Below are 72,089 nucleotides of genomic sequence, written 5' to 3' on the forward strand. Positions count from 1 at the left end.
CATCCAGCACACGGTTTCACAGACAAACATACACAGAGACTTACTGACAAACAAAACTCCTGATGTACTGTTTTTCGAACCTGATTTAGAATTTAAAGTAGTCTAATTAACCGAACCCCGCTCCCATAACAGTCAGGTCCGAATTTAGAATAATCTTAATGATCAAATCTAGTTTCCAGCACCAAAAGATTCTTTCAAGATTAAACGGCGCTCCGTTACCGTAACAGACAAGCCCGTATATAGGACAATCTTATAGATCGAATCCCGTTTCCAGCACCGGCAGATTCTTTCAAGATTTCCCACACGAATTTACGAATTCCGCTCCCATAACCGACAAATTCGTTATAATTTAGAACTATCAAATTAATTAAACCCCGCTCCCGTAACAGTCAGGCTAATTAAAATGTAGAACAATTCGAATTAGACGAGTCTCGCTCCCATAGCCGACAGACTCCCCTTTCCCTCCAATAGTGTTCCATACACAATGGCGCCCTTAACATTTATTTTAACCGGTTTGGTTCAAATTCAGATATCAGGAAACACACATTTTTTAGCTCCAACATATATTCACAGTTTTAAACTATCTAATGATACTTTAGTAATTTAATCAGACACTTACGGAATCTGTGATTCACTTTCACACTCAGTACACTAAATAATAAATGCATCTAATATATACAGTGTATCACAAAAGTGAGTACACCCCTCACATTTCTGCAAATATTTCATTATATCTTTTCATGGGACAACACTATAGAAATAAAACTTGGATATAACTTAGAGTAGTCAGTGTACAGCTTGTATAGCAGTGTAGATTTACTGTCTTCTGAAAATAACTCAACACACAGCCATTAATGTCTAAATGGCTGGCAACATAAGTGAGTACACCCCACAGTGAACATGTCCAAATTGTGCCCAAAGTGTCAATATTTTGTGTGACCACCATTATTATCCAGCACTGCCTTAACCCTCCTGGGCATGGAATTCACCAGAGCTGCACAGGTTGCTACTGGAATCCTCTTCCACTCCTCCATGATGACATCACGGAGCTGGTGGATGTTAGACACCTTGAACTCCTCCACCTTCCACTTGAGGATGCGCCACAGGTGCTCAATTGGGTTTAGTCCATCACCTTTACCTTCAGCTTCCTCAGCAAGGCAGCTGTCATCTTGGAGGTTGTGTTTGGGGTCGTTATCCTGTTGGAAAACTGCCATGAGGCCCAGTTTTCGAAGGGAGGGGATCATGCTCTGTTTCAGAATGTCACAGTACATGTTGGAATTCATGTTTCCCTCAATGAACTGCAGCTCCCCAGTGCCAGCAACACTCATGCAGCCCAAGACCATGATGCTACCACCACCATGCTTGACTGTAGGCAAGATACAGTTGTCTTGGTACTTCTCACCAGGGCGCAGCCACACATGCTGGACACCATCTGAGCCAAACAAGTTTATCTTGGTCTTGTCAGACCACAGGGCATTCCAGTAATCCATGTTCTTGGACTGCTTGTCTTCAGCAAACTGTTTGCGGGCTTTCTTGTGCATCAGCTTCCTTCTGGGATGACGACCATGCAGACCGAGTTGATGCAGTGTGCGGCGTATGGTCTGAGCACTGACAGGCTGACCTCCCACGTCTTCAACCTCTGCAGCAATGCTGGCAGCACTCATGTGTCTATTTTTTAAAGCCAACCTCTGGATATGACGCCGAACACGTGGACTCAACTTCTTTGGTCGACCCTGGCGAAGCCTGTTCCGAGTGGAACCTGTCCTGGAAAACCGCTGTATGACCTTGGCCACCATGCTGTAGCTCAGTTTCAGGGTGTTAGCAATCTTCTTATAGCCCAGGCCATCTTTGTGGAGAGCAACAATTCTATTTCTCACATCCTCAGAGAGTTCTTTGCCATGAGGTGCCATGTTGAATATCCAGTGGCCAGTATGAGAGAATTGTACCCAAAACACTAAATTTAACAGCCCTGCTCCCCATTTACACCTGGGACCTTGACACATGACACCAGGGAGGGACAACGACACATTTGGGCACAATTTGGACATGTTCACTGTGTGGTGTACTCACTTATGTTGCCAGCTATTTAGACATTAATGGCTGTGTGTTGAGTTATTTTCAGAAGACAGTAAATCTACACTGCTATACAAGCTGTACACTGACTACTCTAAGTTATATCCAAGTTTCATGTCTATAGTGTTGTCCCATGAAAAGATATAATGAAATATTTGCAGAAATGTGAGGGGTGTACTCACTTTTGTGATACACTGTATACAGAGAACGTCTGTTTACTTTAAGCAGGCGCGCGCCCTGTACTGAGTACAAAAGATATTTTCAGAATTCCTGGTCTTACCTCAGTCAGCTGAATTAATTCTGATGCAATCCTCAGACCTCTTGAACCATCCTCTGCTACCATTTGTTAGGATAAATCTTTTGTTCAAAAGGTCCTGAAGAAAGCAGTCGAAGGAAGTCCAGAAAGTACTCTTTAAAACACTTTATTAAGTGTAAAAATAATCTGATATATATTCACAGATTATTTTTACACTTAATAAAGTGTTTTAAAGAGTACTTTCTGGACTTCCTTCGACTGCTTTCTTCAGGACCTTTTGAACAAAAGATTTATCCTAACAATAGCTAAATTGTTTTCCAACAAATTTTAGTGAGGACAGCATAGTAAAAAGATAACCATCCACTGTGGGATTTAGGAAGGATTTGAAGATAGACAAGCTGCACTGCAATTTATCATCATGGAAACCACAGACACAAACAGTCCACAAGATGACGTGGAAACAGGTTCAGTCCTTTCTGACAGCCGTTCCAGGAAATTGCGCTATTCACACTCGTCAACAAGCTCTAGAGCCAGCTTAGAAGCAGCAAGAGCCCGTGCCAAAGCAGCGACAGCCAAAGCCAGGCTGGCCTTCACAGTGAAAGAGAATGAACTCAAAATTAAGAAAGCTAAGCTGTGTACGCCATTTTAGATGATCAAAGCAACATGTCTTTGGCTAGATCAGAGTTCTTTAACATATTCGGCATCAAGGGAACAGCAGTGACATACACACTCAAAACCTGTGCAGGAAGGGTGGAATCAACTGGTAGAAGAGCCTATGTTTCAGCCTATGGTAGAATCTATTGATGGAAAAATACAAATTCCACTACCTACACTCATTGAATGTAACGAAATCCCCAACCATAGATCAGAGATCCCGACGCCAGAAGCTGCATACCACCATCACCTAAAACAGATAGCGCACAAGATACCACCTCTTGATCCTGCTGCTGACATGTTGCTGCTATTGGGAAGAGACATTATTAGGGCCCATAAGGTTCGTGAGCAACACAATGGCCCTCACAATGCACCATATGCTCAAAGGCTAGACAATGGTCATAATCCATTGAGGACATAACTTTTCTTCAGATCATGGACAAGGAGTTCTTCCAAATAAGTTGGGTTGCTCCTTTCCCTTTCCGCCATCCACGCAGATGTCTCCCTTACAACAGAGAATATGCTTACAGCCGTCTGATGTCATTGCGACGAATGTTAGAAAAGAAACCTGGAATTAAAGTTCATTTCACTGAGTTCATGCAAAAATGCTTGACAATAAACATGCAGAACAAGCACCACCGCTTAAAGAAGGGAAAGAATGTTGGTATCTCCCTACCTTTGGAGTTTACCACCCCCAAAAACCGGATCAGATTTGTGTAGTATTCGATTCCAGTGCACAGTATGATCAAATATCACTTAATGAGGTTTTGCTTTCTGGACCAGACCTTAACACTTTGCTCATTTGCAACGGAAGCTGAAGCCATTAATGTTCTACATTGAACACAGCAAATGTTGGCTAGGTCAAACATAACACTACACAAGATAGCCTCAAATCGTGTACAAGTGATGAATGCATTTCTCGCAGAGGAAAGAGCAAATGACATCAAAGACCTTAACCTCTCTGTAGATGACCTACCTGTCCAACGGAGCCTTGGGATGAACTAGAACATTGTCGGACACCGTCACTTTCCATGTTCCTGAGATTCAAAAGCCTTTCACACGTCAAGGCGTCCTGTCAACCGTGAACAGTGGGTTTGATCCACTAGGTTTCCTAGCACCTGTCACTATTAAAGGCAGACTACTCCTTAGAGAGCTTTCAACTAAAGATACAGAGTGGGATACAGCTCTTCCTGAAGCCAAGTTTGAAGAATGGAGAACATGGCATATCATTGTCAGCTTTGAAGGAGGTGCATATCCCACGCACATATACATCTATCTCTACGTCCAAAGCAAAGCACATAGAACTGTGTGTTTTTTCTGATGCCTCTGTCAAAGCAATATCCGCAGTGGCCTACCTGAAGGTTACAAATGGACATGGTCACAGTGAGGTAGGCTTCGTCTTTGGTAAGTCCAAACTCACTCCCCAGCCTGAGCAGACAATTCCCAGGTTAGAGTTGTGTGCAGCTGTATTGGCTGTTGAGATTATGAAGCTTGTCATCTGAGAGATTGATCTTAAAGTAAATGCAGTACAACTCTACACCGATAGCAGAGACGTATTAGGATACATTCACAATAAGACGAGAAGATTTTACGTCTACGTGAGTAATCGTGTACAACGTATCTGACAGTCAACACAGCCAGAACAGTGGACTTATGTTCCCTCTGAGCTAAACCCTGCAGATCATGGGTCCCGGTCTGTTCCAGCTGCTGAGCTTGCAAGCACTACATGGCTGACTGGACCAGCTTTCTTTTTTTTTTTTTTTTCCTTTTTAATTATCTATTGTTTCCCACTTTTTTCCCCCAATTTTTATCCCTATTCTAGTCATGTCCAATTACCCTGATTGTGTCCTCTATACTGATTCAACCCTTTTGCCACTGACTGAGGACGCCACTCAACTGACTTGCGCCCCCTCCGGCACACAATCAGTACAGCCTGCATTTTACACCTGCACAAGCCGAGTTCATACACCGAGAGACACTGCGCACGGAGGGTCACACCCCCCTCAATGTTATTCCTCAGCACCGTGCAGGCGCCGTCAGTCAACCAGCAGGGGCCGCAGTTGTACCAGTTATGAGGACCTATGCTCCGACTTCTACCCCTAAGCCCCTGAACAACAGCCAAATGTTGTTTATACTGCCGCCCAACCCAGTCGGAAAGGCAGAGCTGAGTTTCGATACGATGTATCTAGAAACCCAAACCTGGTGAGCTAGCGTACTTTACCGCTGCGCCACCTGAGCGGCCTCTGGACCAGCTTTCTTAACCAAGCCAACCAGTTCAGATGTCAACACTGAGAATGAGATTACATATGACCTCATAGATCCAGATTTTGATGCCGAGATTCGTCCTAAGGTAACTTGCCTCACCACGCGAATTACGAAAGATAAACTGGGTTCAAAGAGGTTTGAACGTGTTTCCAATTAAAACTCACTTACTAATGCTGTAGCCCATCTCTGTCACATCGGTCAATGCTTCAGAATTCCTTTAAGCAATCGTGGCTGTGTCGGATGGCACGTGTAAGGATGGGTTGTCGGTTGCTGACATCACCAAAGCGGAGCAAGTCATCATAAAGTGTGTGCAATATGAAAGCTATTCAGAAGAGCTGAGGTGCATCAAGTCAAACTGTGACCTTCCTAAAACAAGCCCTCTTCATAAACTTTGACCAGTTATTGACAACGAAGGCATGCTGAGAATAGGTGGATGCATCGACCAGGTACAACTTAAAATGTAAGAAGCCCATCCTCTCATTATCCCAAGCCGTCACCATGTAGCAACTCTACTCGTCCGCCACCATCATGAATGTGTGAAACATCAGGGCAGACATTTCACTGAAGGTGCAATTCGTGCCAGTGGTCTATGGATAGTGGGTGGAAAACGTCTCATCAACGGCTGCATTCACAAGTGTGTCACATGCAAAAAACTGCGAGGAAGGATGGAGCAACAACAAATGTCTGATCTACCTACAGAACGCCTACAAGTAGACCCCCCATTTTCCTATGTAAAAATTGATGTATTTGGGCCATGGGAAGTCCTCGCACGTCGTACCAGAGGTGGGCAAGCCAACAATAAAAGGTGGGCAGTTGTCCACGCGTGCCATTCACATTGAAGTAAACCTTCACATTGAAGGTTGTGCCAGACAGCTTAGATCAGACTGTGGGACCAATTTTATTGGTGCATGTAAAGAGCTGAAAATGGATTCACCATGTCATGATCATTCAAACCTAGAAAACTACCTCCTTCAACAAAAATGCACCTGGGTTTTCAACCCCCCCCCCTCACAGTTCTCACATGGGTGGTGCTTGGGAGCACATGATTGGAGTAGCACGACGAATTCTAGATACCATGCTCTTTGAAGTTGGACCTTCTAAACTCACACATGAAGTCCTTACTATCTTTATGGCAGAGGTTAGTGCTATTGTGAAGGCAAGGCCATTAATTCCTGTATCCACTGATCCAGAGGATCCCCTCATTCTAACCCCTTCTATGCTGCTGACACAGAAAACAGGCGCAACTTTTTCTGCTACCATTGAGTTCTCAAAAGGAGATTTGCTCAAGAACCAGTGAAAGAGAGTTCAGGCCTTGCAAAGGAGGACAAGCAAACCCAAGAGACCTCTCGTTTAACTCAACAGCCTCTCGCACATGGGTCATAACAGAATAGCTGTGTTACGTGACTTGCTAGTACTGTAATTGTCATAAGCCTCGGCTTACAACTCAACTATTCTTCTGTAAGGACTGTATGGACTGTGGGTCAGTATGTGTAGTGGCATATTTCTTAATATGCCAGGCAGGGAGTGTATTGGATTTAGTGTAGCGGTTTTCATTATACGATCTTTACCACCTAGTGGTGGTTGCCAGTAGCTGCTCTGATTAGAAAGTCTGTTAATAGAAATTATGTAGAAAGGAAACGAAAGTAGCACAAAAACTCCTCCTTTTCTCTTCTCAAGGTTATAGAGTGAGCAGCTCCGTTAATCATCTCCTTTGCCTTAAAGTTCGCACAACCCGGCTTTATCTGTGAGTTTTGCTTTGTTCATAGTAATTGTACTATGTTTTGTTAATATTTCTAATATTTCATTACTCACATTGATTGTAATACTTACATGAGTATTTACCTGTTTGTTCTTTTTCATAGTTTTACAAACTTAGAAGATGACCTGTTTTTTTCCATTAATAAATCCTGCCAAACACAACACTTGCCTGTTCCTTGGAGGATGCGCACTTGGAAATAGTAATTTTTGCTCGCTAGCTGTATAGCTAAATTGTTTTCCAACGAATTTTAGTGAGGACAGCATAGTGAAGCTTTACTTCATTTAATGATTGATGATAAAGCTGCTCTCTCTCCATGTTCAGAGTTATTTGTGAGGACCAACCATCAGATGACTTAAGCTGTTCATCATTTAAGCTTTAATTTACCCATTGAACAAGTCACCTTCATCATTGCAACAATTGCCCCCCTGAGAGATTTGGCAGGAGCCACCACTGGTCCTGACCATTGAATAACAGCATGAAAGGGGGCTAACAAAGCATGCAGAGTAACAGATGGACTACAGTCAGTAATTGTAGAACTACAAAGTGCCAGTTTAGTTGCAGGTTGTGACAGTACAAAATCTTTAGATGGGTAAATACTTATGCAAGGCACTGTACACACACACACACACACTCAGAGTTTAAATTAATATTTTAATATAATTATATTTTATAAGCTATTTACTGCCAGTGTGTTTATATTGTTTATTTAAATGTACATGTGTATTACTACTTATTTACATTAAAGCTCACTGTTTCACTTCTCTTGTGTTTATTATAAGAATCATGTTAGTAAATGTAATCACACACCAGGCGGTGGCGCTGTTGCATTATGAACCTTGAAACTTTGATTAAATTTATTAAATGATCTTCCTGCTTTCACTTTAGATTTCAGCTCGACTGAGGCGGAATGGAGTCGAGTGAAGGTAAGAAGTGAATTCCCTCAGTTATAGTTAAAGTAAATCAACTCTCAGAAAAGAACAAAACATATCAAACTAATAAAATAGAGAATTAGTTGAGGAATAAAATCAAAATAAAAATCGCTGTATTATTGTTCTCATGTAGTAGAAACAAACTGCCGTGTCCCAAATACCACTGTATATTCTAAACAGTGTGCTAAAGTAGATTTCCACCAATGGCGAGGCTACTATTTCGAGAACACTGTTTAGGGGTTTGTGTGTGGATTGAGACACAGCCTGTTTGCTCTGTTTGCAGCCCGATAAAGCGAGTTTACATATTATACCGAAATATTTCATGTTATTATACTGCACGTTATTATTTACACGCTGTAAATCAGTCTTTATACTCTATATTCTATATATATTCTACATAAAAAAGTTTACTAATACTTTTACTTCCGTATTTACTTGTATATGTACATATATATTGTTTAATAATACTGTATTATATACATCATTTTACATTGTTTATCTGGACTGTTTTTCTATTTGTTTTAATGTATAAAATTGTTTATTTTCACTGTAAAATTTTTTATATTGTTTATTAGTTTTTGTACCTGCTTTTGCATTCATGTCAAGAGTGTTTCTTACATTTACCTTCACTTGTATTTCATTGTAAACAAAACAAACCTAAAATATTTCATGTTTTGTCTGGTCAACCTTATTTTATTTATTCACTGATTCTTGAGATAAGGGACAAAACATGTCCTACATTAAAAAGTATTCTTGTTGTTAAAAATGAAGAAATTATAAATAATAAAAATCCTTTAAAATTAAAATATGAAGGATCTGTGTATGCTCATTAAATTAATTTGATATATTTTTAAATAATTTCATTACAATTTGTTAAGATGCAGGCTCTGTACTTGGAAAGTACATGTAACTTCACCTGTCCTCAGCATGAGGTCATAATGTCAAAGTGACAAAAAAAGTGATTAAAAATGATAAAAATGCATAAATATACATATCAAATGAAAGGAATGATTTAATTAGATATCACATAACGCATAAAGTGAACCTTATATTATATTTTCCATTAATAATTGCCTATTAAAGTTGTGTCCTCACTTTCAGTCAACTCCGTAAGATGTTTTTATAATTCAGAATAAATTAGGCAAGGTCATGGTCAGCTATGACTCTGAGGCCCTCTTTCCACTTCCTGTTCTTGGTGGATGTAACAGTAGTGATTGTGGTCTGGTAAGTTTTCAATTTTCTGATATATTAATCTAACAATGTTAATACCACTGCAGTCACAGCTTTATCATGTCAACACCATCTTAACATTATGATAATCTTAGCTAAGAACTGTAGAATAAGCAAAATCATTTTAGTTTAGATTATGGAGGCAGCTAGGAATTGAAGTAAAACCAAAATGGCTCCAGTGTACAAGACATGGTTAAAATGGAAAAATATCTCATTTTGTCAATTCCGTCAGACATCAACTCCGTCAGGTCTTATGTCGGGGCTATGCAGAATGCACTGCAACAAGTAGACACCCCCCCAGATAGTCCACTAGACCAGCAGACTGAAAAGCCAACTATGAGCAGATGTGCTATTGCAAATGAAAGGGAGAAAAGAAAACAAGGAAAAGGCATCCAAGGGAAATACATAATTTTGAAAGAAAAAATTAAGAAGATAACGAAACAGTTTTCAGTTAGTTTGTTGCTCAGTCACTGGATGCCAGGTATATCCTAGTCTCCTAGTGTCTGCCTGGAGAGCCTGTTGAAAGCTGTTCTTTGGGTTGTTTCTCTTCCACTTTCCTTGAGGGTTTTATTTCAAAACTAGTCTGATCTCAGTTGTTAGTAAAATACTTTATAAGTTTTCATCTCCATTAGTTATTGGTCAACACCGGTAGTTGCTTGTCAACACCGTCAGTTGCTTGTGAACATCAGCAGATTAAGTTTTTGTCTTTTTTTCAAAGAAATATGTTACTGTTTGTTCAGTTTATTGTGTTTATATATTAAAACACCAGCAGAACTACATGCAATGGTGTCTTTTTTGCTTAAAAACATTGATTGTATATGTTTAATATTAACAATAAATATACAAAATTTAGGAATTTCACAATGGGATTTTTCAAATTAGTGTGAAATTTGAACAAAAATGTATACAATTAATTTTATTACTTAACTCTGTTACAGAACACCGTAATTAGATACTTGAGGTCTTTACACTCATGTAGTACTGATCAAATTAAAATAGCATACTTTTTTGTGTGTCTGACGGAGTTGACATTAATCAAGTTATGAAGTGAAATAATGTCAATTTTGATAAAAATTGTATTAGGAAAAACCTGTTCCCTTTCACAGTTAATTAGTTAAAACCTTTGTCTATAAATATATCAGTTTCAAATGATGTAGAATTGTTATTTTTAAATTGAAGAAATAAAATTCATTTTGTCCCTTAGCTCAAGAATCAGTGTATTATTTATTACTTTGTATTGATGCCATTTCTTCTCACATTTGGAACAGGTCAGGACTGCTGGCAGGCCAGTACAGTACCTGTACCATTTTCTACGTAACATGTGATTTTGCATTGTCTTGTGTTGAAAAATGCATGGACGTCCCTGGAAAAGATGGAGATCACTGGTGTTCAGCTTAGGCTTGTACCCTTGCCCTGTCTGAAATGTATTCAGTCTTGTTCTGCAGGCCTGGAATGAAGACCTGGAATATAAACTGTATACAGTGTATCACAAAAGTGAGTACACCCCTCATATTTCTGCAAATATTTCATTATATCTTTTAATGGGACAACACTATAGACATGAAACTTGGATATAACTTAGAGTAGTCAGTGTACAGCTTGTATAGCAGTGTAGATTTACTGTCTTCTGAAAATAACTCAACACACAGCCATTAATGTCTAAATAGCTGGCAACATAAGTGAGTACACCCCACAGTGAACATGTCCAAATTGTGCCCAAATGTGTCGTTGTCCCTCCCTGGTGTCATGTGTCAAGGTCCCAGGTGTAAATGGGGAGCAGGGCTGTTAAATTTGGTGTTTTGGGTACAATTCTCTCATACTGGCCACTGGATATTCAACATGGCACCTCATGGCAAAGAACTCTCTGAGGATGTGAGAAATAGAATTGTTGCTCTCCACAAAGATGGCCTGGGCTATAAGAAGATTGCTAACACCCTGAAACTGAGCTACAGCATGGTGGCCAAGGTTTTCCAGGACAGGTTCCACTCGGAACAGGCTTCGCCAGGGTCGACCAAAGAAGTTGAGTCCACGTGTTCGGCGTCATATCCAGAGGTTGGCTTTAAAAAATAGACACATGAGTGCTGCCAGCATTGCTGCAGAGGTTGAACACGTGGGAGGTCAGCCTGTCAGTGCTCAGACCATACGCCGCACACTGCATCAACTCGGTCTGCATGGTCGTCATCCCAGAAGGAAGCTGACGCACAAGAAAGCCCGCAAACAGTTTGCTGAAGACAAGCAGTCCAAGAACATGGATTACTAGAATGCCCTGTGGTCTGACGAGACCAAGATAAACTTGTTTGGCTCAGATGGTGTCCAGCATGTGTGGCGGCGTCCTGGTGAGAAGTACCAAGACAACTGTATCTTGCCTACAGTCAAGCATGGTGGTGGTAGCATCATGGTCTTGGGCTGCATGAGTGTTGCTGGCACTGGGGAGCTGCGGTTCATTGAGGGAAACATGAATTCCAACATGTACTGTGACATTCTGAAACAGAGCATGATCCCCTCCCTTCGAAAACTGGGCCTCATGGCAGTTTTCCAACAGGATAATGACCCCAAACACAACCTCCAAGATGACAACTGCCTTGCTGAGGAAGCTGAAGGTAAAGGTGATGGACTAAACGCAATTGAGCACCTGTGGCGCATCCTCAAGTGGAAGGTGGAGGAGTTCAAGGTGTCTAACATCCACCAGCTTCGTGATGTCATCATGGAGGAGTGGAAGAGGATTCCAGTAGCAACCTGTGCAGCCCTGGTGAATTCCATGCCCAGGAGGGTTAAGGCAGTGCTGGATAATAATGGTGGTCACACAAAATATTGACACTTTGGGCACAATTTGGACATGTTCACTGTGGGGTGTACTCACTTATGTTGCCAGCCATTTAGACATTGATGGCTGTGTGCTGAGTTAATTTCAGAAGACAGTAAATCTACACTGCTATACAAGTTGTACACTGACTACTCTAAGTTATATCCAAGTTTCATGTCTATAGTGTTGTCCCATGAAAAGATATAATAAAATATTTGCAGAAATGTGAGGGTTGTACTCACTTTTGTGATACACTGTACATACTGTGGCACTGGTGCATTGATGCCACACACACTGGGACCTACTAGACCCCCTGTATGTAAAGTGAAGTGTGTGTGAAGATTAGATCTGATTATTAATGTAGATATAGAGTTACAAGGTGAATCCACAAGTGAGAACTTTGAAACCTGAAGGAGATTCTATCATGACCATTTTACTCATCTTTACCAAGTGCCAGTAATTCTGGAGCTGAATGTACCTGTGATTTTTTTCTAAATGTTTTATTATTGTGTATTTGTTCATCAGGAGCTGGAGCAGAAAGTCATCACTCTGCTGAAGAATGAGCTGAACAAATATAAGAAAATACTGAGTCCAGATTACCCAGAATGCCCTGAGGTGAAGGATGAGGAGGATCAATGTAGTTTCAGAGAGGAGGTGCTGAAGATCACGCTACATGTCCTGAAGAAGATGAACCAGACAGATTTAGCCAACACACTGCAGACCAGTAAGAGCTGCTGGTTTTATTCCATCATTTTTATTTGAGAACAACAACACTGGTCCATATTTAATCACAGATCAGTTCAGTTTTTATATTTCTAATAGTAATATAGATTATTAGTAGCTGATATCAGTAGTTTGACATTGTCTAATTAATACGTACTGATGATGATTAGATTAGAAAATAATTTTAGATTTGATACTCTGGTTCATACATTGAAATATTTCTCTTCATGTTCTTCTGTTTATTAGAGCTGATCTCTGTTTATCAGAAGAACCTCAAAACCAAACTGAGAGAGAAATATAAAAGAATTAATGAAGGAATCTCACAGCATGGATCATCAGTTCTCCTGGATCAGATCTACACTGAGCTCTACATCACAGAGGGTTCGAGTGGAGGCGTCAATAATGAACATGAGGTGAGACAGATTGAAACGACATCCAGGAGACCAACAACACAGGAGAAACCGATCAAATGTAATGACCTCTTTAAAGACACGTCAATCAGAACTGTGCTGACTAAAGGAGTTGCTGGAATTGGAAAAACAGTCTCTGTGCAGAAGTTCATTCTGGACTGGGCTGAAGGAAAAGCCAATCAGAACGTTCTCTTCATGGTCCCACTTCCCTTTAGAGAGCTGAATCTGATGAAGGAGAAACATCTCAGTCTGATGGAGCTTCTTCATTATTTTTTTCCAGAATTGAAAAAAATAAAATCAATAAACTGCAGCACCTACAAGATCATTTTCATCTTTGATGGTCTGGATGAGTGTCGACTTCCTCTAAACTTCCAGAACAATGAGACTGTGTGGGATGTAACAGAATCAGCCTCAGTGGATGTGCTGCTGACAAACCTCATCAAGGGGAACCTGCTTCCCTCTGCTCTCCTCTGGATCACCTCTCGACCAGCTGCAGCCAATCAGATCCCTCCTGAGTGTGTAGCCCAGGTAACAGAGGTACGAGGGTTCAGTGATCCTCAGAAAGAGGAGTACTTCAGGAAGAGGATCAGTGATGAGGACCTGGCCAGTAAAATCATCAAACACATGAAGTCATCAAGAAGCCTCTACATCATGTGTCACATTCCAGGCTTCTGCTGGATTTCAGCCTCTGTTCTAGAGAGAATTCTGGGTGAAGCAGAGGGTGGAGAGATCCCCAAAACTCTGACTCAAATGTTCACCCACTTCCTGATCTTTCAGATCAAACACAAGGAGAAAAAGTATCATGAGAAATGTGACCCCGACGCTCATCAGACCAGAGAGACGATACTGGCACTGGGAAAACTGGCTTTCCAACAGCTGGAGAAAGGAAACCTGATCTTCTATGAAGAAGACCTGAGAGAGTGTGGTATTGATGTCAGAGAAGTGTCAGTGTACTCAGGAGTGTGCACCCAAATCTTCAGAGAGGAGTTTGGGTTACACCTAAAGGTCTTCAGCTTTGTTCATCTGAGCGTCCAGGAGTTTCTGGCTGCTTTATTTGCATTCATCTGCAAAAATCCAACAGAACAACAAACCACTGATCTGTCTGATTTGTTCACCAAGTCCAGCATGTCTGATTTTCTCAAGAGTGCAGTGGACAAGGCCTTACAGAGTGAGAATGGACACCTGGACCTTTTCCTTCGCTTCCTTCTGGGTCTTTCACTGGAGTCCAATCAGACTCTCTTACGAGACCTACTGACACAGACAGGAAGTAGCTCTCACAGTAAACAGGAAACTGTAGAGTACATCAAGGAGAAAATCAGGGAGAATCCCTCACCAGAGAAATCCATCAATCTGTTCCACTGTCTGAATGAACTGAATGATCATTCTCTAGTGCAGGAGGTCCAGATTTACCTAAACAGAATAGAACCTTGTTATGAATATTATGATCCTGGTTGTCTCAGTGGAACCAGACTCTCTCCTGCTCAGTGGTCAGCACTGGTGTTTGTGTTGCTGAACTAAGAAGAAAATTTGGAGGAGTTTAATTTGAGGAAATATAACAGATCAGAGGAATGTCTTCTGAAGCTGCTGCCAGTGGTGAAAGAATCCAGAAGAGCTGAGTACCACCATATCCCACCATCTACAGTACATAATATCATCTAGGGCTGCACCTAACGATTATTTCTTATCGATTAATCTTAGGGATGCACCGATCCAACTTTTTTCGTTCCGATACCGATCCGATACATATACTTTGCATATCGGTCGATACCCGATACCGATCCGATACCATTGTTGAATTAATAAACCGTATACTTTATCATGTGGGAAAGACTTAAGGCATCAGGATCGACTTAAACATTACTAAGTTTGCAGAACAAAATATAATTAACACAGATATAAATGTACTGAATTGCTATTTATTTGTCAATAAAATAATAAACAATATCCTCACTACTAAGGCATCTTAATATTTTAGTGTTATTTTCACTCAACGAGTGAGCATCCGACGCTGCCTTGGTGACCAAAGCAATCCCAGCATTCATTGCGTTGCGCTTCCCACAATAAACATGGCTGACAGGGCGGAGAAACGACTATTATCAAACGTAAATAAAATATTACTGATTTTTAACTTGTATAAACTTGTACCGAGTGTTTTTATTTAGCTTGTCAGGAAATGTAACGATTAACGGTACATGAAAGGAAATGTTATATTGACGTTAGCGTGCTGTGCTACCTCAGTTCATTGGTTTTAATAGCAAGATGCTAAATGCTAAACCCGATGGAATCGCTATGTAACGCGTTCGAATAACAGTAATTCAAAATAAAATCTAGCAGCTAAACCTGAGTAATAAACATGTTGCCATCGAACTTGTTGGCATAGAGAGTGTTAAATACCTCCAAATAACTCCTTGGCTCGCTCCACGTTGCTGTTTTTGTTTGTGTTATACGCCATACGTCAGCAGCACGTCCTGTATGGGCTTAGCACGCATCGCAAACGAATTAAAGTTAATGTATATCGGACCCATGGATCGGCCTGATTATCCGATATCTGATCCATCTCATTTTGGTAATACCGGAACCGATATCCGATCTTAATATCGGATCGGTGCATCCCTAATTAATCTAAAGATTTTTTTTTTTTTGATTAATTGATTAGTCTAAACTTATTAGTTTATTTTAAAGGTGTTTATGTGCTCTAACATAAAATAATGAAAAACTGAATTAATCTTAATGTTTCAATATTTTCTCTATTTCTTTCTTAACACAAGCACTTCAGCAGTAACAGGTACCTTTATTATAAAGTCAAACATTGAATCTCCCATAATATTAAAGGAAGAGCTTGTAAAATTCAAGTAAAGAAATATAGAATGCCTTCATTTATCATATATACAGATGTACAGTACAACAGGAATTCTTTCCTTACACATTCCAGCTTGTTTAAAAAGTCCTCCACACTTCTATCAGATCCTATCAGAAAAACACTAGACCTCAAATTTGAATAATTGTGACAGTTTTATTTTATTAATGTATGTAACAGCAACTCTAAAATAAAAAATCAATATTCTCCAGCATTAGTACACATCTGGAAAGGCACTATCAAAGCTAAACAGTATACAGAGGTTTTACTCCCATCCAGATAACGTGTCTTTCAGGGACAGTCTTGTTTATTTTATCAAGACAATGTTAAACCACTTACTGCATCCATCCAATCATCCATCAGACTGAACTGGTAAACCTAACTGCAGTCCAGACCTTTTACCAATAGTTTGTTTGTTTATTAGGTTTATAACGTCATGTTTTACACTTTGGTTACATTCATGACAGGAACGGTGGTTACTCATTACACAAGATTCATCAGTTCACAAGTTTATATCCAACACAGTTATGAACAATTTAGTGTCTCTAATTCACCTCACATGCACGTCTTTGTACTGTGGAAGGAAACCGGAGCATCCAGAGTAAACCCACACAGACACAGGGAGAACATGCAAACTCCACACAAGGGATCGAACCCAGGACCTTCTTGCTGTGGGGCGACAGTACAGTGAAACATTTGCTGCATCATGAAAATTAAAATCTGGCACTTTGCGACTTTACTTCCAAGGTGTTGAGCTGATGGTTTTCCTCTGATTTTGAAGGAAAGCATGATGTCTTTTTTATCTGCTGCACTAAGTTTCCTTGGTCGACCTCTACAATCCTCAGTGTTGCTCTTTTCTTTGTGCTTCTTCATAAGAGCTTGGAACTCCAGTCTGTTTTGAACTCTTTGCTTAAGAGAGACCTGCTGATGCAGCATAATGACCCTGTGTCTTGTTGCTGTGCTCAGTCTTATCATGGTGTTTGACCTGTGACATGAAGCTGTGTTCCACAACCTCACCTTTGTAGCAGAGTTTGGCTGTTCCTCACCCAGTTTTAAATGTGTTTCCACCTACATATGACAAAGATGATCATTATCAGCAGTTTGATATAAGTGGTTAATCATACACCGACTATAATCCTACAGAAAACCCTGACTTTGTGCAAGTGTACCTAGATTTATTTATTTATTAAGGTTTTAACATCATGTTTTACACTTTGGTAAAATGACTTTAATGTAATAATCTGATTATGTCAGTTTTAAACAGAGCATAAAAAATCTGGAGATTAAGAGATTAATAAATGTATCGATTCATTCATTAATTTTTACCTTTGCAGGGAATCACACACTCACATATTTACTTTTAGAACAGTATATCCACCTACTGCATGTTTTAGTGAGCTGGAGGAAATGAATTAGAAATTTAACTTTAAACATTAAAACAAAAGGTGTGTGTGTGTGTGTGTGTGTGTGTGTGTGTGTGTGTGTGTGTGTGTGTGTGTGTGTGTGTGTGAGAGAGAGAGAGAGAGTGAATAATCTGATGTTTCATCTTTTCTTTCTCAGGTTGATACGTTGTTCTCTAACAGGTGAAAGTCATGCAGCTCTGTCCTCAGTTCTCAGTTCAAACTCCAACAATCTGAGAGATCTGAACCTGAGTAACAATAAGCTGCAGGATTCAGGAGTGAAGCTGCTCTCTGCTGCACTGAAGAATCCACACTGTAAACTGGAGATACTGAGGTAAGATTATAACACACACACACACACACACTGTAAACTGGAGATACTGAGGTGAGATTATAACACACACACACACACACACTGTAAACTGGAGATACTGAGGTGAGATTATAACACACACACACTGTAAACTGGAGATACTGAGGTGAGATTATAACACACACACAAACACTGTAAACTGGAGATACTGAGGTGAGATTATAACACACACACACACACACTGTAAACTGGAGATACTGAGTTGAGATTATAACACACACACACACACTCTCGAACTCAAACTCAAAAGAAGTTTTATTGGCATGACAAATAAGGACATTTGTGTTGCCAAAGCAAGTTACAGAGAAATATAAAAAATAAAAATAAGAAAGAACAAAAATATACAGAACAGTTACATATTAATAAAAACAGTGCAAAATAATAACAATAAAAATTATTATAATATTTACAACATTTATAATAGTGAGGTAGAGTAATAACAATCAGTGTGTGTGTGTATGAGACATGGTCACCCACTGTCCCTCACCTGGTGGCAGATGTGTGTGTAGAGTGCTGCTAGTGTGCAGCTCTCTCTGTGCTCCCCCAGTAGGTGGGGCAGTTTGTTGGGGTCTGGGAGGGAGGTAAAGTTGGGGATGATGATGTTAAATTTAGGGAAGAATTGGGAGTGGATGTGGTGGTACTTGGTACACCGGGTGAGGAAGTGCAGCTCCGTCTCTACTGTACTGAGAGTGCAGTGCTGGCACAACCTCTCCTCCCGGGGCAGCCAGGACCGGGTGTGTCGCCCCGTCTCCACGGCCAGGTCGTGTGCGCTCAGTCTGTACCTCGTCAGGGTGTTTCTTAATTTAGGGCGTCGGATACTGTGCTCAGATAATCTGCTGCACTGTAGTGTCTGTTTAGGGCCAAATAACAAATAACAACAAATAATAAATAACTGCATTTTACTTTGAGTTTTAGTTTCAGTTTCCCAATAGTTCAGATATTTAGTTCTGAGTTTGTGTGTTATTTGGTTTATTCTAATTGTGTTTGCAGATTTCTTCTGTTCCTGAGTCTCTGTTGTGTTAGTGTGTGTTAGTGGTGTGTCGGTGTGTGTTAGTGGTGTATCGGTGTGTGTTGGTGGTGTATCGGTGTGTGTTGGTGGTGTATCGGTGTGTGTTGGTGTATCGGTGTGTGTTGGTGGTGTATCGGTGTGTGTTAGTGGTGTATTGGTGTGTGTTATTAGTGTATCTGTGTGTGTTAGTGGTGTATGGGTGTGTGTTAGTGGTGTGTCTGTGTGTGTTAATGGTGTATCGGTTTGTGTTAGTGGTGTATCTGTGTGTGTTAGTGGTGTATCTGTGTGTGTTAGTGGTGTATCTGTGTGTGTTAGTGGTGTATCTGTGTGTGTTAGTGGTGTATGGGTGTGTGTTAGTGGTGTATCTGTGTGAGTTAGTGGTGTATCTGTGTGTGTTAGTGGTGTATCTGTGTGTGTTAGTGGTGTATCTGTGTGTGTTAGTGGTGTATCGGTGTGTGTTAGTGGTGTATCTGTGTGTGTTATTAGTGTGTCAGTGTGTGTTGTGGTGTATGGGTACAGTGACTCAGGACCAGTTTGATGAGGGGACTGGTATGTTTGCTCAGCTCTTGGTGTTTCAGGGATTTATAATGATAAATTTGGGGTTCGCTCTCATTTAGATGGTTCCAGAAGTTGATTGCTCTTCTCTGTATGTTTAAAATTAGTGGAAATCGGCCTAATTCTGCCCTGCATGCATTTTTCGTGGTGTGTTGGTGGTGTGTGTGTGCACCTTTAGGATGGTTTTACAGAACTCCAGTCAAGTTCAAGTTCAAGTTCAAAGCTTTATTGTCATATGTACAGTAGGAAACGTGTTTCCCTGTACAATGAAATTCTTATTTTGCTGTCCACACATGATGTAACAAGGTACAAATAGATAATAATAAAATAAAGTCAAATTAAGAAATAAAAGTTAAATATAGTAAAAACACGCTGAATATAAGTTATGTACATTGTGCAAGAAAAGAGCAGATATATTGCGATCGGTTATGAATAAAAGTATGTACATTGTGCAGATATATTGCAATCAGACAGTATAGTTACATGTGCAAAATGCAAGACAGTAGTGTAAACATACATGTGCAGCTGTATGTAGAGCTGTAAACAGTCATATGTGGTATAGTGCAAGTATGTGTGCAAGTGTGATAGTGTCTATGAATAATCAGCTCAGCTGTTTAAAAGTCTGATAGCTGTGGGAAAGAAAGAGATCTTTAGTCTTGTTGTCCTGCATTTCACACTTCTGTATCTCCGGCCTGAGGGTAGAAGTGTGAATAGTCCATGTTGGGGGTGGGTGGGGTCTTTGATGATGGATGCAGCTCTCCTGTGGACTCTGTGATGGTAGATGCTCTGGAGAGAGGGTTGTGCCGTCCTGGTGATTTTCGTAGCAGTCTTTATCACTCTCTCCAGACGTTTGCGATCCTTCACAGTAGAACTGCCGTACCACATGGTGATGCAATTGGTCAGGATGGACTCAATGATGCAGCGGTAGAAGTTGCTGAGTATTTTGGGTGACATGCCAAATTTCCTCAGCCTCCTCAAGAAATACAGCCGCTGCTGAGCCCTCTTTAACACCTGTGTGGTGTTTAGTGTCCAAGTGAGGTCATCACTGATGTGGACCCCTAGGTATTTAAAACTGTTCACCCTCTCCACCTCAAGGTCCCGGATAAACAGTGGCTGATGAGGTCTCCTCTCCCTCCTCATGTCCACTATCATCTCCTTGGTCTTGTCTATGTTGAGTGTAAGGTTATTGTCCACACACCAGGTAACCAGACTGTTCACCTCACTCCTGTAGGCTGCCTCCTCTCCTCCAGTGATACGACCTATCACAGCAGTGTCGTCAGCAAACTTCAGGATGATGTTGTCGGAGTGGGAGGCGACACAGTCGTGGGTAAACAGGGTGTAGAGGATAGGGCTGAGGACACAGCCCTGCGGGGTACCAATATTGGTGATTATGCTGGCTGATGTCCTGTTTCCAATCCTAACAGACTGAGGCCTGCCAGTCAGAAAGTTTAAAAGCCAGTCACAGATGGTGGGGTGTAGTCCAAGAGATGACAGTTTATGTGTGAGTTTGTGAGGTATAACCGTGTTAAAGGCGGAGCTGTAGTCAATAAAGAGTATCCTGACGTAGGAGTCTTTATGTTCCAGGTGTGAGAGAGAGACATGAAGGGCTGCGGCGATGGCATCCGAGGTAGACCTGTTGGCCCTGTATGCATATTGTAGGGGGTCTGTAGTGCCTGGTATATTGCTTTGAATGTGGGCCAGCACCACTCTCTCGAAGCACTTCATAATGATTGGAGTGAGTGCTACTGGCCTGTAGTCATTCAGACAGGATGGGGGGTTCTTCTTGGGGAGAGGGACGATGGTGGTGGTCTTGTAACAGGTGGGAACTGTACATTGTCTGAGGGAAAGGTTGAAGATAGAAGTAAAAACATCAGCCAGCTCATTAGCACATGCTCTGAGGGCCCGCCCAGGAATGTTGTCAGGTCCTGCAGCTTTGCGGGGGTTGATCCTCTTCAGGGCTTTGTGTACCTGGGCTGGTGAGACAACTGGTGTGGGGGAGGAGGGTTGCGTAATGGAGGTGTGTGTATTCTCTGTGGGGCTAGTGGGGATCGACGTCTCAAAGCGGGTGTAGAATGCATTGAGGTCGTCTGGAAGGCTGTTTGAGGCGCTTATGGTGTTGTTAGGCCTGGACCTATAATCTGTAATCTGTTCCAGACATTGCCACATATGCCTGGGGTCAGTAGTGGAGTAAAATCCCTCTGTTTTCTCTCTATACTGTCTCTTGGCTGATCTTATGGCCTTCTTCAGTCTGTACTGTGTAACTTTGAGCTCAGTCTCATCACCAGATCTAAATGCAATAGAGCGTGCTCGTAGCATTTGCAGTACCTCACCATTTATCCAGGGCTTCTGGTTAGGGAATTTCCTGACTTTTATGGTGGGCACAATGTTCTCAATGCAAGTGCCAATGTACCCAGTCACATACTCAGCATAGTTATCTATGTTCACAGAAGAGTCTTCCATAGTGGCTGCCTCTCTAAACACATCCCAGTCTGTTATGGCAAAACAGTCCTGTAGAGTGCTCTCAGCCTCTGATGTCCATAGCTGAACCTGTCTGCTAACAGGGTTTGATTGTTTGAGTCTTTGTCTATAGGCCGGGTATAGGAACAAAGAGATGTGATCTGATTCTCCAAATGGAGGGCGGGGTGCAGCCCTAAATCCACCACGTATGTTGCTGTAAACGTGGTCTAAGATGTTCTTGCCACGGGTGGGAATTTTCACATGCTGGTGGTATTCAGTTAATACAGTCCGTAGATTGCACTGGTTAAAATCACCCGCAACAATGAAAACAGCGTCAGGATGGTTAGTCTCCAGCGCGCTGATGACGTCATAGAGCTTACTTAGCGCCGCTGTGTAGTTAGCCCGCGGATGGATGTAAACAGCGACCAAAAACACGTTCGTGAATTCCCTTGGTAAATAAAAGGGACGGCATTTCAGCAATAAAAACTCCAGATCTGGGGAACAGTGCTTGTATACAGTCTGTACATCTTTACACCACGCGTTGTTAACATACACGCACACACCCCCTCCTGTTGTCTTACCGGAGGCTGCAGTCCGATCTCCACGGTGTAATGAATGAGTCTCGAGCTGAACGGCAGAGTCCGGGACGTGCTCTAGAAGCCAGGTTTCAGAGAAAATCAGAGCGCAGCATTCTCTTATTTCCCTCTGCGATGTAATTCTGGCTCTTAGTTCGTCCAACTTGTTCTCCAGAGACCGTACGTTGGCTAGCAAGAGGCTGGGTAGCGGTGGTCGGCTAGCGCGAGCCTTTAGCCTAGCATGGAGCCCGCCTCTCTTGCCTCGCTTACGTCGCCGCCTACGAAGCGCTTTCCTTGGGTCCGCGTACTCACTCGAGGCCGGAGCTTCTGGGCCTTCCTGGGTGTAGCGACGGTGGCTATGTGAGCGCACAATGAGTTGCAGCTCCGACGGAATATGACCAGTAAACTCAAAGTTATGTGCAGCGATATCCAATAATGCCTGTCTGCTGTATATCCGTAATGCAAGGCATTTATGCACCACGTTCAAAATGAGAAAAATATACATACAAAAAGAAAAAAAAAGTCGAAAAAAGTTACATCCTTGTGCAGAGCGAGCAAACACGTCCGCCTCGGGGGGTGCCATGATGCAAGGTCTCCAGTCTGTGCAAGGTCTCTATTGGATGTTTGTCCCAATTGTGGAATTGATGGTGTGTGAGCGAACCCCAAACTTCACTGCCATACAGAGCAATCGGTTCAAATCGGAATTTCCACGAATGTTTGATGTTTTTTGGCGTCGCCGCCCTGCGAGCTTTTTCTCTCAGTTCATTTACTGCCGGGTTAAAGTTTCCTGTGGAACTGATGTTCAGTCCGAGGTAAGTATAATCTTTAGTGTGGTCAATTTCATGCTGTCCTAATTTATATGTGTGTTTGGTTCCCTGAGATCTGGATCTTTTCTGGAAGGTCATAATTTTGGTCTTTTTGAGGTTGACGGTCAGGGCCCAGGTCTGACAGTACTGCTGCAGCAGGTCCAGTTTGTGCTGGAGACCCTGGGCACTGGGGGACAGCAGGACCAGATCATCTGCATACAGCAGGAGTTTAATCTCCGAGTCGTGTAGAGTGAGACCGGGCGTGGCTGAGTGCTCTAACATGGAGGCTAATTCATTAATATAGATGTTAAAAAGAGTTGGACTTAAACAGCAACCCTGTCTCACTCCACGCTCCTGAGAGATGAGATGTTTCTCTTACTTCCAATTCTTATTCCACACTGGTTTTCTGTGTACATGGATTTAATAAGATCGTATGTTTTACCCCCTACACCACTCTCTAACATTTTATAAAACAATCCTTCATGCCAAATGGAATCAAAAGCTTTTTTAAAATCAATAAAACATGCAAATATTTTAGAGTTATTTTGAACTACATATTTTTCGATCAGGGTGTGTGGGGTGTAAATATGATCGGTTGTGCGGTAATTTGGTAGAAAACCAATCTGACTTTTACTCAGGACGTTGTGTTCGGTAAGGAAGTGTAATAATCGTGAGTTAATAATACTACAGAATAGAGATGGGACGATCGATCGGCTATGAATCGGTATCGGCCGATTTTTAATCAAAATATGCTATCGGCAATCGGCCGATATTTCCTAAATGTAGCCGATCCGATCGTGTGATATATAAAAGATCACGTTAAGTTAATAGCTCAGTGGATTGATCCAGACTTTGAGCTACGAAGCTCCAACCATTGCATCAAAATTCGTCAACAATCGTACAGAAACCATCGTGAAAGCTCTTCATGACCTAAAATAACATCATTAACGTTGTGCATCATACATATGATGCAGTTTTGCTGATTGAAATATTTACTTTAAAAAGATAATTCATCCCGGTCCCATCTGAGTCGATTCTATCAGCACGTTATATAAACTCCTGGTTCACTTTGGTAAATCGTAAGTGGTTCTTGCTTGTGATGTAGATGAGAACAGAAAACGTTACAGAGCCAATCAGAGGCAAAAGTTTATTCATTACCAAATTCGTTAGTTCAGGATCATCTGCTGAACTTTTAGGATCATCAGAAAACTTTTTGACGGAATGAGTCTGACTCGGTTACAGATCTGTGGTAATAGCAGTTTAATTAAGCTTTTAAATTAAGCTTTTTAATGTAAAAGAGTCACACAAAATGTTCTGTAGTAGCTGGTGTTTATTTAAAACCACGACATGTAATTAATAACAGTAAACACGGAGAGATAACTGAGAAGAGAAACTTACGCTTCGCATGAAAACGAATCGACTCATGAATCACTTAGCGACACTGAACAGATCATCTCTTAAAGGCACAAACACACGCGCGCTGTTGCGTTTGTCTCCGGTTTATCTTCACTGTGAGGCTCTTTTTAAGTTTTGTTTTCAGACTGAACTGGATAACATTAAACATGCGTGTGTGTGTGGGCATGTTGCACCGACCCCCCCCCGATCGGAATCGGCTATCGGCCGATCGCCCTGAAAGGAGATCGGAGATCGAAATCGGTGCCAAAAACCCTGATCCGTACATCTCTACTACAGAATAACTTCCCCAGGTTACTGCTCACACAGATGCCCCGGTAATTATTAGGGTGGAATTTATCTCCACTTTTGAAGATCGGTGTTATGAGACCTTGATTCCAGATTTCAAGGAAGGAACCGACACTCAGAACCAGGTTAAAGACTTTTAACATCGCCAGGTGAAATTTGGAGCTGCTGTGTTTGATCATTTCATTCAGGATCCCGTCAGGTCCTGATGATTTTTTTTATTTTAGTTTTTTAATGTTGTCTTTAAGTTCCTGCTCATTAATGAGAGGGTCTAGAGGATTCTGGTGGTTTTTAACAGCCCGTTCCAGTTCCTCTAATTTACTAATAATGTGATTTTGTTCAGGATTTGAATCTAATTCTACGTTTTTAAAGAGTGATTGGAAATGGGTTGTCCAGATATCCTCATCCTGAATGGCCAATTCTTCCTGTTCTCTATGTTTTAATTTGTTCCAATTGTCCCAGAATTGATGTGTGTTGATTGATTGTTCAATAATTGTTAGTTGTTTTTGGGTGTACTAAGCTTTTTTGGTTCTGAGTGTACGTTTATATTGTTTGAGGGTTTCACAGTAAAGAAGTCGTGTGTTACTGTTGTTTGGGTCTCTGTGTTTTTGGTTTGATATTTTACGGAGTTCTGTTCTTAACATTTGACAGTCTTTGTCGAACCAGCTGTCATCTTTTGTAGATTTAGGTTTTGATTTAGATTTAATTTTTAATTAAGCTTTGTTTGCTGTATTTTTAAAGATCTGATTAATATTTTTAACTGCCTGATTTACTCCTTCTTTACTGTGAATGTACGCAGTGTCCAGAAAGTTGTCTAAGCTAATTTGGATTTCTGTGCTGCTAATTGCTTTCTGGAACTCCTCTGTGCTGTTCTCGGCCCATCTGTAGGATCTGGAGATGTTGTACAGCTTACTGGGCCGTGTGTGTGTGGTGGGGTTAGTTTCTGTCTTTTTGATGAACACAGTAATTTGGCTGTGATCAGACAGAGGGGTTAGAGGTTTAACAGTAAATGCACTGAGAGAGAAAGGGTCTAAATCTGTTATTGCATAATCTACTGTACTGTTACCAAGAGGTGAGCAGAACGTGAACCTTCCTAATGAGTCCCCTCGAGTTCTTCCGTTGACGATGTACAGACCTAAAGTTCGACAGAGCTGCAGGAGGTCTTTACCATTTTTGTTAGTAACATGATCATAATTGTTTCTGTGGTTTAGGTTCGAATTGGTATTAAGAATTTGGTTGTTATTGATGAATCTGTTTCCCTGTTCATTTATAATATCAGGCTGGGTTCCTGTTGTGGCGTTCAGGTCTCCACAGACGAGCACGTTTCCCTGGGCTTGGAAATGGCAGGCCTCTCTCTCCAGCTCTGAGAACATATCTTCAGAGTAGTATGGAGACTCTGACGGAGGGATATAAATGGCACAGAGAAACAGATCCTTCTGTGATTTTGTTTATTTTCAGCCAAATGTGGTATTTTCCAATTTTCATAATGTTTATTAGCGTGTGTAGGTGTGATTTGTACCAGATTATGAGACCTCCTGAATCTCTGCCTTGGCGCACTGTGCTAAGTTTTTGGGAGGGTAAAATGATTTCTCTGTAATCACGGGGACAGTGAGTGACCGTGTCGGCCTTGCACCATGTTTCCTGTAGGATGATGATGTCAAGGTTTTTAATGTGTGTGTGGAAGTCAGTGTGTAAGCTTTTTAATCCGAAGGCTGAGGAGCTCAGGCCTTGGATGTTCCAATTACTAACAGTAAGTGACATTGTGCAGATTTTTTTTTTATACATATGTATATACTTATGTTTATCTTTAGATATAGATATTTATATAACTGTATACAGTGTATCACAAAAGTGAGTACACCCCTCACATTTCTGCAGATATTTAAGTTTATCTTTTCATGGGACAACACTGACAAAATGACACTTTGACACAATGAAAAGTAGTCTGTGTGCAGCTTATATAACAGTGTAAATTTATTCTTCCCTCAAAATAACTCAATATACAGCCATTAATGTCTAAACCACCGGCAACAAAAGTGAGTACACCCCTTAGTGAAAGTTCCTGAAGTGTCAATATTTTGTGTGGCCACCATTATTTCCCAGAACTGCTTTAACTCTCCTGGGCATGGAGTTTACCCGAGCTTCACAGGTTGCCACTGGAATGCTTTTCCACTCCTCCATGACGACATCACGGAGCTGGCGGATATTCGAGACTTTGCGCTCCTCCACCTTCCGCTTGAGGATGCCCCAAAGATGTTCTATTGGGTTTAGGTCTGGAGACATGCTTGGTCAGTCCATCACCTTTACCCTCAGCCTCTTCAATAAAGCAGTGGTCGTCTTAGAGGTGTGTTTGGGGTCATTATCATGCTGGAACACTGCCCTGCGACCCAGTTTCCGGAGGGAGGGGATCATGCTCTGCTTCAGTATTTCACAGTACATATTGGAGTTCATGTGTCCCTCAATGAAATGTAACTCCCCAACACCTGCTGCACTCATGCAGCCCCAGACCATGGCATTCCCACCACCATGCTTGACTGTAGGCATGACACACTTATCTTTGTACTCCTCACCTGATTGCCGCCACACATGCTTGAGACCATCTGAACCAAACAAATTAATCTTGGTCTCATCAGACCATAGGACATGGTTCCAGTAATCCATGTTCTTTGTTGACATGTCTTCAGCAAACTGTTTGTGGGCTTTCTTGTGTAGAGACTTCAGAAGAGTCTTCCTTCTGGGGTGACAGCCATGCAGACCAATTTGATGTAGTGTGCGGCGTATGGTCTGAGCACTGACAGGCTGACCCCCCACCTTTTCAATCTCTGCAGCAATGCTGACAGCACTCCTGCGCCTATCGTTCAAAGACAGCAGTTGGATGTGACGCTGAGCACATGCACTCAGCTTCTTTGGACGACCAACGCGAGGTCTGTTCTGAGTGGACCCTGCTCTTTTAAAACGCTGGATGATCTTGGCCACTGTGCTGCAGCTCAGTTTCAGGGTGTTGGCAATCTTCTTGTAGCCTTGGCCATCTTCATGTAGCGCAACAATTCGTCTTTTAAGATCCTCAGAGAGTTCTTTGCCATGAGGTGCCATGTTGGAACTTTCAGTGACCAGTATGAGAGAGTGTGAGAGCTGTACTACTAAATTGAACACACCTGCTCACTATGCACACCTGAGACCTAGTAACACTAACAAATCACATGACATTTTGGAGGGAAAATGACAAGCAGTGCTCAATTTGGACATTTAGGGGTGTAGTCTCTTAGGGGTGTACTCACTTTTGTTGCCGGTGGTTTAGACATTAATGGCTGTATATTGAGTTATTTTGAGGGAAGAATAAATTTACACTGTTATATAAGCTTCACACAGACTACTTTTCATTGTGTCAAAGTGTCATTTTGTCAGTGTTGTCCCATGAAAAGATATACTTAAATATCTGCAGAAATGTGAGGGGTGTACTCACTTTTGTGATACACTGTATATGTGCATATACATTTTGTTACATTTTTTCAAAGTGGTTATTATTCTGTCCAGTGTTTTATTTTAGTTAAGTCTATTGCAGATGTACTGTAATAATTGTCTGATCTCACCCATGTCGTTTTGTTGCACTGGTCCTCTGAGAGCCTCAGCGTAGCTGCGCTGCGTTTCTGAGGTGTGGGTGAGGCGTTGCAGGGTTGCTGCTGGGGTTCTTTGTGGTCGGTGGTTCGTTGGTATTGGCGGAACTGAAGGGCATCTAGGTGCTGATCTGGTTGGTTCTGGTCTGGTTGGGTGGTTCGGTGGGGTTGGAAGGATTGGAGGGCGTCGAGGTGTTGATCTGGGGTGCTGTGCAGGTCCAGTTGAAAACGGGTGTGTCGGTGGTCTCCTGATGGGTGTGCTGTGGTTCTGATGTGGTCGCTGTCCTGGTGTGTGTGTGGCTCCGTTTATTCCCCGTGCTGCAGTTTTCTTGCGAATTCTCTGATGCTGTGTTTGTTCAGGTGTACGTGGTCGTACAAGTGATGGAGCGAGATGTTGGTGTGGTGGGCAATGTGAATGTTAGAGATGTGTGCACATCCTCTGGTAATGTCCGTGTTTATTCTTTGTATTGTGTCTGGGTGAAAGTCTCGTCATGGTAGGAGAGTAGATATTATAATTTTAGCATTTGGGAAAGTCTCAGCAGTCCTCTTTGCAGCTCTGCACACCATCGCTCCGACTCTCTCTTGTTCCGCCCTCAAGTCGTTTGTGCCCGTATGGATTATTATACACCTGGGCTCACCCAGGGTATTATTTTGGAGAGATGCGTAAACATCACGTGTCCTTGGACACCAGATTTTTGAGGTTTTTTGTCCTGGGAAAAGTTTCTCCATGTTTAAAAATTTGCCATTGGAGTCTATGAGAATGGCGATCTCAGTGTCTGTGTGGGACACAGCTGGTTGGTCACTTTGTTGTGGATGATCATCCAGCTGTGTGGTGCGGGGTGTTTCCTGTGAGGTGCCTTCCTTTGGTTTTGAGATGCCAGAAGGAGGCTGAAGTGGCGTTCTGGGTGTGGGTTGTGCAGAGGACCCAGGGGTGGGTTGTTCTGAGGAGGTGAATGATGGTGGTCCAGGGGTGAGCTGGGTGGCGCAGGCTGTTGTTTCCAGAGGTGATGGAGATGTTTGTATCTTTGTTGTTAATTTTTCCATGATCTTGTCACGTTTGTGCATCTCCTGTATGAGTTTTGTTAGTTCTGTTTTGAGGATTGAATGTTCTCTCTCCATGTTCTCCCTGTAGTGTACCAGTTCAGCCTGTAGCCTCTCTCCTTTCTTAAATTTTGGGTGTCCCTTCTCAGTTCCTGTACTGTCCTTTCCAGTTGTCCAATTTGTTCTTTGAATGGTTCTGGTGCATTATTGTTAAAAGTGTGTGTGAGGAACTTCTCTTTTAACTCTGTTATCTCCACTTCCAATAGAGCCACGGAGTCTTTGATCTGGGTGACGGTGGTGTGGAGGTGTGGGCTTGGTGGTGAAGTCGTGCAGGACTTCACACCTAGCTTGGTTCCTCTGTCTGAGGTGTGATTCCCACTGTTAGATGTGGACGGGATCTTCACACCTGGTTTTATACTGGTCCTGTTTTGTATTTTGGCGGAGGGGGACGGTGCCGGGGTGTCCATATGGCACAGAGTTTTGAGAGTTGGAAAAATCTCTTCAAACTTCTTCAGAGCCCCCTCACTGCCTTTTATTACCACAGATCCAATATGGTAGATGTTAACAATTAAAAGTTCTTCACCGTTTTCATAGATATGAATCTGCTGTCCTTTACCAAAGCCATTTTTGGTGATGTTTTTAAAGTAGGAGCAGATCGTTGGATGCCAGGTTTTCTTGTCCTCAGTGTAGAATGTTAGATATGAGATGTTCTCTCCATTAATTAGCTCAGTCTTTAAACAGGGTTTCTGGGTTTTCTTTCATAATTTTAAGTTTGTATTCCTGTTTGTCCATCTTGGTGGTAAACTTTTTAGGGTAGTCAAAAGAGCGTGGCTTTACTACTGCTGCTTCTCCAGCCATTTTAATCAAGATATCAGTAGTTTCATTGAAGCTCTCTTACCCTGAGTGTTCACAAAGCAGGAAGATTTCTGTATTTAATCCAAATTGTCTCCTAATTCCTCGTTATTTCCTTCAGGTTTTGTCCTTTTTCCTTGTTGTTGATGTTTCCTCCTGTTATTCCTCTTTGTTGAATAATGATCTTCCTCTTGTAGTTCACTTTGTCTTTTGTGTTGTTCCTCTTGTTCCTGTTTTTTTCCTTTTTAGCTTTTTATATTTTGCTGTTGTTTAAAGTTCCTAATTGTTATAACTTAAAATTTTGTTTGTTAAAATTTTTGCAAATGTTTATCTAATTTTAAACACAAAAAAACTGAAATAGTTCAGGAGCTCATCTTAAGCATGACCTCTCTCTCTCACTGATCTCTCTCTCTCTCGGTTTAATCTCGGTTTCTGGAAGGGAAAACCTCGAGTTTTCATTAATTCTAAGTTAACTTACCTGGTTTAATCATTTAACCCACTTTCTGGAATACCCCCCAGGTAATATAGTCTAAAAGAATTTTCCTGAATTTATGTTTAATGATAAATATAGTACATTCATTTATTTATCTGTCTGTCTATATATTAGATCTTTAATAATGCAGGCAGCAGGAGAGGGACACATCACTCCTGTGGATCTACAACATAAATTCCAGAAGAAACTAATAAAAAAGGAAGAGGATGAAGATGATGATGATGATTTCTTCTGTAAGTAAATGTGGAGCATGATGCCACTTTTCCACCAGACAGTGTGGTACAATTCAGTGTGGTACAGTGAGGTACATTTTAGTGTGGTACAGTACAGTATGGTACAGTTTAGTGTGGTACAGTACAGTATGGTACAGTAAAGTGAGGTACAGTACAGTGTAGTACAGTACAGTGAGATACAGTACAGTATGGTACAGTACAGTGTGGTACAGTACAGTATGGTACAGTACAGTGTGGTACAGTACAGTAAGGTACAGTACAGTAAGGTACAGTATGGTACAGTACAGTGTGGTACAGTACAGTAAGTTACAGTATGGTACAGTACAGTGTGGTACAGTACAGTATGGTACAGTACAGTAAGGTACAGTACAGTGTGGTACAGTACAGTATGGTACAGTACAGTAAGGTACAGTGTGGTACAGTACAGTGTGGTACAGTATGGTACAGTAAGGTACAGTGTGGTACAGTACAGTGTGGTACAGTACAGTGTGGTACAGTAAGGTACAGTGTGGTACAGTACAGTATGGTACAGTACAGTAAGGTACAATGTGGTACAGTACAGTGTGGTACAGTACAGTATGGTACAGTACAGTATGGTACAGTACAGTAAGGTACAGTGTGGTACAGTAAGGTACAGTGTGGTACGGAACAGTATGGTACAGTACAGTGAGGTACAGTATGGTACAGTACAGTGTGGTACAGTACAGTATGGTACAGTACAGTAAGGTACAGTACAGTGTGGTACAGTATGGTACAGTACAGTAAGGTACAGTACAGTAAGGTACAGTGTGGTACAGTAAAGTACAGTGTGGTACAGTACAGTAAGGTACAGTATGGTACAGTACAGTAAGGTACAGTGTGGTACAGTACAGTGTGGTACAGTACAGTATGGTACATTACAGTAAGGTACAGTATGGTACAGTACAGTGTGGTACAGTACAGTGTGGTACAGTAAGGTACAGTGTGGTACAGTACAGTATGGTACATTACAGTAAGGTACAGTATGGTACAGTACAGTATGGTACAGTACAGTGTGGTACAGTATGATACAGTACAGTAAGGTACAGTGTGGTACAGTACAGTGTGGTACAGTATGGTACAGTACAGTGTGGTACAGTACAGTACAGTGAGGTACAGTACAGTAAGGTACAGTGTGGTACAGTACAGTATGGTACAGTACAGTGTGGTACAGTACAGTCTGGTACAGTACAGTAAGGTACAATAAGGTACAGTGTGGTACAGTACAGTGTGGTTAGTATTGGAGTCACTAATCAATATAATAATAAGAGAAAGTGGATAGTGGGATTAGAACCTGTACTGTACCGTACTGTCCTGTGCTGCTACACTCCAGTCTGGATTTCAGCTTTAATCTAACTAGGATGTATTAGTGATTGTAAATCAAACCCACAACCTTCAGTTTCCTCCTGTTGTTGAGTTTCTTCTTCTCATGTTGATTAATTTCAGGTGAAGTCACTTTAATCCCTGCGGAACTCGTCAGTTCTGTGAACCTGCTCTTCTCAGAGGACCAACAGTGTGGAGGTTTCCAGATGAAGCCTGTGAAGAAGGAAGAACCTGAAGATAAAGATGGAAGATACTCAGTAAGATATTTTTTATCTTGAGTAAAATAACATTTTTATTTAATAAAGAATCATTTGTATCTAAATTTCTTCTAGTATTTTTGTGACCTAGTTTTTGCTTTAGGAATCAAAAGGTTACAGCTAGTTCTGCTACTATTAGCACACATCACCAGCTCTAATACTATCACTACCACAACCTTTATTACTACCACGACCTCCACTACAAGTACTACTATTACCACTACATTCTAATGTATTTGTACAGTGCAATTTACAATAGACATGGTCTCATAGCAACTTTACAGAATCCAGAACCAACAGACCAAAAACCTCCTGTCAACCTCCAGCCGAGGGCGACAATGTCAAGGAAAATCTCCCTTAAAATTACAGGAAGAAACCTTGAGAGGAACCAGGCTCACCTCTATATAGCTATCTCTGATAGAGCCTCCATAAAGGAAGAGGAAGAGACAGGTTTTCTAGGGGTGGTGCTAGATGATGAGCTGAATCTGGTCCCATGCATGATCACTGAAAGAAAGATGTCTGAAAGCCATAGCAAAGTCAAAAAAAGTCAAGTGGGGAAGAAAATAGATTCCTGATCTGATCTGGTTTATATTATTGTAGCATCATTTATAACAGAACATCTTATGTAGGAACATTAGATACAGAGCACCACCAAGGACTACGACTCTCCCTAGGTGCCTTCAGAACATCCTTAATCCCAAGTTTGTATGTGGAAGCAAACGAACCACCACTGAGCATGAGACTGGTTTATAGTACATTACTAAGCTTAGAGCTAACAAGCAAACCAGCTCACTTTCTGTTAGGGGTTGCCACAGCCAATCAATCTTCTCCATCTTGCTCTGTCCTGAACATCCTCATCTGCACAAACCCAAACCATGTACCTCTAATAAATTCACTCCCAACGAGCATCACAGCATCTTCCTCTCTGGCATTTCCAGCTCCCTCTTCTGCCATCTCTCCAGACTCGACTTAACCTGCTCACTTCTCCTGCTACAGATCACAGTGTCATCAGCAAACATCATATTCCTGTCTGACCTCATCTGTCAGCCTCAAGTTCCTCAAACTTCAGTTCCTCTCTTGGCACTTTATCATGAGCTTCCTCTAGAAAAACCCACAGTGCAGCAGCTCCTTCTGGCCTTTCCTAAACTTCTCTATTAACATTCTCAAAATGCAAACATCAAATCTGCTCACTATCTCTGACTTGTTTTCTAAGTTTAGCTTCCACCAGATCTTCATACTATGGCCCATCAACTTGATGTCCCTGAAGGTGCAGCAGCTCTGCAGATCACAATTAATTAAAAACTCTGAACCATTACGCTTCCACTCCTCAGGAATCCTGTCACTTTCAAAGATTTTGTTAAACAATCTGTTTAAAAAGTCCACTGTCGTCTATTCTAAAGATTTCTATGCTTCCACTGGTATGCCGCCTGTGCCAACTAGCTTTTTACTCTTCATTTCCTTCATAGCTGCCACCACGTCCTCCTTGCTAATCCAAAACACCCCCGGCTTAATATTTCTCATCCAACTTACTTCCACCTCTTCTTCTGCTGTATGTCCTTAGACCTTCAGCTCCGTTGTTGCTAGCCAGTCTAGTGTTTCATCATCCAGAATCTTTAACCCACGAGCGCCATTCGGTGGCCGGAATTTGGGTCAGCTGGTCATCACATGTTCCACTGTCTGTAATGGGTCCCCACATTCACAGTGGGCACTGTCTGCAAGACCCCACTGCTCCAAAGCGTCCTACCCCTGTTTAAGGGTTGTCCACTCCTTACGGGTGAGGTGCTGGCTGGGAACATCTGTTGGATCTTTAATATAGTGATGAAGCGTAGATGGCCCTGCTGCCTTCCACTGGTCCCTCCATCTTGCCTTCACCCAGGAAGCCTTGGAGATGTCAACTGGTGTTGTGCGGAGCAGTTCCTGGGCATGTGTGGCAAAGGGGCGTCGGGACTTGAGGCGCATGCACTGTGGTGTCTCTATGACGATCTTGTGGAGGAGGTGTGATTCACTCATCTGTGCCTTCCGAGCGAGGGCCAACGTGGCCGCTTCTCGTCTGACCTCTGCTGGGGCGATTCCAGCGAGGACAGGCAGTTGATAGGTTGGAGTGACTCGTAGGCATCCAGACACAGTCCGCAGGGCAGTGTTGAGGGCCACATCCAGCTTCTTCACATGGGGGCTATGGCACCAGACCGGGGCACAATACTCAGCAGTGGGAAACACCAGTGCCTCAGTGGAAATGCGCAGTGTCTTTGTGCTGGCTCCCCACGTAGTGCCGGTGAGACAGCGTATTGGTGCAGCACGGGCGGTGGTCTTTGCCATGACACTCTCCAGGTGTTGTTTAAAGGACATGATTCTGTCTAGCTTTACACCGAGGTATGTCGGGGAGGGCTGGGACTGTAGCCGGACATTGTCAACCATGATGTTGATCTCGCGGGTTGCTTCCTTGTTGTATAGGTGGAACATTGTTGCTACAGTCTTATCGGCACTGAGCTTGAGGCCCCAGTTCTTCAGGTAAGAAGACAAGATGGCCATGTCCTTGGAGAGGCCCTCCTCTACTGCTTCCCAGGATGGCTTGCTGAGTAAGATGGCCAGGTCGTCTGCGTAGCTGTACTTCCGAGATGTTGTTATGGGTAGATCGTGGATACAGACACGAATGTTGAACAGCATTGGTGCCAGCACTGAACCCTGTGGGACGCCGTTCCTGAGCTTTTTCACCCTGCTGCTTTGGCCGTTGCTGGTATATAGCCGGAAGCTGCGGTTGCTCAGCATCTCCATAATGAAGCTCACCATGTGCTTGTCTGGGATGGTATCCAGAAGTTTCATATGTAGCCCGTGCAGCCAGACAGTGTCGTAGGCAGCTGTGAGGTCCAGGAAGATGGCCCCAGCTTTCTCACCTGCCTGGAAACTGTTCTCTATGTCGTGGCACAGGGTCACCTGGTCTTTTGTAGATCTGCCACTTCGAAAGCCAGCTTGTTCTTCGGGCAGCTGGGGGTCAATCACTTGGGTGAGGCGCGCCAGGATAAGACGTTCGAGGAGCTTGTATGGTACACACAGCAGTGAGATGGGCTGGTAGCCTTTGGGGTCATCACTTGGCTTGTTCGGCTTTGGCAGGGCTATCACCTTCGCACAACGCCAGATTTTAGGCAGCTTTAAGTACTGAAGGCATACGGAGAGGAAGGAACGGAGCCAGTCAGTTACCTTCTTGCCTTGGTGTTTTATGTATATGCGGTGGATGCCGTCTATGCCTGGTGCATTGCCAGTCTTCAGGCGTTGAATTGGCAGTTCAAGTTCTTGTGTCGTGAAGTTAGTAGATAGGTCGGAATCACATCCTGGGGCCCTAAGCAGCTCATGGACTCTTGCCAATATCTGTCGAGCGGAGTCCTTGTCTGCATTGGGGAAGCGGCCATTACTCAGCAGGAGTGACGCAATGGAGTTTGCAGTGATGGGACACTGTGCAGGAGTTGTTGACCTACCGGTCAGCTTGTTCAGGGTCTGCCACCCCCGTCGGCTGGAGTGTGTGAAGTTAATTGACTCCACAGTCTCAGTCCAGCGTTGCCTACTCTTCTCGGTTAACCTGCAAAATAAATCATCTGCTGCTTTGTCCCTGTCTTCGCTGGTCTGCGATTCTGTACGGGCATGCAGTAGGTTTTGACATTCTTTGTCCCAGCAGGGAACATAGGCCTTACGCACACCACGGGGGATGCTGCGGCCAGCAGCATCTTGCAGTACGAGTCATAGGCATTGTTTAGGTTGTTAGGGCTTGGGGGTAGTAGACTGGCAACTGCCTTGCTGGCTTGTTTGGTGAAGACTGCCCAGTTCGCTTTCCGAAAGTTCCACCTCTTGACATCCTTCCCTTGCACAGGCTGGACCAGAGATGGAATAGCGATAAGCGACGGTCGATGGTGTGACCGGGGAAACATGTCCAGGGTGCGTCTTACAGAGAGTGGCTGGTTTGCAAATGCTAGGTCTGGATTGGTGGTACTGTTCCATCGGGCAGAGTAGAATGTACATGGCTCCTTTGGGTCATATAGGAGTGTTGCATCTACAGTCGATGCCCAATTTACCAGAACGTCACCATCACTGTTGGAGCCGCTGTATCCCCAGTCTGTGTGGTGACTATTAAAGTCACCAGCATACACAGCAGGGGCTGGAACATCTGGCAGAGACGATGGGACCAGTCTGCTGGATGGTGGTTTGTAGATGTTGACGATGGTGATGTCATGCACTTTCATTGTTAAGCATTCTATCTCTGCACCCTCCAGAGATTGTCCAGCAGCTGACCAGGCCATATCTTTGCGGACAAATGTGGCAATGCCGTGATGTTAATTGGCGATGTGACCGGCCAAGGTGTACCCAGGAACCCTCAGGATGTTCTTGTTTTCCATATGGGTCTCTTGTAGGGTGATCACTGTCACATTACTTTGGATGGCTATTTGCTCAAGGACGTCGATCTTGTTAGTGGTAAGACCCTTAATGTTGAGCTGGAGAAGCACCAGCGCTGGGGCTGTAGTCAGTGGATGATGTGAAGACATTTGTTTCGCTTAAAGGGCATGCAACCTTGCAACTGCTCTTCAGCTACTTGCGGGGGGGCCACGTGGAGGCTGTCTTCTTCTCCACCTCTCATCACTTGTCAGTACGTTCCCATCTGCATCCTTTATCATTATAACCTGCTGTTTATCCTTCCCAGCTCTGTTCCTCTTGTCTGGCCAATTGCTTCAAGTCCTTCTCACCTTCCCTAGTGTCCAACTTCTTATGTAGCTTAGCATTGACCCTTTTCTTTACCTTCACCTCATCTATCTATCTATCTTGTACCCTTGCCTCTTTGTCTCTGCCTCTTCCCTCTTAAACTTTCTTGCATTTTACTTCCAAATCTCCTTTTCTTCCTTTCTCTGTTCAGATTTTACACAGAGTACCTTCCTAGCTTCACCACTTTGTGGTCGTCTAGCTTCCCTTCACCACCATCCAGTGCCTGTCTCACCTCTAAATTTATCACCAGTCATCTTCCTTTACCTTCTTCTATCCGATCCTTGGTTCACCCTCCCTCCTCTTCATCTCCAAAACATCCTGCAGACCAGCATCTGGTGCTGTCTAACCACACAGTTTCCAGTCTAGTTGATGTTGCTTCTTCTGTGTAGGATATAGTCCACGTGTGAGCACCTTTCCCAGCGGACCAGGACCAGGATACTGTTGACAGATAAGGCGGTTCTTGCAATGGTTCCGTATGTCATTCTGGACTTGAGGCCAGCATTCACTAAGCTCGCTCGGCTTTAGTCAGAAGATGTCAGGCATAGGCGACAACACGTGTTCCTCCATCTCTCTCCTGAACTAGCATAGATTCCAGACCAGTGTCACTGCTGTCAGCTTAAACTATTAAAAGCTTTTTCACTTTTATGTGAGCAGGAAATGATGAATGCAGGATGAATCACGTTACAGGACTTTAGCATCAGATCTCAGTTTAACATTTACTAACAATCTTTATTATTTATAATGTTATTAATGTATTTTATTATTTTCTGCTTCAGGATTGAACAAGGATTTCTGCTGCTCCTCGAGTCCACGTTCCTCTACAACCCAAAATCATCTCCACAAACACATCAAGAGCTGCAACCATGATAAATATGAGACCCTGGTGAAGATTATGACTGAACTTGAGGATCTGACGCCCACCAGAAGCTCCAGTGATCAGCAGACGTCCTCTGGTGCTGTCAGCATTAACAGCTCTCTCACCAGAGAACAGAACAGAAGGAACGTCTGCTCACAGTGTGGGAAGAGCTTCAGGTTCCTGAGTGCTCTCAAGACACACCAGCGCATTCACACTGGAGAGAAACCATATTGGTGCTCACAGTGTGGGAAAGGTTTTACTCAACAGAGTGCTCTCAAGATACACCAGCACATTCACACCGGAGAGAAACCATATCAGTGCTCTCAGTGTGGGAAGAGTTTTATTACACAGACTAATCTCAAAACACACCAGCGCATTCACACTGAAGAGAGACCGTATCAGTGCTCACAGTGTGGGAGAAGCTTTAAGTACCAGAGTTTTTTCAAAATACATCAGCACATTCACACTGGAGAGAAACCGTATCAGTGCTCACAGTGTGGGAAGAGCTTTAGGTTCCAGAGTCATCTCAAAAGACACCAGCGCATTCACACTGGAGAGAAACTGTATCAGTGCTCACAGTGTGAAAAGAGTTTTAATCAAGAGAGTAAACTCAAAGAACACCAGTGCATTCACACTGGAGAGAAACCATATCAGTGCTCACAGTGTAAAGAGTTTTAATACACAGGGTAATCTCAAAACACACCAGCTAGAGAGAAACCGTGTCAGTGCTCACAGTGTGAAAAGAGTTTTAATACACAGGGTAATCTTAAAACACACCAGCGCATTCACACTAGAGAGAAACCGTGTCAGTGCTCACAGTGTGGGAAGAGCTTTAATATACAGAGTGCCCTCAAAAGACACCAGCGCATTCACACAGGAGAAAAACCGTATTAGTGCTCACAGTGTGAAATGAGTTGTAATACACAGGGTAATCTTAAAACACACCAGCACATTCACACTGAAAAGAAACTGTATCAGTGATCTCAGTGTGGGAAGAATTTTAATCAACAGTTTGTGCTGTTAATACAGTTCATGTCCCTAGTGAAAAAAAGCAGCACTTTGGCTAAGTGGGTAGCACTGTAGCCTCTCAGCGAAAAAAGTCCTGGGTTCAATCCCTAGGTAGGGCAGTCTGGGACCTTTCTGTGTGGAGTTTGCATGTTGTCTGCGTGGGTTTACTCCGATACAAAATTGTCCATGACTGTGTTCAGTATAAACTTGTGAACTGATGAATCTTGTGTAATGAGTAACTAAAGTTCCTGTCATGAATGTAACCAAAGTGTAAAACATGACGTTAAAATCCTAATAAACAAACAAATAAACAAAAAAGTAGTTAATTTAATCTAAGTATATACTACTGCATGTGTATTTAACTCCATGTTTCACATACACTTAAAGTGAAATTAAAGCACACTTCACAACTGCACAATCAGTATTCCAAGTGCACCTGGATTACATTAAAATATATATTATAAAAATACTTTAAATATATTTCTTTTAGAGTAAAATATACTTCCACTTTCTGTCTTTCTAGACTAGAGATTATAGCAATATATTTATCAGTATATTTATTTATGAGCACTGCAATGACATGTAGTAATACCAACCTTATAGGTATACTTGTAATAATACTGTTAATAAATACATTACCATGAAGTATGATTTTTGTTAAAATTGAGTTTCATTAAATGTAATATACTTCTCAAATACTTGTTTTCATAATAGATGTTTGGTATACTTTTGCAAAGAATGTTAAACAATTTGTATTTTTTAACATGAAGTTACTTATTGGTACAATAGTAAAACGTTTGTAGTATTTTTGTTATTATAAAATATAATATTTTAAAAGAATATTTCAGTGTTATTTAATTCTAATATGGAAAATAAATGAATCATATGAAAGAACATATTCGGGTACTTTTTAATACTAGGTTATGTATTTTTACTTTGCATGTAAATAATGGGTTTCACATGATGCTGTGATTATACTTGCAAAGATACTACATAAATATTTATTTAGTGTGCTTGAATAAACGAGTTAAAAGCAGAGATGTTACTGTAATTGAGTAGTTTTTTTGTGTACTTGTACTTTTTAAAGTAGATTTTACAACCAGTAATTTTACTTTTACTTAAATATGTTTTGTATTAAGAATTGTAATTCGCTACATTTTGAATAACATTTGTTACCGAGTAAAAAAAAAAAAAAAAAAAAAAAAAAAAAAAAACTTGACATCAAACCTGCGCAAACATGTAGAGCAGTGGTAAGGCAAGGCAAGGCAAGGCAAGTTTATTTGTATAGCACCTTTCATACACAGTGGCAATTCAAAGTGCTTTACATAAGGAAAAATTAAAAGCATTAAAACATTCCTGAGATCTAGAACCTCAGAAAGACTTCTTGCAAACATTTAGTTACAATTAAGACAACATGAAATTCAAAGAGAGATAAAAATTAAGAACATGAAAAATATACCCTACAATTTGGGAAATACGAAATTAAAACAAGAGAGGTAAGCAATTAAAACATGAAAACTAAAAGAAAATATAGTAAAATATACACTACAATTTAGAATGTACACTACTCTATAAAAATAATTATTAAGAGCATGAAAAACTAAAAGAAATATGGTAAAATGAGGGTAATAGCAAAAATTTCGAGCTCAATCATAGGCACAAGAAAAAAGAAAAGTTTTTAACCTGGATTTAAAGATTTCTACATTTAAGGAACATCTAATATCTCCTGGCAGTCTGTTCCAGTTATATGCAGCCCAACAGCTAAATGCTGCTTCACCATGTTTAGTTTGGACTCTGGGCTCAACTAGCTGACCTGAGTCCATGGATCTAAGAGATCTACTGGGTTTATATTCTCTAAACATTTCTGAGATGTATTCTGGGCCGAACCCATTCAGTGATTTATAGACCAGTAGCAGCACTTTAAATTCTATTCTGTAACTAACCGGAAGCCAGTGTAGAGATTTCAGAACTGGAGTGATGTGCTCAGTTCTCTTCGTCTTAGTTAAAACTCTAGCAGCAGCGTTCTGAATGAGCTGTAACTGTTTAATGGTCTTTTTGGGAAGTCCAGTTAATAGACCATTACAATAGTCCACCCTACTGGAGATAAAAGCATGGATCAGCTTCTCTAGGTCTTGTTGGCACACTAGACCCTTGATTTTGACTATATTTCTAAGATGGTAGAAGGCTGTTTTGGTGATGGTTTTAATATGGCTGGTGAATGTAAGATCTGAGTCTATTAGAACGCCAAGATTTCGGACTTAATCTTTGGTTTTTAGAGCCCGGGAACTGAGGTGCTCACTGACACTAGACCTCTTTTCTTTGCTGCCAAACACCACAATCTCTGTTTTGTCCTTATTTAACTGTAAAAAATTCTGGCTCATCCAGTTATTGATGTCCTCCAGACACTGACACAGTGAATCTATTGGGCTGTAATCATCTGGTGAGAGAGCCAGATATATCTGTGTGTCATCTGCATAACTATGGTAATCAATGTTGTTAGCCTGTAGCATTTGGCCTAATGGCAGCATATAAAGATTGAACAGAAGAGGTCCGAGAACTGATCCCTGGGGGATTCCACATGTCATAGCCACCCTGTCAGATTCACAGCTGCCAATAGTGACAAAGTAACTCCGGTCTTCTAAATAAGACCTGAACCAATTAAGGACTGTTCCGGAAAGTCCAACCCAGTTTTCCAACCTGTCCAGCAATATTCTATGATCTACAGTGTCAAAGGCAGCACTAAGATCCAGTAAAACCAGAACTGATATTTTACCCGAGTCAGTATTCAGCCGTAGATCATTTAACACTTTTATGAGAGCCGTTTCAGTGCTGTGGTGAGCTCGAAAGCCTGACTGAAATTTGTCAAAATAACCACTGGAATTCAAAAAACTGCTGACTTGATTGTAAACAACTTTCTCAATGATCTTAGCTATGAAAGGAAGATTTGAGATCGGCCTGTAGTTGTTTAACACAGAAGCATCCAGAGTTCTCTTTTTTAGGAGTGGCTTAATGGCAGCTGTTTTCAGTGACTTTGGGAAAACGCCTGATGCTAGTGAGCCATTAACTATTTGTTGCAAATCAGTTTTTACAGAGTTAAAAATAGTTTTAAAAAATTCAGATGGCAGCATGTCGAGACAACATGTCGATGATTTAAGATGCTGAACTGTTTTCTCCAGAGTTTTTTGGTTTATTGTATTAAATTGTGACATAATAGTCATATTATTTTTAGGTGTCTGTAGGGGCAGCATGGTTTCATCGTTTGACTGAGTGGCGTTGATGGTCAGTCTAATAGTTTGGATTTTTTCACAGAAGAAATGAGCAAATTCATTACATTTCTCTGTGGACAGAAGTTCTGGTGTGATCTGTTTTGGAGGATTTGTAAGCTTGTCGATCATGTTGAATAGAGTGCGGGTGTTGTTGATGTTCCTGTTAATGATCTTAGAGAAGTGCAGCTGTCTAGCCCTGCATAACTCAGAGTTAAAACTACAAAGGCTTTGCTTATAGAGATCATAGTGGATTTGAAGTTTAGTTTTCCTCCACTTACGTTCAGCTCTCCTGCATTCTTTTTTCAGAGCTATTACCATCATTGTGGCTAAATTGTTAGGCTGTTTGATCCAGCATAAACAACTCTATGAAGAGATTCAGATGTATAAACCAATCAGAGCTTCCGAATTCTGGGCAGAATTTCAATCTCATTCTTCATTGCTTGTTGTATAAATGACAGTTTAGTAAACGAATATCAATTTAAGCTTTTTACCGGGAAAGCCGAGAGAATAAATGATCTACGATAGTTTTCATTAGTTAGGTGGATAAAACAGTTGGGTATGGATTTATATATTCTGGAAACATACAAGTATAAAGTCTTGTATTGTATAAAGTGGATTATATCCCTAATGGAACAACACACAGATATAGATCAAATAAGCAGATACTGTACATCATAAAATAATCACTGAGTAAAAGCTAATTATTGTGTTTACTTAATATAAAATATATGGTGCTTGTTTTATGTACATGTTATTAAACTGTTTATTGTTCCTAATGTAACTGGTTTCTGATTCTGTCCTTTGCACTTTGTATTATCTAAACTTTGTTCATAAAAAATACCTGCACTCGCATCTTGAACGCCTCTTCTAGTCATCGTTACAGAAGGTGTAATTATTTTTACACTGAGCTTTTGTCTTCTTATTGAAACTTATTATAAATTAAAAGTGTAACATAAAATTATTATTTTCCTTTTGCAGCACAGGTTTCAGCAGTAGATTGATGACGTCAACGCATTTTCAATATTTTAAGTCGATGCATTGTTTTTAAAACTACTTTTCAATTTCTACGTCACCGGTTGGCAGCATTAAGTCTTAAAAAATGTTGTCTGCAGCAGTCAGACGCCGATTGTGGAGCTTTTAAAGAAAAGCTCAAAGTTTTCCAACCCAAATCATCAAAAGTTTGGTGATAGTTTAAACTGGCACAAAACAAAGAGGTGGTTTGTACACTGTGCAGAACTTTGATGGTACCACAGCGGCACCAGCACCATGTTGCACGTCTATATTGTTTCATTAAGCTTCTTAATCGTGGAATACCGTATTTCTTAGCGAGTTAGTTAGAATCTGGGCTCATTCTGTCATTACTGTACTTTGACTTAATGAGAAAGGAAGGAAGAAGGAAGGAATAATTTCATTTACATGGATCAGTGTAGTACATTTTGGTACATGAATGGCAAATAATGTATTTATACAACTAACATTTCTTTATTTTTTATATTATTATTTTTAAAAATAACATTTAAATTTAAAATATAACACAAAACTCTTAAATGTTAATTGTAAAATTTTAATATTACATATAAACAACATAATTAACTTGTTGCTATTTGGTTGCCATAGTGTAAAATCATAAGGATTGTGTGATTGTGTGACATAAGAATAACCCAAATCAATAATAATAAATAATGAAATAATTCACTCTATTGCAGAAGACAGAAACGTCCACCTAAACCAGCATAAACAACATACACACATGACAATGTATAGAACATGTAACAATTATTTACATCCTCACTGCTGTATTTGTAGGTGTGGTTACAAGTAAGAGGGTAAGTTTGATCTCTCTCTTTCTCTCTCTCTCTGTGTATATGTGTGTGTGTGTGTGTGTGTGTGTGTGTGTATATATATATATATATATGTGTGTGTGTGTGTCTTGTACCAGTTTTTGCTTTCACCTTTGATGAAGGACTGATGAACGATGGCGTTGAATACAGGTAAGATTTAGAATTCTGTTTTAAACAGATTTCAGTTATCTGGTGTAAAATCATCTTTTATTGTTAGATCAAGTCAAACTGAACTGTAATGTGTTGATGTGAATCTACAAACTATAAAACATTCACAATGTTAAACAACAAAAACCATCAAGTACTGATGATCAACCTGATCATAACCTTGATTATTGTAGATCTGTACAACATTATAACACTAACATTATAAATATACCAGTATACAGAGCCGAATCAGGTTAAACCAAGAAGAGACAAAAATAATACAGAAAAAGACATTAGTTTGGTTTCATGTGGCAGTAAACATGATATCTCTTGTGAACTAAAATGGGTTAAAATGGCTAAACAATAAATTACATTAATTACTTTTCATTAATACAAAACACATGCTAGGCAAGCCGTAGCCTAGTGGTTAAGGCACAGGACTAATAATCCAAAGGTTGCTGGTTCAAGCTTCACCACTGCCAGGTTGCTGCTGTTGGGCCCTTGGGCAAGGCCCTTAACCCTCAGTTGCTCAGACTGTATACTGTAACTGTAATGTAAGTCGCTTTGGATAAAGGCGTCTGATAAATGCTGTAAATGTAAATGTAAACACACACAGAAAAGAGTGTCATTGTTGTCATAAAATTTGTCATTATGCATAAGATTGTCGTAGAACTTTTGTTCAACCAACAGGTTGTACAGGAATGGTGACAAAATGTTATATATATTTGTTTAAGGTGTGTAACCTTTATTAGTAAGGGATTGTTTAAGCATTTATGGCTCATGTTACTGTATGATTAGGTCTATCATGTATGAGGTCCTCTGTGTTTATCAGGCCAAAAGCAGGTGCTCAGATTTTTCTTATCCCACAAGAGAATCTCAGTGGCACTGAGGTCTAGACTTAAAATTGACATTTTATCACCTTCATTTATTTCCTTTATTAGCCAAATGAATTTCATTTTGCTGGTGTGCTTGAGATCTTTGTGTTGTCTGACACAATTTGAACCTTACATTTGTCGCAGGAATATTCTTGCATGGACTAAATTCAAGCATTAAGTACCATAACAAGACACTCTGTGGGTTATAGTAAACTTATTCTGCCCCTGTGCTTAAAGCAAGGTCTATAAAGTCATGATTTGACAGGGAATGAATTAAAACATCAATTGCGAGCCAGGACTTTTTATCCAGCATCGACTTAACAAATGCATTTTTTTGACCAGATTGTCACAACTTCAAAAAGTCTCAAAGTGGGGGGAGTGAGTTGTTAGCAACTCGATATTAATGTATATGGAAGTGGAATGTGATTTCCAACAAGCTCAGGGTCAGATGTCCACATACCATATACTGTATATCTCCCAAGTTTAATAGAAAAAACAAGATGCACAAATTTGTTTGTAGTTTAAAAGGCTTGGGGGTCATCAAGGTTTTCAGAGATGTGCCTTAGCTATGATAGTTCACTGATACCATTTTTTGCCCAATGTACTGTTAATCTAATGGTGGATTCATAAATACTAAACTTATCTTAGGTGAGCAGATTTTTAGAGGTTTTAGAAGTTTTAGAAGTCTCAGAGATTAAAAAAAACGTTATAACCTTTTCCAATCTAATATATTTCAGTGCTTTTCTTCCTTATCTTTTTTTCACACAGGGCCAGTTGATAGTAAATATCAATATATAGTAAGTCTGTATATCGATATAACCAGTGTCAATTTCGTTGATGAATGATTTTCGTCATAGTTTTCGTCAACAAACCTTTTTTTCATGACGAAAACGAGACAATGACTAAATAAAAACTACATAAAAGGAAAAAAAACTATGATGAAATGAATCGACACTTTCGTCAACGAATAAAAACGAGACGAAAATGTTTGGCAGGGACGACATCCAATCAGAACTGATTTAGTTTTGTGGAAGGTAGGGACAAGTTAGGAAGAGATCCAATCAGAACTACTTTAGCGTATGTGGAGGGGCGGGACAAGCCGGGTAGCCATCCAATCAGTACTAATCTTTTGCAGTACCGCGTTAAGACCACACTTGCACACATTTGATCTAAACCCGGGAAGACCAGACTAGCCTGTGAACTTTCTTTACTCATGGAACTAAGTTAACTCGACAATGTCAACAGGGAGAAAGATGAGAGCCGATATCTGGACACATTTCTCATTTGACGTTGTGAAAAACAAGACGATGTGTAAACCATGTGTGGCACTGCTGCTTTTACGGTACCCAGTTTTATAAAGAATGTAATATGCAATTTGTTATGAACAATGCATATACTTTTCAGGCAGAGCAGGCCTACTGGTCATTAATATTTTGTTATTGTTATGCTCAATAAGCAAGGTCAGTTAAATAAAGATGTTGTTTGAAATAAGTTAAATTTTAAACTGTTTTTGTTCAAACATTCAAACAATAATAATATTCCATAACTGGTTAAAAATGTTTCATTTTGTGTAAGTGTATATAATGACTTAAATAATTTAAGGGAAGTGATAAAAAAGCATTTACATTTTACACCCTTCATATTTATTTTAGGGCGGCACGGTGGCTAAGTGGGTAACACTGTCGCCTCACAGCAAGAAGGTCCTGGGTTCGAACCCCAGGTGGGGCGGTCCGGGTCCTTTCTGTGAGGAGTTTGCATGTTCTCCCCGTGTCAGCGTGAGTTTCCTCCGGGTGCTCCGGTTTCCTCCCACAGTCCAAAGACGTGCAAGTGAGGTGAACTGAAGATACTAAATTTGTCCATGACTGTGTTCAATATAACCTTGAGAATCGAATAAACTTGTGTAAATGAATAACTACCGTTCCTGTCATGAATGTAACCAATGTGTAAAAACATGACGTTAAAATCCTAATAAACAAACAAATATGTATTTTAGTCGACTGAATCGACTGTAGATTTAGTCGACTATATTCTTATGATAATTAGTCGACTAAAACTAGACTAAAACTAAAACAATTCAGATGACTAAATTATGACTAAAACTAAATTACATTTTAATCAAAAGACTATGACTAAAACTAAATCAAAATTTGCTGTCAAAATTAACACTGGATATAACATGAGTAGGAATATGTAAAATGATGTTATAGTAATTATTTTACATGATCATTGTAGCATGTAACTGTAGCTAGTCTGAGAGATGTAAACATTAAAGCTTTAATCTTATGTTGTGGAAAATAAAGCTTAGCAATGAATTACTTAATTATATAATTAATAGCTAATAATCAATTACGGGGCACCACTGGCATTTTTAAGAAGAAATTACCAGGAAAACCAAATTCATAACATATCAGTCAGTTTTTATTGGGGTAAAGTCTGTTAGAAGATTATTTTAACTCTTCTGAGAGAAATGGACTTCTCTGAAACATGAACTCCATAAACTGAAACTCCATGAAATGACTGTGCCTCCTCTTTTTTAATACACTGAGTGGTTTGTGACATGCAAATGTAGCCAATGGGAGATACACTTTTCTTAAGATTTACCACCTTGACCAGTTGACCACCTGTGGTCAGTAGGTGATGCTAAAAGCTTAGCTGTGTAAAAAAAAAAAAAAAATGACTCCCAGGGGAACATTTGTAAAAGTTAACTCTTAATATCACTAAATAAAAGATAAAAATGTAAATACCAATATGTAGATCAAACAGGTCTAATACACAGAAATTGCTTTGTATCCAGTGAATTGTATACAGGGAACACAATTCTTAACAATATATTAAAATAGAAAGTATACATTAAAGTATCTTTGATTGAATTGACTTAGCTTTTTTCTAAATTATTAGATCATAGCCAAATCCTGATTTAGGTCACTGGAATTCAGATGAGTGTGTGTGTGTGTGTGTGTGTGTGTGTGTGTTTGTTTGTTTTTTGCTGTTGGTCTTTGAATGTCCAGGCTTGTAATTCAGAAGTGAAGAAGGCTTGATTTACATACAGAATGAAGGAAGTAGAATAGGTCTAGTACCAGTATTTGGTGTCTCTTTCCTTCAGAGAGGTTGTAAAAGAAGTTGAGACTTTCATCTTAAGATGAAAAAGCCAGGATCCGAGCTGTGACACTGTTATCCTTGTAAAGTTATAAATGTAGGTGCTGGATGATTGTAAGTGTGGGGAAAGGAGCTTGAGGTTCTTATTTGGGGTTTTAAAAATGTCTGTGAGGATTGAGGATTTTTAAGAATAACCCATGGTTCCTTTAGCAGCATTCTGCTACATTTAATATAAAATGTAATTCAATATTACAGTTCCAAAATAAAACATTTACATCATGATCAGTAAATCTGGAATAAATTTCAAGTAGTTTCAAGTGTTTATTATCTTTATCACATGCTACTTATTTTTATTTACAGAATGTAGCTCTCATCTACAAGAGGCTGAAATTCATCAAGAAACAGCAGAGACAGAAAAAGTAAGCAGTTTTATTCTGCAGTACTGATTTTTGCATTAAATCATTTGAATAATATTTTCTCCTCTTCTAAATGTTAGTTTTTGTTTTAGTATTATTTATAACAGGCTTATACAAGCATAAGAAAAACTAAATCTCACATGAAAAAGACAAAAATCTTTCCATAATTTTTTAAAACATTTTTTTCCAGGAAAGTCGCAACCACTACTTCCACCACTTTGACTTAAAAGTCTTGTAAAATAAATGTATTCAATATTAAAATGCATTTCTTACAACATTACATTATTAGTACTAGTAAGAAATCTTTAAACACTGTTATAATATTGAATGTGGATAGCAATGATCTTACAAGAAACATAAATAAATTAATACAACATTAGGATTGTCACACAGAAATACAAAAATCTATTTTAAAAACGAACTTAATTTAAGAGTTGAACCAGAACACCTAAAAGCCTAAATGGTGTAAAACGTGCCCTCATGCACATGTAGTAAGAGGTGTAAACAGTGTTTTTTGCATTCTTAAATTCATCCTCCTAATGAAGGCTTTGTTTATACAAGCACAAAGTCCATCCAGTGCTGCTGTGTAGGCCTGCTGTACTGGTCATTCAGTGTCAATGTTAATCACTCTTGGTAACCTTAAACATGGGCCCACTGCATGCCTAGTTTCATACCCAAACACTTATTACGTTAATCAAGAGAGACAAGAAAGGTTTTATTGTAATTTCAGCTATATACAAGTACATATTGAAACAAAGCAACGTTCCTCCAGGACCATAGTGCAACATAGAACTAAAAGGGCAAGACAATACAGTACACAGTGTAGTACATGCAGATAGTCAACAGTACAATAAATACAAAAATGCAGTAATCACAAACAAAGATGCAAACTTTACAATTAATGTACAAAATAACTCCGTTTTTAGGACCCAGAGTGGCTGCTATGTGTTAACACGCCACCGTCTTGGAGCCAAAAAAAAAAGAATAGTGTCTGAAACCTGCACAGACAAAACCCCCTTAGATCGTTCGTGTGTTTATCAGCCACCAAGCCATGTTTGGCTTTTTTGCTAGATCACCCTAGCGAAGTTTTGAGCTATTGTGGCTAGTGGATGATCCGTAAGATGCTTCATTATTTACTTTATCTGCCTGTTTCTCTGGTTTTTGCTTTATTTCCCAAAAAATGCCTTCCAATCACATTATATTTTAATAGCAGAAAAGATCACATAAACCAAAACAACTTCAGGTTAACTACAGGTTAAAGCAAAAGAAGAACCTTCTAATACATTTCACCTCCTAGTTTGACACCAGTACTTTCTTCCTTGTGCTGGAAATAGTATTCAATATTCATATTTGAGACCACATTGAGTAACTTCATTCATTTCCTATTTCAAATGTGTATTGTGTAACATAACACTAAATTTTGATCATAATTTAAAAAAGTGTTAAATAATCCAAATATTTTATTGTTTTATAGGACAAAAAGACTGAGCCTGGAGTAGCTGAAACTGGATCAAAATTGGAAGAAAATAAAAAACATTTAATAAAAAACAATAAGCGACTTTTAACCAGACTTCATCTTCTGGAAAAGCAGAAACTAAAAATTGAAACTTCAGATGTTCTTCAACTAACCTCTCTTTTATTACATTGCCAAGAACCTTGTGAAGAAAAAGATCTGGTTCAAACTTTCCTACAAAGGTTGTTAATGATGGATTACAAAGCAAGATACATCACCACCAAAGAAGATCTCACTGCTTTAGACCCTCCCATTCCAGAGACAGATGAGGACGAAGTTGATGAATTTGATGAGCTTTGTAATGATGAAAATGCATCTAATGATGATGAGAATGTAAAAAATCCTATTCATCCCATGGATCTTCAGATGGCGGTGTTCCACTGCTCAGACAGTTTCCTGAAGCAACTAATAGTGACTAAACTCTCTCAGTGTCGGTACGCTCTGCCTCTACTGGTGCCAAATCCATTTACTGGAAAGATCGAGTTTCCTCTGTGGACATTTCGCCAAATTATTAAAAGCTGGAAAACCACTGACACTTCTGGTACCAAGATTACCAAGATCAGTAAAACCCAGCATGTTTATGAAGCAGAAACTCCAATGGTGGTGTTCTTCAGGTTAGGAGACGTGTCTTTTTCCAAGTCTCAGCTGATGAACAGCTTGATCAATGAGAAGCATCAGACGTTCTTCCACAGACACTGTCGTGGCAGCATTAAAAACCGTCTACTGATGGATGGAGTTGTGGAGATTGCTTGGTACTGTCCATCTGGAAAGGAAACTGATCATTTTACTGACTGTGTTGCTTTCTGTAATCTACATGGTGATGCAGAAACCAGTAAAGAACAACTGGATATTCTGACTGAAATGTCGTCTGTAAATGTTGTTCTTTTATCTGATCCTAAAAATGAAAGAAATAAGGAGATGCTACAGAAGCTTCTAAAAGGACCCAAACCACTCATCTGTCTCCTTTCTGAGAATCAATCAGGTGTCAGTAAGATTAAGAAAGGAAATTACAGAATTGGTCTAAAAGACAGAAATCAGTCAGAGGTATCTGAGAACCTCAGAACAACCATCACAGAGTATCTGTCCAAGTCATCTTCAGTTTTTAAACTTGAGGATTTATACAAAAACAATGAGATCAGCAAAGATGAAGATGATCCTGAATGCAGGAAAGGAAAAGAAGCTGCACTAGAGATAATAAAACTACTGGAGGGGAAGGAAATATCCACATTAAAGGAAACACACTTGCCCTGTCAAGGGAAGCTCTGGTATGAGTGGTGTCAGATAAACAAAGACTCACATCGACTTCAAGGAAACAATTTAGAAATGCAAAAGAGTGAAAAACAAACACAAATGAAACAAATCCGTGAACAGCAACAAGACATTGGACAATCAGACTTTATTAAACAAATTATTTCCTCACTGAATTCTTTATCAGGAAATGAAAAATCATTTTTTATTAAATGGCTTGAGGTTCTACTGGACAAACAAACTTCAGATGATCTTTCAAATCTTCAACACAAGTACAATGAAACATGGACAAGGGTTTTAGACCTCAAAAAGAAACATGATAAATCAGGAAAGATGAAGGCTAAGCAAACAGAACTTGAAGAAATATCTGAAAAACTGAACGCAGCAACATTTGGTCTGGAACACATCTTCAGAGAGATGGGTCAAATATATGAGTCAAATAAGAAAACCTCTAAAGAAGAAAGCATCTCCTATCTCCCCAAACTTGCTGCAGAACTCATAAAATCTGGTCTTCCAATGGAGCTGATGGATGGTGATGCTGCTCATGTTCCTCTGATTTGGGTTTTAGCAGTTCTAGATGAACTCATAAAGAAACTGGGAGACCAGAAAGTCTTTGTGCTGTCAGTTCTAGGGATTCAGAGCACAGGAAAATCCACCATGCTGAACGCCATGTTTGGACTCCAGTTTGCTGTCAGTGCTGGAAGGTGCACCAGAGGAGCCTTCATGCAGCTGGTCAGAGTATCAGAGGAGATGAAGGAGCAGCTGAAGTTTGACTACATTCTTATTGTAGATACTGAAGGGCTTCGAGCACTTGAGCTTGCAGGAAAATCCACTCACCATCATGATAATGAACTTGCAACATTTGTTGTAGGTCTTGGAAATCTGACTTTGATCAACATATTTGGTGAGAACCCTGCTGAGATGCATGAGATTCTTCAGATTGTTGTTCAGGCCTTCCTGAGAATGAAGAAGGTCAAACTAAATCCCAGATGTATGTTTGTCCATCAGAATGTTGGTGACATCACAGCTGGAGAGAAGAACATGGAGGGTAAGAGACGTCTACAGGATAAATTGGATGAAATGACAGAATTAGCTGCTAAAGAGGAAGACAGTGACGCTGAGTGCTTCAGTGATGTTATTGCTTTCAATGTACAAGATGATGTTCAGTATTTTGCACAGCTCTGGGAGGGCAGCCCACCAATGGCTCCACCAAACCCCTCATACAGTGAAAATGTTCAGAAGCTAAAGACAGACATTTTCACAAATGCTACCAAATCTCATAGTATGAAACTCTCAGAGTTTAAATCCCGCATCAGTGATCTGTGGAAGGCTCTACTGAACGAGAACTTTGTTTTTAGCTTCAAAAACACACTGGAGATTGCAGTCTACAGGAAACTAGAAACTGAGTTTGGAAAATGGACCTGGTCCCTCAGAAGTGCCATGTTAGAACATGAGGAAAAACTGCACAACACAATTAAAAACAGAAAACTGCAAAAGATTGAGGACAAAGACCTTAATGCTCACATGAAGAAAACCAGAGAAGAAGTGGAGAAATCAATGAAATGTTACTTTGAAAAGGACAAGGACAAAGACATTTTAATTCAGTGGAAAGTGAGATGTGAACAGAGAATTAAACAACTTCTTCAAGATCTTGTCAAAAATGCAAAAACAAATCTGAATAATTTAATTCAACAGCAAAAAGCTCGAGAAGCTTTTGATCACAAAAAGACAGAGTATGATGAAAAGCTCTTCACTATGAGTAAAGCACTTGCTCTACAACTAAAAAGCACAGAAACTGATGAACGAGTCCTCAGACAGGAATTTGATAAAGTGTGGAACAAATGGGTCTCTGATCTAACACAAGACACACCTGTAGAGAAACCTTTTGATTTTTGGGAGGATGTGATACAGATTCTATCTGAAGGTAATGAACAAGCTGCTGTGTATGAGCGAAGATCTCAGGAATATTACACAAAGATACACAGACTGGGTGATTGTTCATGGTACATTGTAAAGAAATCAAGGCTAAAGCAAGGTTTTGATTATGTTAAGTCTGTATTTACACAAAATGAAATGATTCCCTTTGAAGTAGAGGTATCAGTGAGGAACCTAATCAACAAGGTCATCCAAGAATCTGAGCACTTAATCAAGAAGATCTGCTGCAAAATTACAGGACAGGGTTACAAAAACAGCTACATTCAGGAAATAACTGACCAGGTCAAACACATAGTGGAGAAATATCACAGTGAGAACAAGAAAATAAAGCTGAAGAAGGAATTCACTCTGGATCTCTGTCTTCATGTGTGTCACCTTGCAGATTCCAAATTCATCAAGATCCACCAACAGTTCAGAGATGAAAATGATGTAAAATTGTACCTGGAAAAGCAGAAACTACAATATTACAGCATCTTCCAAAACTACTGCAGAAAAGCAACAACCACAACAGTATTTGGTGAACTTGTCTACAACAATCTTGTACCAGCCATCCTGGAAGCAGCCTACAATAAAACTGCTATTGATCTGTCAACACAGATGAGATCAGACATGCCAGAATTTAATGGTAACAGGTCACAGCTTGAGAAACATATCCTGAAATCTCTGGCAGAGCAGGAAAACTTTGAGAAGTACATGGAGTACATCCACCGTCCTAAGAAACACTTTGAACAGTTTATTACAGAAAATGTTGATAAATACATCACTGAAAATAACAGCAAGGTTCTGAATCTTCTCAAAGGAAATCTGAAACACAAAGAGCAGAAAGTGATGAACGCTCTAAACATCACAACTGAAGAAGTGAAGAACAGCAGTGGTGATGCAAACATGTGGCTGAGAAGTTTGAAGAATTCACTAACAGATGAGCTGAGCTTAAAAGAAATAACCTGCACTGGTCTAGAGGAAATTACAGATTTAGATTATCTTCAGCAGTTTGTGTGTGAAGGTCTCACAAAGATGATGTCAGAACAACATAAAAGCTTCAACAGTGTAACAGACATCAACATGGAGAAGTTCAGGAAGAAACCAGATGAGATTCTGATTGAACATCTCTGTCAGTGCTGCTGGGTTCAGTGTCCATTCTGTAAAGCCATCTGCACCAACACAATGGAGGATCATGATGGAGATCACAGTGTCCCCTTCCACAGAGTAGATGGAATTAATGGATGGTACTACAGAGATACAACAAATCTTGCAAACAGTTTCTGTACAACTGCAGTACAAAGTGATAGATGCTTTTACCCCTGTCATGATTCAGATGTGTCAGTACCCTACAAAATCTACAGAACAGCAGGTGAAGAATATGCGAAGTGGAGCATCACTCCTGATAATTCAGAGCTCCCATACTGGAAGTGGTTTGTGTGCAGATTCCAAACAGACCTGGAAAAGTACTATGGTAAAACATTCCAGGGATTCGGAGAGATTCCCACTGGATGGAGAAACTACTCAAAAACACAAGCTATAGAGAGTTTGGATGAATACATCTAAATAATTTCATTCTGTGCCTTCAGTTTCATTTACATTACATTTACATTTTCAGCATTTAGCAGACGCTTTTATCCAAAGTGACTTAAAGTACTGTCACAGTATTCTGTCTAAGCAATTAAGGGTTAAGGGCCTTGCTCAAGGGCCCAACAGTGTCAACCTGGCAGTGGTGGGGCTTGAACCAGCAGCCTGTGGATTACTCATCCAGTACCTTAATTACTAGTCCACAACTGACCCAGTTTAATTTTCATTATTAAAACTAAACAACAAACTAAGTGAAATAATACATAAAAGAAAAATATGGGGAGGGGGGACTTGATACATTGATGAACTCCAGTGAAAATTATTTTGAAGTTCTTTAGAATAGAATGCCTTTATTGTCATTGCACAGTCCACAACGAAATTTTTTGAGCATCTACTTGATGGTACATGTACACACAGACATACAGTGTATCACAAAAGTGAGTACACCCCTCACATTTCTGCAAATATTTCATTATATCTTTTCATGGGACAACACTATAGACATGAAACTTGGATATAACTTAGAGTAGTCAGTGTACAGCTTGTATAGCAGTGTAGATTTACTGTCTTCTGAAAATAACTCAACACACAGCCATTAATGTCTAAATAGCTGGCAACATAAGTGAGTACACCCCACAGTGAACATGTCCAAATTGGGCCCAAATGTGTCGTTGTCCCTCCCTGGTGTCATGTGTCAAGGTCCCAGGTGTAAATGGGGAGCAGGGCTGTTAAATTTGGTGTTTTGGGTACAATTCTCTCATACTGGCCACTGGATATTCAACATGGCACCTCATGGCAAAGAACTCTCTGAGGATGTGAGAAATAGAATTGTTGCTCTCCACAAAGATGGCCTGGGCTATAAGAAGATTGCTAACACCCTGAAACTGAGCTACAGCATGGTGGCCAAGGTCATACAGCGGTTTTCCAGGACAGGTTTCACTCGGAACAGGCTTCGCCAGGGTCGACCAAAGAAGTTGAGTCCACGTGTTCGGCGTCATATCCAGAGGTTGGCTTTAAAAAATAGACACATGAGTGCTGCCAGCATTGCTGCAGAGGTTGAAGATGTGGGAGGTCAGCCTGTCAGTGCTCAGACCATACGTCGCACACTGCATCAACTCGGTCTGCATGGTCGTCATCCCAGAAGGAAGCTGACGCACAAGAAAGCCAGCAAACAGTTTGCTGAAAACAAGCAGTCCAAGAACATGGATTACTGGAATGCCCTGTGGTCTGACGAGACCAAGATAAACTTGTTTGGCTCAGATGGTGTCCAGCATGTGTGGCGGCGCCCTGGTGAGAAGTACCAAGACAACTGTATCTTGCCTACAGTCAAGCATGGTGGTGGTAGCATCATGGTCTTGAGCTGCATGAGTGTTGCTGGCACTGGGGAGCTGCGGTTCATTGAGGGAAACATGAATTCCAACATGTACTGTGACATTCTGAAACAGAGCATGATCCCCTCCCTTCGAAAACTGGGCCTCATGGCAGTTTTCCAACAGGATAACGACCCCAAACACAACCTCCAAGATGACAACTGCCTTGCTGAGGAAGCTGAAGGTAAAGGTGATGGACTAAACCCAATTGAGCACCTGTGGCACATCCTCAAGTGGAAGGTGGAGGAGTTCAAGGTGTCTAACATCCACCAGCTCCGTGATGTCATCATGGAGGAGTGGAAGAGGATTCCAGTAGCAACCTGTGCAGCTCTGGTGAATTCCATGCCCAGGAGGGTTAAGGCAGTGCTGGATAATAATGGTGGTCACACAAAATATTGACACTTTGGGCACAATTTCGACATGTTCACTGTGGGGTGTACTCACTTATGTTGCAGCTATTTAGACATTAATGGCTGTGTGTTGAGTTATTTTCAGAAGACAGTAAATCTACACTGCTATACAAGTTGTACACTGACTAAGTTATATCCAAGTTTTATTTCTATAGTGTTGTCCCATGAAAAGATATAATAATAAAATATTTGCAGAAATGTGAGGGGTGTACTCACTTTTGTGATACACTGTATATATATACACACACATCTATTTACAAATAAACATATACACATCTAGATACAAAAATACTCGTGTGGTTTTAAGAACTTTACAGAAAAAAAGAAGAAGGTTATTGCACAGTCCCTATGAATTGCACATTATTTCCTAGGATGTAAAGTTTGATAGTTTAGTGTTTTTATGGCAGAGGGGTAAAAGCTTTTCAGGAGTCTGGAAGTACGGGCCTTGATACTCCTATAGCGCCTACCAGAGGGCAGCAAGGAGAACAGGTTGCAAGAAGGGTGAAATGAGTCTTTAATTATGTTTGTGGCCCGACGCGGGCATCGGGTTCTGTAAATGTTCTCTAGTGAAGGCAGCTCAGTGTTAATGGTTCTCTGAGCTGATTTGATGACCCTCTGAAGAGCCTTCTTGTCAGCCTGCCATGGGTGAGTGTGCTTTCCACAGTGCTGCGATAGAAGGACACCTGTAGCTGTTTGGACTGGTTGGCTTTTCTTAGTGTCCTTAAAAAGTAGAGTCGCTTCTGTGCTTTTTTCACTAGAGAGGTGGTGTTGGTAGTCTATGTGAGGTCCTGGGAGATGTGTGTGCCTAGGAATTTGAAATTAGACACTCTCTCTACTGTGTTTCCTCCAATGTATAAGGGAGTAGGTTCCTCTCTCTATCTCCTGAAGCAGATGACCATCTCTTTTGTTTTAGAGGTGTTGAGTGCCAGGTTGTTGATGGAGCACCATTCAGACAGTTTGAGGACTTCTTCCCTGTAGGCAGACTCATCTCCATTCTGTATTAGTCCAATTACAGTGGTGTCATCTGCAAACTTGATGATTGAATTTGTACTGTGGGTTGGTGTACAGTCGTGGGTGTAGAGGGAGTAAAGAAGAGGGCTCAGCACACAGCCCTGTGGAACTCCAGTACTCAGTGTCAGAACAGGGGAGAGATGGGCCCCCATCCTAAGAGACTGTGGGCGGTTTGTTAAAAAGTCCTTAATCCACCTACATGTGTGCTGACTGACACCCAGGTTTAGCAGCTTGGATACCAGTCTGCTGGGAATAACTGTATTAAACGCCGAGCTGAAATCCACGAACAGCATCCTCACATATGTTCCCTGATGTTCCAGGTGAGTCAGTGCCACATGGAGAGCAGTGTTGATGGCGTCTTCTGTTGACCTGTTGCCTTTGTAGGCAAACTGATGTTGGTCCAGGGTGGGTGGGAGTGAAGACTGTATGTGCTTCAGAACCAGTCTTTCAAAGCACTTCATCACCGTGGAGGTGAGAGCCACCGGTCTGAAGTCGTTCAGGTTGTTGATTGTGGCTTTCTTTGGAAGAGGCACAATGGTGGCAGACTTGAAACATTTGGGGACAGTGCAGTGGGACAAAGAGAGGTTGAAGATGTTTTTGAACACCTCTGCCAGCTGATATGCACAGTCCTTAAGTACCCTCCCTGAAATTCCGTCTGGGCCGGTCGCTTTCCTGGGGTTGACACTGCGGAGCACTCTCCTGACATCCTCTGTACTCACAGTAAGTGCTAGGCTGTCAACAGTTTGCAGTGGTGCTGTCCTGTTCTCTGCTTCCTCCACTGCATCCACCTCAAAGCGTGCAAATAAATAATTCAGTTTCTCCACTAGTGAGTCACTGCTACTGGTGGTGATTGTGTTTTTATTGCCTTTGTAGTTTGTGAGGTGGTGGATGCCTTCCCATGCATGCCAGGGGTTGCCATCACTGAAATGGCCCTCAATCTTCAGCCTGTAGGCTGCTTTTGCGTCTTTGATGGCTCTCTTCAGGTTGGACCTGGCAGTGCTGTAAAGTTCGCCATTTCCTGACCTGAAGGCTGTGTTGCGGTCCCTCAGTCGGCACTTAACCTCCCTGGTCATCCATGGCTTGTTGTTCGGAAAGCATCTGATGCGCTTGTCAACAGTGACATTATCCACACAAGACTGTATGTAAAACAGGACAGTGGATGTGTATATTCCTCTATGTTTTCTTGTGCAAATAGGTCCCAGTGCTCAAAACAGTCCTGGAGTTGAATGGAAGCTCCTTCTGGCCAGATCTTGATGGTTTTCACAGAAGGCTTTGCTCTGCTGATGATGGGTCTGTATGCAGGTGTGAGAAAGAGTGATAGGTGATCAGACGTGCTTAGGTGGGGGAGGCTGGAGACTTTGTATCCCTCCTTGATGTTACTGTAAACATGGTCCAATGTATTTCTGCCCCTGGTGGCACATGTCACATATTGGTAGAATTTGGGAAGGACAGTTTTCAAATTAGCTTGATTGAAGTCTCCTGCTATGATGAAAATCCCTTCAGGGTGAGCAGACTGCAGTGTGTTGATTGTTCTAAGCAGTGTACTTAATGCTATCTTGGTGTTAGCACTTGGAGGAATATACACAGCAATGACAATGACGATGGTGAACTCTCACGGCAGATAAAAGGGTCGGCATTTTGCTGTAATGTACTCCAAATCAGGCGAGCAATGCTTCTCTATGATGGTAACATTCGTGCACCACCGATTATTAGAGTAAATACATAGCCCTCCCCCTCTGCTCTTACCGGAGTTTTTATTCCTGTTGCTTCAGTGAGCTGTGCGTCCCACTAGTGCGATAGCTTCGTCGGGAATCTTGGAGTGAAGCCAGGTCTCAGTTATTATCATTAGCGAGCAGTTCTGCACAGATTTGCAGTGCTCCAGGTTTTTTCTTTGTGGGGTTCTTCTCATGTCTGTGTGGATTCCTCTGGGTGCTTCAGTTTTTTCCTACAAGTTTAAAGACATGCAGTCAAGCCAACCTGAGCTACTAAACTTGCTTTATGTGTCTCTCTGTAGTGTATCTGCATAAAATCTTTGTCCTTCTTTGAGGTAATGTGGAGATTTATAAACAATATAACATGGATAAACTTATTCTCAGTGTTTTATGAAATGCCATTTTAATTTTTTTTTCTTTTTAATGAATGTAATAATTGATTGTGGTTTTAATTGTAAGTGCATGTAACAGTAATTAAATATCTATATCTCAACACCTACCAACAGTTTCACCTCAATACATTTCTGTATAAACTCTATTCAGTATTTCTAGTGCTTAGAATTTATACATTCATCCAACATACAAATAAAGCTGAATTTTATAGTCTGCACTAGTTTAGGATGATCTGTTTTTGTATCCAACAAAATGTTTTTCAGTGGTCAGGACCCCCACAGAGCAGGTATTATTTAGGTGGTGGATCATTCTCAGCACTGCAGTGACACTGACATGGTGGTGGTGTGTTAGTGTGTGTTGTGCTGGAATGAGTGGATCAGACACAGAAGCGCTAAATACAGTGTTCACTCACTGTCCACTCTATTAGACACTCCTACCTAGATGGTCCACCCTGTAGATGTAAGTCAGAGATGATTGCTCATCTATTGCTGCTGTTTGAGTCGGTCATTTTCTAGACCTTCATCGGATATACAGTGGGGAAAATAATTATATTACAAAGACTTGAACAGTCTATAATTTTTATGGAAGGTTTATTTTAACAGAGAGAGACAGACTATCAACAAAAAATTCAGAAAAAAAACATTAAATAAAGGTTATAAATTAACTTGTATTTGATTAGGTGAAATAAGTATTTGATCCCCTGGCAAAACGTGACTTAGTACTTGGTGGAAAAACCCTTGTTGGCAAGCACAGAGGTCAGTCATTTCTTGTAGTTGGTCACCAGGTTTGTGCACATCTCAGGGGGGATTTTGGGCCACTCCTCTTTACAGAATCTCTCCAAATCCTGAAGGTTTTGAGGCAGTCGCTTGGAAACTCGAAGTTTGAGCTCCCTCCACAGATTTTCTAGGGGATTAAGGTCTGGAGACTGGCTAGGCCACTCTAGGATCTTAATGTGCTTCTTCCTAAGCCAGTCCTTTGTTGCCTTGGCCATATGTTTTGGGTCATTGTCATGCTGGAAGACCCATCCATGACCCATCTTCAGTGTTCTGGCTGAGGCCAGGGGGTTCTCATTCAAGATTCTATGGTACATGGCCCCGTTCATCAGCCTCTCAATGCAGTGAAGTCTTCCTGTACCCTTAGCAGAGAAACAGCCCCAAAGCAGAATGTTTCCACCTCCATGCTTGACAGTGGGGATGGTGTTCTTGGGGTCATATCCAGCATTTCTCTGCCTCCAAACACGGATGCCAAAGAGCTCAATTTTGGTCTCATCTGACCATATCACATTCTCCCAAGCTTTCTCTGAATCATTCAGGTGTTCAATGGCAAACTTCAGACGGGCCTGTACATGAGCCTTCTTGAGCAAAGGGACTTTGCGGTCACTGCAGGATCTCAATCCATTACGGCGAAGTGTGTTACTAATGGTTTTCTTGGTGACTGTGCTCCCAGCTCCCTTGAGATCATTGACAAGCTCCTCCCGTGTAATTCTGGGCTGACCTCACCTTTCTCAGAATCATTCTTACCCCACCAGGTGAGATCTTGCATGGAGCTCCAGAGCGAGGGCGATTGACTGTGATCTTGTATTTCTTCAATTTTCGAATTATCGCACCAACAGTGGTCTCTTTCTCACCAAGCTTCTTGCTGATGGTCTTGTAGCCCATTCCAGCCTTGTGCAGGTCTACAATCTTGTCCCTGACGTCCTTTGATAGCTCTTTGGTCTTGCCCATGGTGGTCGAGAGATTTGAATGGAAGAAACTGATTCTGTGACAGGAGTCTTTTATACAGGGACAGGACTAATTTGTGTGCCTCATGGGAACATAACCAGTCTGTGGGGGTCAAAATTTTTGCTGGTTGGTAGGGGATCAAATACTTATTGCACTTAATCAAATACAAATTAATTTATAACCTTTATTTAATGTTTTTTTTCTGGATTTTTTGTTGATATTCTGTCTCTCTCTGTTAAAATAAACCTTCCATAAAAATTATAGACTGTTCAAGTCTTTGTAAGGGGGTAAACTTACAAAATCAGCAGAAGATTAAATACTTATTTTCCCCACTGTATAAGAGAGATAGATAGATATCCTTTATTTGTCATATATACATATACAGGTGTACAGTACAATGAAATTCTTTCTTGGCATATCCCAGCTTGTTTGGAAGCTGGGGTCAGAGCGCAGGGTCAGCCATCTTACGGCGCCCCTGGAGCAAATAGGGTCAAGTGTCTTGCTCAAGGACCCAACAGTGGCTGCATAGCAGAGCCGGGATTTGGTTGGTGGACGATTCTCAGTCCAGCATTGACAGTGAGGTGCTTAAAAACCCCAGCAGCGCTGCTATGTTTGATCCACTCATACCAGCACAACACACACCAACACACCACCACCATGTCAGTGTCACTGCAGTGCTGATAATAATCCACCACCTAAACAATACCTGCTCTGTGGTGGTCCTGTGGGGGCATGCAGAGATACAGATGGACTACAGTCAGTAATTGTAGAACTACAAAGTGCTTCTATATGGTAAGTGGAGCTGATAAAATGGACAGTGAGTGTAGAAACAAGGAGGTGGTTTTAATGTTATGGCTGATTGGTGTATTTATCTTTAATGTCCAATGATTTTTATATATGATGTTTAATTATCAGCCTGTGGGACTGAGCCAGCTCTTCAGTACATTTATAATGAGATATTGTAAAAATAAAATAGTCAAGTTTGTTTAAAAAGAAGTCTGGTTTTTGATAACTTTTAATAATGAAGTCAGGGGATCACAATTTTCTTTTTTAATAGAAATGCTATATTATTAAACATATCTAGAGTATTTTCCTATTGATTAGATTTTTTTGTACTATAAAATGTACAATAAATTACATAGAAAAAATACAATTTAAAAAGTGTGTATTGTACAGTGAATTCTTCTTATAGTAACACAAAAACATAAAAGATGTTACAAGCTTTTAAAGCACAAAATGGTTATAAAGCCACAAGAACCCTTGTTATGTAGATTTTTATATTGTAACACAAACCAGTTAAATCAATTAACAAAAACAAAAAAATAAACAGTTATTACAACATAACTGTATACAGTACTTATACTGCACTACTACTGTAAACAGAGTCAAGGAGTGAATCTTTAAGTAAACAAGCCGGAACATGGTTAAATATACATGATGATGATTTTGATCATTTAATCAGTAAAGTTGGTTCATTTGCGGAGATTGGATTAAAAGAATTTAGTTGGATGTCCATGTTAGCTAAATCACTATTATCACCTGTTCTGCTCCAAGTGAATTGATGCTTAATATCACTGGGTAGCACAATCTGAATTTGAAGAAATTTTTTCTACAGTGTCATTAAATAACTTTTAAAAAATCATTGCTGGGCACCCAGGATATTCCACTAGCAGACCAGCACTGAGATTCTGAACACCCCAGTTCAATTCTCGGGTCTGCCACCGGTCGGCTGGGCACAATCGGCAGTGCCTGCAGCAGACAAAATTGGCCATAATGTATGCTGGGTGGGAAAAGTTTGGATTAAGTGGATGGGGTTGTCAAACTCTGTGTAAGGACCCTGGTTAGCAGACCAAAGCACCTGTGCAGAATTGGATGAGCCTCATGTGCAAATCCACCAACAGCATGGGCGAAAAACAAACAACCACATCGTCAACAACCACATTGTCAGTCAATAGTCAGCCTCTAGCTATTCTATTTAATGGCTTGAGTATATCTCCTACACTCAAAAGATCCATATTAGACACACACTTAACAAAGGTGAAGCTCAGGTAAATACTTACTAGATTGATATTATAAAGTTTTTAAATGTTTCTATCATGGTTGTGATGAATGCTTTTCATCTGTGGTGGAAATGAACAAGTTCGAGAACACTCTTTTAGATAGGAAAGGTGGGTTTCATTAAGTTGACAGAGAGACAGAGTAACAGCAAGCAGATAAGAGCGTGATCTACCCCCAGACAGGGAGCAGAGTCTTTCATTCTTAAAGGGGTCACAGTCCTGTTTTGCGTAGCAACAGAGCAGTGGAATAATCAGTGGTGTATAGTAACGAAGTAATAATACTTCGTTACAGTACTTAAGTAGTTTTTTTAAGTATTTGTACTTTACTGGAGTATAAATACATTCGCTGTATGTAAATTCGTTACTCGTTACTACAGAATGAAGTTAAATGATGTGAGATGTGTGACGGACTGCACGCTGGTTTGGTGAATCTGCGCTTGTAAGTTAGACGGTGGTTAAACACATTAATGCGCATGTGCAAACGTTCTCTAAAAGCTATCTGAGTTTTCTAAAAGTGCGTCGTTCAACCAAAGACCCGCAAATATGGAGATTTCAGAAGCTCCCCGTCTAACACACTGATGTAAGTTAACTATGATTAACAAAGTAAAGCTGCAGCATCAGCGTATTTTTAATATTATTAGCATTAACATTGTTCAGATATCTACCTACCATTTTTACCGATTACATGCGAACCACAAATAAAACGTTTCATAAATCATTACATTTGTTTGGAATTCATTGACTGCAAAACTCATGAAGACACGTCCATTATTTTTAAAAACTCACCTACAGACATATATTTCCTCAGATAACTTCTGTATTAGACCGGTAGAGGAGAGATTCATGGTGCTGAGGAACATGCAGCACATCTTTAACCCTTTAATGATCTTAACAAAAACTCAACTTATCCAACTTATTATTCATGATTTTTCAGCTGTTGGCTTCAAGTTAGAAATGGTGTTTTCTTAAAGTAAGAATCCCAATATTTTTTTAGTTTAACACATGCCATTCAGTGAGTAGATACAGCCCCAAAAAGGATTATTTAAATACAGCTTATTTTACTCAAATATTTTGATTTAAAATAATGGTTGAACAGATCATTAAAGGGATAAAAGTGCCACACGTTTTGTTAAACTCTCTTGAGTTTTGCTTTAAATTATTTATGCCAAAATTATTTTTTTGTTATTGAAATATACTACCCAAATAAAAAAAATGGGACAGTATAGAAAATGCAAATAGAATAGATGCAGTGTTTCTTACATTTACATCGACTCACATTCTAAAAACGTTAGAACAGGAACATTTAGGACTAGTAATAAGTTAAAAAAACAACTAAATAATGAAGTAAATTTAAACAGGTGATGTCAACAGTTTATTATGATCATAAATTGGCACAAATCGTGTTCAGATGAAAGGAAGAAAACAGGTTAATTGTTAAGGTGGTTTACGGGCTTAAAAGAACAATCTTTATATTTAAAATGACCGCTTCCATTTATACTAACAACATTTACTTTTACTTCTACCTTTAATACTTAAGTACATTTAATATCATATTACTTTTGATACTTAAGTACATTAAACATCAGATACTTTTAGACTTTTACTCAAGTAATATTCTAAAAGGTGACTTTTACTTCTATCAAAGTAAATTTCTGGTAAGATACTTGTACTTTTACTCAAGTATGGCCTTCCGGTACTTTATACATCACTGGGAATAATAAGTAAAAACCACAATGACCACCAAAACTGCCTGAAACCAGTTCTGCTTGTATGTGCTGAGACAAACATTTCCTGTGTGGTGATGTGACAGGAAAAGAACAAAATGCATTTATGCAGTAACGGCTGCACTCAAAGCCTTATCACATAATACACGTATAGGTCTAATAGAGAATAGAAATAATGACATTCCCTCCACATTTGTCCCTATAAAGACGATTTAAACACATGATTTTTTTCAGAAAATCTCAAAATATAGTAAAAAGGATGTTTCATATAAAACATCAGTCATGTATCCCATAATTCAACTGGAGCTGATAGATGGCAGAAAGTGGAGAGTTAGCTGTTTACAAGTGTAAGTAAAACAAAAACGTTTACATGTTATTACTGCGTACAACCCTGAGTATCATTATTAGTAGCTTTGTGGAGAATGACAGAATAAATTCAGATTTTAAATTGTTATAACTGTGGCGATGAAACGTCATGCACCATGTGACGTAGGTAAGATGGCGGACGTAGTACGTCTGAGGTTACTAGTACTGCATACTACAAGTACTACTGTACTACAAGAGCTTAATGCTTTACTGACCGAGCAGTGCTCACTGTCTTGAATCTACGTATATCCAACACTAGCAACACAGTTTTAGCTTTACATTAACCCCTTAACGCCGCTTGTCGCGAATTCGCAATGCAGCTCTTTAATTCAGATTGCAGCCATTTTAGAGTGGCCTTTTATTGTGGCCAGCCTAAGTCACACCTGTGCAATAGTCATGCTGTCTAATCAGCATTTTATATGCCACACCTGTGAGGTGGATGGATTATCTCGGCTAAGGAGAAGTGCTCACTAACACAAATTTAGACAAAATTGTGAACAATATTTGAGAGAAAAAGGCCTTTTGTGTACTAAGAAAAAGTCTTAGATCTTGGAGTTCAGATCATGAAAAATGGGAGCAAAAGCTAAAGTGATGTGTTTATATTTTTGTTCAGTATATGTATACCCATTCAAATGTATCACCATAGCTGCTGTCTGTATTAAAATCTTTAGAACTAAATTTGTTCTTAACAACACTTTCCTGCCAGTCAACAACCACATTGTCAGTCAATAGTCAGCGTTTACCTGTTCTATTTAATGGCTTGAGTATATCTCCTACACTCAAAAGATCCATATTAGACACACACTTAACAAAGGTGAAGCGCAGGTAAATACTTGCTAGAATAATATTATGAAGATGTAAAGTTTTTTAATGTTTCTATCATGGTTGTGATAAATGCTTTTCATCTGTGGTGGAAATGAACAAGTCCGAGAACTTTTAGATAGGAGAACAAGTCTTTTAGATAGGATTAAGTTGACAGAGAGACAGAGTAAGAGCAAGCAGATAGGAGCGTGCTCTACCCCCAGTCAGGGAGTCTTTTATTCTTAAAGGGGTCACAGCCCTGTTTTGTGTAGCAACAGAGCAATGGAATAATAAGTAAAAGCCACAGTGACCGCCAAAACTGCCTGAAACCAGTTCTGTTTGTTTGTGCTGTGACAAACATTTCCTGTGGTGTGATTTGACAGGAAAATAACAAAATGCATTTATGCAGTAATGGCTGTACTCAAAGCCTTATCACATAATACACGTATAGGTCTAATAGAGTATAGGAATAATGACATTCCTTCCACATTTGTCCCTATAAAGCTACGTTTCTTAAAGTGTGTGGTGCGCCCCCACTGGCGTGTCTGACTGGCGGAGAAATGAAGCACAGAACCCATGTTTTAACGTCGGAATCTTTTTTTACGGTGGACAATAAACAATCTGACATTCATGTGAAGCTAAGGGCTTCTGCTGGACAATTTGGAACTTCCACATATTTGACTGCCACATATTTGACAGCTTTTTTGGATCAACCTACTTGTGTGAAATCAGCCTTTTCTCACATGAAAATAATGAAGTGTAAATATGGGTCCATCCTTACTGATGAACATCTGAAAAACTGCTTGAGCATCAGCAGCTCCTCTCCAGATACATAAACCTGACTGATACCATTCAGAGCAAATCATCAGAATAAGGTCAGTGTGATTTTTCAGTCACTTGCTCTGTAAAGCTGAACATCAATACAGGAACTGAAGCGCATTTAAAAAGCTTCAAAGCTTTTTTGAAAAATGATGAGACCAACCTTAAAAAGTAGATGGTGATGACCTGTAGACTGAAACAGTAGCTCTCAAGCCACAAAAGTGTGTAAACCCCTGGTCTACATTTACAGAATGGAGAGGTAATTAAGAAAAACAGCCACTAACACAGTGATATGACACAGTGTAATTTTTGAAATAACAGACTGATTGAAGGAGCAGTTCAGTGATATGTCAAAAAGTGGTTTGATAAAGTCAAGTACAACAGAAATTACTGAAATAAAGGTGAAGTTATTTCAACAAAGTTAAACTTTGGGTTTAGGTTTGGTAGGTTGATTAAATCAATTGAATTAATCATACGATCAGTGGTGTAATGGAACAGTAATAATACTTTGTTACAGTACTTTTATCTTTTATTGGAGTTTCTTTTAGGAGTATCTGTAACTTATCTGAGTATAAATGTTACTTTTACTCCACTACATTTTTAAAGAAAATGTAAACAGTAAATTTTTAGAGAAAATGTGTAACAGTACGGGGGGTCGTCGTTCTTCCAAAATCCTCCACACGTTCTCTATTGGGGGCAGGTCAGGACTCCAGACAGGCCCCGTACCCTCTTCTTCTGCGACATGCCTTTGTAATGTGTGCAGCAGGTGGATTTGCATCGTCTTGTTAAAAAATGCTGGACGTCCCTGGAAACGACGACATCTTGAAGGCAGCAGATGTTGCTCTAAGATCTCAACGTACTTTTCTGCATTAATGCTGCATCACAGAGTGTAAATGACCTTAACCAAGGGCACTGACACACCCCCATACCATGATACACCCTGGTACTGACACACCCCCATACCATGACACACCCCCATACCATGACAGACTCTGGTACTGACACACCCCCATACCATGACAGACTCTGGTACTGACACACCCCCATACCATGACAGACCCTGGTACTGACACACCTCCATACCATGACACACCCTGGCACTGATACACCCCCATACCATGACACACCCTGCTACTGACACACCCCCATACCATGACAGACCCTGGTACTGACACACCTCCATACCATGACAGACCCTGGTACTGACACACCCCCATACCATGACACACCCTGGAACTGACACACCCCCATACCATGACAGACCCTGGTACTGACACACCCCCATACCATGACACACCCTGTTACTGACACACCCCCATACCATGACAGACCCTGTTACTGACACACCCCCATACCATGACACACCCTGGCACTGACACACCCCCATACCATGACACACCCTGGCACTGACACACTCCCATACCATGACACACCCTGGTAATGACACACCCCCATACCATGACACACCCTGGCACTGACACACCCCCATACCATGACACACCCTGGTAATGACACACCCCCATACCATGACAGACCCTGGTACAGACACACCCCCATAGCATGACAGACTCTGGTACTGACACACCCCCATACCACGACAGACCCTGGCACTGACACGCCACCAAACCATGACAGACCCTGGTACTGACACACCCCCAAACCATTACAGACCCTGGCACTGACACACCCCATACCACGACAGACCCTGGTACTGACACCCCCCCATACCATGACAGACCCTGGTAGAGACACACCCCCATAGCATGACAGACTCTGGTACTGACACACCCCCATACCACGACAGACCCTGGCACTGACACACCCCCATACCATGACAGACCCTGGTACAGACACACCCCCATAGCATGACAGACTCTGGTACTGACACACCCCATACCACGACAGACCCTGGTACTGACACCCCCCCATACCATGACAGACCCTGGTACTGACACACCCCCATACCATGACAGACCCTGGTACTGACACACCCCCATACCACGACAGACCCTGGCACTGACACGCCCCCAAACCATGACAGACCCTGGTACTTACACACCCCCATACCATGACAGACCCTGGTACTTACACACCCCCATACCATGACAGACCCTGGTACTGACACACCCTCATACCATGACAGACCCTGGTACTGACACACCCTCATACCATGACAGACCCTGGCACTGACACGCCCCCATACCATGACACACCCTGGTACTGATACACCCCCATACCATGACAGACCCTGGTACTGACACACCCTCATACCATGACATACCCTGGTACTGACACACCCCATACCATGACACACCCTGGTACTGACACACCCCTATACCATGACACACCCTGGTTCTGACACACCCCTATACCATGACAGACCCTGGTTCTGACACACCCCTATACCATGACAGACCCTGGTACTGACACACCCCATACCATGACAGACCCTGGTACTGACACACCCCATACCATGACAGACCCTGGCTTTTGGACTTGTTGCTAATAATAGTCTGGACGGTCCTTTTCGTCTTTGTTCCAAAGCACACTGCGTCCATTTTTTCCAAAAAAGACCTGGAATGCTGTTTCATCTGACCACAATACACGTTTCCACTGTGTGATGGTCTCAGACTCAGCCTTTCCTGGATGCTGCTTTTGTACCAAACCATGATCACAATCACCTGTTCACATCACATTATTATTCAGTTTTTTCACCTCATTACTAGCCCTAAATTGCCCCCGACCCAATTGTTTTGGAATTTGCTTCAGGTCTGAAATGCAGGAATGGATGTTTAGTAATAAATGAAATGAAGTTGAGCAGATAAAAGATGAAATATCTCAGGTTCATCCTGTCTGACATCAAATAAAAGTCAAAGTAAGAAACTCTGTGTATTTATTTCATTTGCATTTTCCATACTGGCCCAACTTTTTCTGATTTTTGGTTGTAAGTCTGGCCTAATTACATAAATGGAGTATTGTGTTAGGCTGAAATTGTCATTGATAAATTCTGATTAACGCTTGGTGGCTGACCAACTACTTCGGTGTGTGTGATGAAGATACCTAGGAGTCATTTTTAACTCAGCTCTAAATTTAATAGACAAATAAACTGTAATAAGAATCAGAATTTTTCTTCGTCTCAGGTCTAATTGGTTTGGTTCAGTGGCTAAAATTAATGTGGTTGCTAAATTGTTTTGACCGCAAAAGTTTAGGTTTGTGATTCAATGTGAGCTGCATTGTTGATTTAGCTGACTGGGAAGATCATAATGTGATGTTATCAGTTTTTGAATGCTCTGTTTTACTTGTAGGTGTTTTTTTAAAAATCTTTAAGAGTCATTTAAAAAAAAATCTGTGCATTTCTGTTTCAACAATGTCATTTGTGTGTGGTAGGAGGAAAACAGAAATAAAAATGGACCTGTTAAATTCATTCATTTCCAATCAGCTCTGCTGGAATGGCCTGTGTCAATGGCGATATCATATTTCTAGTTTTTATTATTGTTCATGATTAACTGAAATTAAAATGCAGATGCATTACAGATAATAATAATAATAATAATAATAATACATTTTATTTGTAGGCGCCTTTCATGACACTCAAGGTCACCTTACATTACACAATCAGCAGTAAACACATAATAAACAACCAACATTAAAATAAAATGAAATAAACATATTCACAGTCAAAATCACAGTCACCTACACCAAATCAAATACAATTAAAAAGAAAAGGATCATTTAAAAAGAAAGGTTTTAGGAGCAGTTTTGAACTCTGCAATTCTGCAGTGATCCACAAATTTCCTGGCACCACCGGGGGCCAACTGGGGTGGAATTAAACCAAAAACTAACCAAGCTGCAGGCATCAGGAAAAAATATAGTATGCTCTGTATTTTCTAGTCCAGTGTTGTGTTCAAACAGTAAAACAGTTAAATATCCACTAGCACAGCTCAATATATTATTTTTTTTTCTCTTTAAATAATGGTTGTTTAAATGAACATTAATTACTTTTTTGTGTGGCAAACAGATACAAAATCACTGCATCAAGCTGTTAACGAGGCAAAAACAACACTGATCAGTGGATTGACTTAAAGGCTGTGTTTTAATTCACACACAAAATCATACACAGTGTGCAAGAAATAGTACACTGTTAGACATTTCGCAGGGTTTTTACAGTAACTTACTGGCAACACTGTTGCCAGTAAGTTACTGTAATTCAAATGTACAGTACCATAACTGTATTTTATTTTACAGTAACTTAATGTTACTGTAATTGCATTTTACAATAACAACACAGTAAAAACTTAGGTTAACTGTACAATACTGTAATTATTTGTTAAATTTAATTTAAAATTTTAAAGAACTCTGTAAATTGTACTTATTTGACTTATAACTTACACAATACTGCTATTTAATCCACACAGACAATTATTGCAACATATCAAATTTTTTATTTAAATCACTGCAAATGTACAAGTACAGAATTTACAAAAACATTCTACTTTAATCCATGCAACTTTCAAAATACATTTAAAACAACA

At 40.6% G+C, this 72,089-nt stretch overlaps 4 protein-coding genes and 1 long non-coding RNA gene across 5 annotated transcripts; all 5 read left to right on the top strand.

Moving 5' to 3' along the window:
* Positions 1 to 7,904: 7,904 nt before the first annotated feature.
* Positions 7,905 to 14,663, top strand: LOC134335035 (NLR family CARD domain-containing protein 3-like). Its single transcript, XM_063017405.1, has 3 exons — positions 7,905 to 7,930; positions 12,495 to 12,693; positions 12,939 to 14,663. Exons 2-3 carry the CDS (start codon positions 12,657 to 12,659, stop codon positions 14,618 to 14,620), a joined length of 1,719 nt encoding a protein of 572 aa, XP_062873475.1. The 5' UTR covers positions 7,905 to 7,930; positions 12,495 to 12,656; the 3' UTR covers positions 14,621 to 14,663.
* A 2,689-nt stretch (positions 14,664 to 17,352) lies between these two features.
* Positions 17,353 to 38,270, top strand: LOC134335234 (NACHT, LRR and PYD domains-containing protein 13-like). The gene is made up of 4 exons (XM_063017737.1): positions 17,353 to 17,693; positions 30,947 to 31,065; positions 32,530 to 32,663; positions 38,183 to 38,270. The coding sequence occupies exons 1-4, from the start codon at positions 17,497 to 17,499 to the stop codon at positions 38,186 to 38,188; spliced, it is 456 nt and encodes a 151-aa protein (XP_062873807.1). The 5' UTR covers positions 17,353 to 17,496; the 3' UTR covers positions 38,189 to 38,270.
* Positions 38,189 to 40,034, top strand: LOC134335269 (gastrula zinc finger protein XlCGF67.1-like). The gene has a single exon (XM_063017782.1). The coding sequence runs from the start codon at positions 38,299 to 38,301 to the stop codon at positions 38,938 to 38,940; it is 642 nt and encodes a 213-aa protein (XP_062873852.1). The 5' UTR covers positions 38,189 to 38,298; the 3' UTR covers positions 38,941 to 40,034.
* Positions 40,035 to 44,488: 4,454 nt separating this feature from the next.
* On the top strand, positions 44,489 to 50,432 carry LOC134335416 (uncharacterized). Its single transcript, XR_010015593.1, has 3 exons — positions 44,489 to 44,527; positions 48,856 to 48,914; positions 50,386 to 50,432. It is a non-coding gene; the product is annotated as an uncharacterized LOC134335416 (long non-coding RNA).
* Positions 50,433 to 50,460: 28 nt separating this feature from the next.
* On the top strand, positions 50,461 to 55,152 carry LOC134334924 (interferon-induced very large GTPase 1-like; the record flags this gene model as incomplete). The annotated part of the gene is made up of 1 exon (XM_063017398.1): positions 50,461 to 55,152. A coding segment is annotated over one exon (4,692 nt), but the record flags the coding sequence as incomplete, so codon positions are not given.
* Positions 55,153 to 72,089: the final 16,937 nt, after the last annotated feature.

This window comes from Trichomycterus rosablanca, chromosome 2, assembly GCF_030014385.1.
Source record: "Trichomycterus rosablanca isolate fTriRos1 chromosome 2, fTriRos1.hap1, whole genome shotgun sequence".
Taxonomy (NCBI): domain Eukaryota; kingdom Metazoa; phylum Chordata; class Actinopteri; order Siluriformes; family Trichomycteridae; genus Trichomycterus; species Trichomycterus rosablanca.

What these genes read in the sequence shown, in the direction of transcription:
- LOC134335269 (XM_063017782.1), top strand. Translation starts at nt 38,299, where the DNA reads ATGACTGAACTTGAGGATCTGACGCCCACCAGAAGCTCCAGTGATCAG.
- LOC134335035 (XM_063017405.1), top strand. Translation starts at nt 12,657, where the DNA reads ATGAACCAGACAGATTTAGCCAACACACTGCAGACCA. An exon ending in AGCCAACACACTGCAGACCA is followed by an intron (nt 12,694 to 12,938) that starts GTAAGAGCTGCT and finishes TCTGTTTATTAG; the next exon opens with AGCTGATCTCTGTTTATCAG.
- LOC134335234 (XM_063017737.1), top strand. Translation starts at nt 17,497, where the DNA reads ATGTTTCATCTTTTCTTTCTCAGGTTGATACGTTGTTCTCTAACAGGT. An exon ending in TGTAAACTGGAGATACTGAG is followed by an intron (nt 17,694 to 30,946) that starts GTAAGATTATAA and finishes TCTATATATTAG; the next exon opens with ATCTTTAATAATGCAGGCAG. An exon ending in TGATGATGATGATTTCTTCT is followed by an intron (nt 31,066 to 32,529) that starts GTAAGTAAATGT and finishes GATTAATTTCAG; the next exon opens with GTGAAGTCACTTTAATCCCT.